Here is a 71,405-nt window from a genome sequence, read left to right on the forward strand (position 1 = left end):
GCACGCGCGTGTGTGCGTGCGTGCGTGCGTGCGTGCGTGCGTGTGTGTGTGTGTGTGTGTGTGTGTATGTACATGTGCATGTAATATATGTAAAATAATACAATTTCTATATGTTTAGATGTGGTTAATCTCCCAAAACTCCCTGTGTGACTATTGACAGTCCTCAGTTTCGGGTATTTTGTTATTGTGACAGAAAATGACTAATAGAAATACCAATGTTGGGCTGGAGGGATAGCTCAGCCGTTAAAGGCTAGGCTCACAACCAAAAATATAAGAAATACCAATGTTATTTCTAATGGAATTTTTACTGAAAGCAGTTTAGTTTTGGTTATTTTGTCCTTGGGATGTATTCTATTACATATGTTCAGTTAAATTACTCTGGGGGTGGGTTTCATGAGCCTTTGTGGTGTGTGTGCATATGTATGTGAGTGCCTGAGTGTGCATGGGTGCCCAAATGTGCGTGACGTGTGTGTGTGCACATGGGCACAATGCTAGTTATACAGATATCCCAGGCTAACTAGCCAGCTTGATGAGAGGACCCCCTTCCGGGTCCTGGGGTTGCAGATGGGCCACCACTCCCAGCTATAGTCATGTGGTTTCTGAAAACCCCAACTCTGTTCCTCATGTTACCCAGCAAGCCCTTTACCTGATGGGCCACCTCTCCAGCCCCTAAATTACTGTGTTTTACAAATCATTGGAAATAATCATTTTAGTGTCCTCAGCTTGACACAAAATGACATTTCCTTGTGTCACATTACTTTCCTGTTTCATGAATTATTCTCATTTTTTAGTGAATTGTGTTACAATCATTTAGACTACAGAAATGATTGAGATACAGAAATCAGATACAGAAATGTAGTCTAAATCACCTTCAGAGAAGTCCACGTCTGTCCCCGTCCCTTCTCCTGTTTCTACCCACCACCTACAGAGAATTCACATTTTAAAAGTTATTGGTACCATTACTTCATTTGTTAATGTAATCAATACAAATAAGCCCCTATTAAAAGACACATAATTTTAAATGTATTGCTAAGTTGCAAAAAGACATGCCCTTCTATACTGTAATCATGGAGGCTTCTAGGCAAACAGCACTGTTAGGCATCTCTTTTAAGAACTTCCCTTCAGAGTCCTTTACAAGAGATAGGTTTGACTCATTTAATGTACAAAGAAATAGGGAAAGTGGGGGACCCTTTCTCAAAGCACACAGCAAATCCGCTAGGGTTCCCACTGGCTCTGTGAGACCCTGTGATGGTCTGAACGTTAAACTCCCACAAAACCCTAGTCCCCAGTCAGCTTTGTTGTCAGGAGGTTGTGGAAACTTGAGGGAGTGGGCAGAGTTGAAGTACATGAACCACTGGGTGTGCTCTTGGGGGTTATAATCAGACTCCCTCCCTCCCTTCCTCTCTCCTCTCCTCCCGGCCACCATGAAGCAATCAGATTCCTCTGCCACGCCCTTTGCCATAGCATTCAGCATCTCCACAGGCCCAGAAAAACAGAGCTACATAAGCATGGTCTGAAACCAGAAGCCAAGACAATCTTTCTTTCTTTTGAGCTTCTTTTTCTCAGATACTTTATCACAGTGACGGAAGGCTAACACAGCCTCTACCCGGCCAGCTGAAGGCATAGGCCTGCGCTGCCCTGAGAACTCTGATTTCCCTGAGTCTGGAAGAAGGTTAGGTGGCAGAGTTATGAAGACGCATTCTGCTAAACTACAATCAAGTGTGGATGGAGTCAGGACCAGGCTGTGCACGGGAACAGAAGCATGAAGAGTGAATATGTGACAGAAAGCAGGACCAAACCAAATATGCGGGTCTTGCAAAGCTCCCAGGAGATTCTGGGTAGCAGCCCCAATGACTCAAACAACACAAACCAACAACATCCAATCTGGTTTCTTTATTTGAGACTCGTAAAGCAATTTGTTGTGGGAATAAATCTTTCCTCCAAGATACACAGCTACAAGAAACATGACCTTATTTTTCTTTAATACAACTTAATCTCTATTCTGATCCCTCACCATGCCAGAGAACAGATGATAAATCTTGACTAAAATGAGGAGAACCAAATTCCTCTTCCCTGCAACGTGTCTGTTTGATCCAAGGAGCATGCAAGGCTGTGAATGTAATCTGGTGCTTGTTGTCACCTCCTGGGTGACAACCATCACCCACCCTTCTCATTGCTACATCTCACAGAAGGCTGCTAAACACAGTTCTTCCTGACCACAGGTTGTTCAGGGTCAGTAGCTCTCCATCTGGCTCGGACACCAGATCCACAGCACTGACATCACTACGAAGCCCAGGATCACTGCGTCAATCTTCTGTGACTTTCATCCTCAGAGCTGAGGCGTTTGGCCACACCCACTACCTTGGCCATGCCCCTTTCCTTTTCTCAGATCTGGCCCAGGGAGCAGAACGTAAGGTCCTCTTTTCAGTGAATAGACAACTTCAATATACGTGTTGCTTCCTCCCCCAACAGCCTGAGGAAGCTTTATTTAGACTGGTCTGGAGTTATCTATTTTTAGTTATCTGATATTCACTCATCCTTTTATGGATGCTCCAAGTCCCTTTGGTTCACTAAGACCAAGGGGTTTTTGAGTGTGAGAGGTTGGAAGCATTACTCTTTTCCTGTGTTGTTACATCCCTTACCATGCTATATAATTCCAGGAAGCTATGTGCGTGTGACCTGGATGGACTTAGGCAGTGCCCAACCTGGACAGCTGTCTGTGTGCATATGGTCCTTTAGTAACAAAGCAAAACAACAACCAAAACTGCCCTGAATAGAACTCAAGAGGGTGAGCCTGGGTGGTTACTTGGGAATTTGTGAACGGATATCAAAAGCAAGAATGATTTCCCTCTTTCTGTTTTACCTTATGCTCTCTTCAATCTTATCACCTCGGCACATCAAAGAAAACCTCAGCCTGCCCCGTCTGAGCCTGAGTAACTTAGAATCTAAGAGGAGAAGCTGGAGACCTCTGATGTGACCAAGAAGAGCCTTAATCCCTTCCTAGGGCAGAGGGCACCGAGTGCTGGGGTGGGCTGGGGGAACCTGGGGCAAAGTTGGCACTCACTGCCAAGCTCCAGATACCTGCAGGATCAAAAAAGAGCCTCTTAAAATGCACCTGGCTTTGCCTGTCCTCAATCCCCCAACTCTAAAATGTATCGGTTGCCATGGCAGCCACTGTCCAATTGAAATTCTCATGCACAGAAATATTGCTTCCTCGGACACAAAGGCTGCTCTGTCCAGAAACCCTCCACAGGACCTGGCCTGAGAGATGGAGCTTAGATCCTGATTCCGAGGCAATGAACAGATGACCCACCCAGAGATGTCCCCACTGATGCCCCCAGTGCCTGATACATCACTGTTGATTCTCCTACTCGACAATATCAAACACTTTTTCTGTGTCAAGCAAGACACTAAGAGACACCAAGTCCCTGTGGCCACCAATGCATTTAGTCGGGGAAGCTGATTAGGAAACAGAATTAGAAAGCAACTTAATAAAAAGGGAGACAGCAGGCTTGTGAGGGCTGCAGAGGTACCAGACTGGGGAGGAGGAATCCAGATGTTTTTCAGGTGGGAGCTGAGCTGAAGCTTAGTGCGTCTCATGCAAAACTCATTCATTACAAAAAAATTTGACTTTTAAATTTTCTTTCAGGGGGGATGCTGCAAGGGTGAAGGGAAGAAATGGAGGGACTGGGAAAGGAGCAGAATTAGGGTGCGTGATGTGAAGTTCCCAAAGAATCAATAAAGAAATTATGCTAAAAAAGATAATGACTCAAGCAGAGAAGCAGCTTCTCTGTTCGCATGAGAAAATGCGGGCAAATGCTCCATGCCTGAAAATAACAGACACAAGAGCTACTCCCTAAAGGCAGGGAACGGGCAGAAGAGAGCGTCAGAAGTGTAGCTGGTCTGGAGCTTTTAAAAATCCTTCCAGGACCGCACGCATAGGTATGGGACAGCTGTCAACATACATCATTGGAGCTAAGCAAGTTCCCACGACCACAAATACGAAATATACGCAGAGGCAAAGGAAGTCGAGGAGGAGATCCCAAATGTGGCTAACAGCTACCTCAAGGGGTGAGATCGTGGGAAGCTTTTCTCTTTGTTTAATAGCACTTACTACAATGAATAGAAAGGACGCACATGTGTGTCTGTGCTTGTGTGTGGGTCACATGTGTGAGCACACAGACCTGGCCAGACGACCTTGAGGCTGTCACTTCACTGGGTGTGGGGGGCTTGGGTGCCTCTGTCCCTCAATAGGGGTAGAAAGGTGGATTTTGTTGTCAGCCCCATCAAAGTCAAATTCGGGTTGGAGACTATAGCAAGGCAGCTCCCTGGTCCATGCTTGGGAAATTCAAGGCCTGCTGGTGCCTCCCTCCCTTTCTGACATAGACTTCATGTGGAGAGCTGGGGGGATGGGACTCGCTGCCTAAGCAACACAGTGGCCAGGGTGCCAGAGCATCAGGGTAATTAGCACCACACTTGTCAAAGGGCCTGGTGCTATTTTTAAAATCTTTCCCACATGTCAGCTTAGGAGAGGATTCCAGAAGGGCCACCCAGTTACCTCGTGCTTCAGGAAGGCAACGGAACCACCCAGAACCTAGAGAAAGACACCCATTAATTTGCAACCTTTATTTCTGAAAATGGGGGGTGGGGATGAATCAACCAGAACATTTCCATCTGTACCCCTCTTGTGATGTGGATGTGAAACGTCTTCCAAAGGCTCACATGCTTGAACACTTGCTCACCCAACTGTACATGGCCTCAAGGTTGGGCCTAGAAGAATGAATTAGGCCCGTGGAGGTGTGCCTTGAGCTTTCTTAGCTCCACCCAGTTCCTGTCACTTCCTGTGACCAGCCTCCATGGAGCTGCCTCAGCTTCTGGCAGCTGTGCCCATCCTGGCCATGATGGATGGTCCCCACAAACAGCCCAAAATATACCCTCCCTCTCTGAAGTCACTGCCTGTCAGGTATGTGGTCACAGTGATAAGGAAAGTTAACTAATACAACAGCCCTTCTCTGACACCCGGAGCCACTGACTGGGCTTGGCTAAACCCCTGCTGCAGGGGACATTTCAGTTTGGTGACTCCAGAGCTAACCTGCTGGTCCTGCCACTCATGAGTGCTTAACCTTCCTATATCTCCATTCCCTCATGTATGAGCAGAGGGATGTATTAGAGCAGCAGGCTTTTACAGAAGGCTGTTGTCTTCAGCTAAAGGCCAGCAAACTGTGGCCCTCAGGCTAAATCTGGCCCTTGTCATGTTTTCATAAAGTTTTATTGAAAAAAACAGCTATGCACGCTCATTTACATCACAGCTCCAACTTCCTTTAAGCTACAGTGGCAGAACTGAGTCACTGTGATGGAGACCACAAAGTGGCCCATCAAGTCTGGAATGTTTATTATTACCTGGCCCTTCGAAGAAAGCCTAATTAATCCATCTTAGGCTAAATTCCTCCAGAAGCAGAACCTGAGATGATGATTTGGTGCAAGTGACTTATCGAGGAAATGCTACTGAGAGAAACCAGTGAGGGAGAGGGGGAAGGAAACAGAAAAAGAAAGCAGACAAAGTAAGGTCATAGTTTCATGCTCTTAAAGTCCCCAGTCCAATCCCAAGAGCACCACCAGGTCTCTGCCAGGCGAAGACACTTAGGCAGTCTGGGAGGAAGGTAACAGTGCATGTTAGAAGATCAAAGCCCACAAAGCTGGGCCATCTCAGGGCCTGGAGGGACCTGGGCAGAACTCAGACGGGGTTTGCCCTGGGTGTTTGTACTTGTTCCCTTTAATGAAGCTTGTCAGGCAGGAGTCAGGGTGCCAAGCACTTCAGGCTATTACAGTGTATGTTCCTTGTCACCCTCCTGGAAGCGGGAAGTAGGTGATGTTCACTTTGTATCTGAGAAGTAAATGAGATCATGCTGGCCAGGTGCTGGATACCAACCTCACAGAAGGTTCTGAGAAGACGTTGCTGGGGATGCCTGTGAACAGGAGACCTTGTAGAGAACAGACCAATTTTCCTCAGGGGTCTCTGCAGTTGGGTTGGCATTATACAAAGCCCACCATAGTTTTGGTTGGAATACCACTTGGGGAACAAAGACCAGATGTGAGCATCTGTCCAGCCAACTGGAGTCTGAAATGCTGAGCGGTGTTACAGGGGCTGAGCTGGACCTCTTCTCCATCTAAGACTGACCCTCAAGTCCAGACTTGGGAGAAAACAATGACAGGCTGAGACCGCTGGGCAAAGTCAAACAGCTAGTACCTGGTACATCTGAGACCTGCAGAGCAAGGCAAAGCCATTAGAAGCATAAAGCCAACTGCCAGCAGGCCTCGAGGCCAAAGACAAAGGGTAGGTTGACTTCCTGGGTACTACCTCTATGGAGGACACCCAGTGGTACCTCATTGCTGTGATTGACTCTCCGTCTGTCCAGCACTATCTGGTTTATCCAGGAAGCCTGATGATGCAAGGGGTCTTGAGTTTATTTCAACCTGCTCTTGGTGGCTGGGTCCCCAAAGAATCTATTTATTATTTTCTTTTGGTCCTGAGCCCAGAAGCATCTAGCTTTTATCCTTTAAGACTACAAGCCCCACCCCCAAACACACAGCACAGTTCCTCAGGCTCTGCCACTCAAAGCTGCATTCCCTTAGTCCAACCTCCTGGGAGAAGGAGGGTGCAATACATTAAGTCACCAACACCTTTGTGTGAATTTTCTAATCAGATTCTTCCCTCTGCATCAGCCAGGTGTTAAGAAAGTCCCAAGCACTGAGATGGGAGGTTACTGAAAAGAGATGGGAATGGGGGTGGGGGGGAGCACAGAGCAGAAGCCATTCCTGGTCAGTCCGATGCTCAGGAGAACATCTGGAAAGGGCCAGAGGCCCTTGGAAAGCTCTTTTACAACCAGCCACTCTCCAGGTGTAGAGAAAACAGTGGCTTCTCCTGTGGTGCTCTTTGTCCACTGTCCCTGGGGATCTGCTTTCAAGTGCGGAGGCGGGGATGACAGGGTAACAAATGTGCTGGTGTGCAGGGAAGCCACGCCCCCGGCCGGCAGCAGGCTGCTGCAGGACACTGGCCTCAGGGTTCACACCAGGCCATTGAAAAGCAAGCCCAGGTGGGTTCTGCCTATCTTCCCCTCCCTAGCCCATACCTGGCACATGATGCCCCGTGGGGTCCATCTGCCCTGCTTCTGAGGTCCCTCTCCGTGATCATCAGGGTATTATCATTATCATCCAACTTAGACATAGTACCCCGTTAATAAACTGAGCAGCACTCACGTCTTACCAGGGACTTAGTCTCCACCAGCCACTATGTATGCTTGCCATAGCCACTCTTCGCCAAGCAAGCCAGACTCCATGGCAAAGCCTAATGTTCATTAATTACAGAGCTGTTATCCAACTCAGACTTAGGGATGAGAGAGCAGGGAGTGGAAAAGTTGGTGACATTCAAAGCCACAGGGCAGGACACGCAGGTCTGCCTGGCTCTGAAGCTGGTTTCTCTGCTGCCTTCCACAACAGTCTGCCTCTCCCTGTCTCAAAATCACCCTGCAAGGTCAGAGAAGGACCCCAGTTTTTCCAGTGGGGTGATGATAAAGGAGTAGAGCTCTGATAGTGAGGGTCTTGGTCCACGTAAGCACGGCTGAGAAATGGTGGTGGCGCGCTTTGCTGGTGCACCACTCACAAGCAACGAGCTGGAGCCACCCTGCCTGCCGGGAAAACATGCATGATTCTGACTGCTTCGGAAACCATTGTCCTCGCTTGGAGGCCTGGGCTCTGATGCATGGTGAGAGATGGATTCACTCTGAAGGAATGTCTTCGCGGCCTCTAAAAGTCCAAGACAGGATCTTGCATGCCAGAAGGAAGGCTCCCAGGGACAGCTGTAAGGAGGGAGAAGACTGTGGACAGAGGAAGAAACCAAGAACAAGTCTGGTCTCTTCCTGATCCCAACGGGGACTCTGCCTCATGAGGCGAGGGGCGAGCCCTTAACCTCTCATATCTGTCAATCATTTGCTATGGGCTTTCCTGCATGGGAGGTGGGAAGGGCATTTTGGGCTAAGTGACAATTCCCTAGAGAATAGTACAGCTGCAAGCTTCAGCACCCAACATGCACAGCAGCTGGACCTGGGCAGGATGCCATAGGCATCTATCTGCTGGGAGCAGGGGACTCAGGAGGCAGGGTCATCACCGACTGACTTCAACTGCTGCAAAAGTCCGTGCCCATTCCTTCTCTCTTTCCCTTCTTCGGTGCAGATCTTGTAGCCCTGGGTCAGCTGGGCTCAAGTTTCTGGCTCTTGTATCTGGCCATCAGCAGTCACAGCCCGATCTAAAGGGCACAGGAAGCATCCAGTGTGAACTCTTCCAAGCTGGGGCCTGCTCACCCCCAACCCCTTCCGGCAGTCTGTCTGTGAGGGGATTCCCAGTGACGCACTCAGGAAGGCAGCACAGAGCAGCGGCCCCAAGCCAGCCCGGGGATCATGAATGAGGGCAGAGACACAGCCAGGCTGTTCCTCCTCACCAGCCGGAGCTGCGGCCCCCAGCCGGGCCAGCAGCTGCCCACCTGAGGCAGCCCAGGCAATGCCCAGCCCTCGATGGCCAAGAGCCGAGCTGGCCAGGTCCACACGGGAGGTCATTTCTATAGCTTCCAGAGCGGACCTGTCTCCACGTGCTCTAACCTCCTCATCCTCCATTCTTCTGGGCTACTTGATTTGTTCTACGATTATTCCCTAAGCACAGACGGGCCACAAACTGAGAGCTGGGGAAGGGTAAAGAGTAGCACGCACGCAAGGTCTTTTCCTCCGTTCCGGGTCAGGAGGACTAAGAGCAGGGCACAGCGTGCTCTTAACGTGTCTCCTGGGCAAGGAAACTGGATTCCTCTGTTTTTTCATAGGTCTGATTTTCCTCCAGGGTCGCCACCCTACAGGGGGACATAGTTTAAACCTGCCAGCTATGCTACTTGCCGACTCATCCACCTTAAGAAGAGCTTTTCTCCATTGGGGAGGTTAGATGTGGAATTGAAGGCCATGGTACCTTCAACTTTGGAGCAGTATCTGCTCTCCCTGTGGAGGGGAGGCCACTGGAGGGACCTCAAAGCAAAGAGCAACCCCAAAGTAAGAGGGTAGGCCCAGCACAGCCACGCCTCAAGGTTTTGGATTCCCAAACTTGCTTCTCCCACTCAGAACCCTCCTCCAAGCTCTGAACCTACCACATCCTCCTGCCCGGTCCACTCTTCCCATCAGACAGTATCTTCATCAAAAACCCATATGCCATTGTTGTGTTTGGGATTGATTAAACAACAGAAGTTTATTTCTCCACACTCTGGAGACTGGGAAATCTAAAATCAACGTGTCCGTGGATACGGTGTCTTCTGGGAACCTTCGTCCTGGTTTGCAGGTGACTCTTGTGTCCTCATGTGGCAGAGAAGAAAGAGAGCTCCTGTGTCCCCCACATTATCTTATGAGGACATTAATCCCCTTCATAGGGCTTCTAGCTTCCTGACCTCATCACCTCCCCAAATCCCAACCTCCAAACAGGAAGCAGGAAGGGATGAAGTCCAACACAAGAGTTTTTAAAGGGCCATCAGTGTTTATTCCACAGCAGACTAATTCAGAGTGAGCTCAAACTCAACACATCCAATGTGGCTAGGGCTCTCCCTCTCGAACAGGGCCACCCAGTAGGCCTCTCCATCCCAGATGGCCACACTAGTGGGGGTGTTTCCCTCTTCTCCAGCCTCTGATGCCCAGTTCAGTGCTAGTTCCCATTTGCCACCCAAACAGATCCTGACTCCTTCGGCTCATAGCCATTAGCCCTTCCCAAGTCCAAGGCATAGCTGCTCCCCGAGACAACAGAGGGGGTCATCTATAGGTTCCACTTATGCCGCTATCTAGTCATCCCCTGGGAGTCAGAGGAGCCTTTACAAAGGTAACTCCCTTGTTACTTCTGACAGAGAACCCTTGGACAATTTCCAGTCCTCTAGGATCTGGTCCTACCTTTCTCTCTAGGATCACTGTCTCTATGGTTGCCACATACTCCATGACCCAACTGCAGTCTAGTCTCCCTGATTCACCTGCGTCTATTCCTGAGTGGGGCCTCTGTGCCCAGGTTCAAATCCCCAGAGTCCTCACACCTCCTTTCTAGTTAATTCACTCTCAGGGAAGCTCATAGGTTTGAGCTCAGGTCAAATCCCCTGCCACACAGCATTCGTTCAGTAGTCTGGTTTGATCAGCGTCTCCCCAGCTGGGCTCTTATCTGTTTATTCCTTGAGATAGCACTGCACTTGTAGCCTGTGCTGTCCTCAAACTCATAATTCTCCTGCCTCAGCCTCCCAGGTTGTGGGATTACAGTCAAGCTCCCATAGGACTTTAACTTCCTGAAGGGAATAACAATCTCTGTTTTATTAACCTAAATTAAACTCTGAAGGTCTAGTACATTGCCTGGCACAATGTAGATGGCAACTAAATACTTTTTGTATTGCCTGAATGAATAAAATCTTAAATGAGCTATTGGAATAAGTGAAATGTAGCCCTTATCTTTTAGTGACTCGTTCTAATATCCCTGTTGCATCCTGGGGAATTCTGGAAGTGGGACACTAACCCTCTAGGGACACTTTTTTCCATCCTGGGTATACAGGTCCAAAATCCCAGCCACCAGGAAGTTCCATTCTGGCAGGAAGTGGAACAAATTTGTTTGCAAATCAAGCCAGGGGCTCCTGGCCAGGTCCCTGGGCAGAGCCAAGCCAGCCTCACGCTAGTCCACAGATTCAGGTTCTCTCACTATTGTGTTTCCTTTTGTCTTGGCCTGGGCGTTGCCTTCATCTGCCCCTCTGCCCCTCTTCACTCTCTCCTGGTCTGGAGGGAAGTTCTCAGCTTCAGCCCAAGGCAGACAGACAGGCTCTCCAGACTGACAAGGTGAGTCAGTGGGCCTAGGGTCCAGCAGTTCTGAGAGCCTGCCCAGAAGAAAGAACAAGGGGTTGTCTCTGCTCTGTGCTGGTCACTGCAGAAAACAGTCCTTCCATGTGGTTTCTCCTAGTGTTTCCTGGATAAAAGGAGGCTTGGAGAGATTACTGATGATCAAGATTATTTAGGAGATTGTCAGCTGACTATGACCTACAAACCAAATATAGACCACTACATGGTGGGGTGAATGTTTTATTAATACAGATCTGTGTTCTTTTGTTTACTCATTTGCCTATGGCTATTTTTGTGCTACAGTGATAGAATCCTTATAATTCAAAAAGCCAGATAAATACATATATGTGTATACATTTATGTATGTGTATATAATCTAACCCTTTACATTTTTTTTTATGATTTGTGTGTACGTCTGTGTGTCTGTGTGTGGCTATGTGCACACGAGTGCAGTGCCTGCTGAGGCCACAAGAGGGCATTGTTTCTCCTGTAGATGACATTACAGGAAATGTGAACTGCCCAACATGGGTCTTGGGAACTGAATTCAGGTCCTCTGCTAGAGCAGTAAGCATGCCTAACCATCGAGTCATCTCTCCCTTGATCAAGGAATCCTTGCCCAGTTCACCATAGACCACATCCACTGGCTGCATGAAGGGCAGGAACCCATTTAACCTCTGACCCAGTCTCTGCAAGAGCAACAAGTGCTCTTAACTGCTGAGCCATCTCCCCCATCCTTAAAAAAAACAAGCTTTTTATACTTGGCCTTAATGCATCAGAGTAGTTTGACCTACGTTTAGAGCGAGCGTGTTCCACTGCCTGTTAAGCTGTTTGGCGTGGGAATGGTTCCCATAAAAATGTCAGCTCAACCAATCCGACTCATCCCTGAGGAATTTGGACTAAGGAAACCAAGAGTCCCCATCTTCTGGGGAAATGGATTCTATGGGTTTTGAGGTTGGTGACTGTTTATGAGAACAGGCGCTCCTCATTAGAGGGAAAAGTAGAGTCAGACGAGGACCTGTGATGTGTGACCCTGCCAGGGGCTCCAAGAGAAAGAAGAGAGAGGCTTTGGTTCCTAAACGTCCCCCAGTTCCAGCTCCCTGAAGACAGATGTTCTCTTCCTAGATCACCTGGGCCTTTTGGGGTTGTGTTAAAAAAGAAAAGGGAGAAAGAAAGCTGCCGTGAGAGGACTTCATTGCTAGGTATATATTGACTCACGTAACTAAAAGGTCGTAATGTACTTCGGGCTCAGCTTCATCCAGCAGCTCGAATGATGTTGCCTGTGACCCTGTGTTTTTTGGTGCCTCAATCCTGTCTTATGTAAGGATGGCTTGATCCCCAGTCTCTACTTTTTGTCCTCATCTATGGCCACTCTAGAGTCTTCAAGGTGGCTGCAGCAGTTCCAGACCTCACAACTTCATGACGACCTGCACTCTGGGAGGCAGTCCGGGCAGCTCTTCCCATTTTGGGATTGACACCTTGCCCGTGATCTCCAAAGCAGTGACTTGGACTGGTGGAGATAAATGTGCTGTTGAGATAAAGCTCCCCATTGCTTGCTTCAGTTTTCCCACTCTCAATAACATCTGCTTTTATGATCCAGGTCCTGCGATGTTCGTCCCACACGTTACCGCCCCTAAAACTCATAAAGCCTTCCAAGGCACTTACCAGGGCAATCTCCATTTTATTAACAAGGAAATCAGAGCTCAGAGAGCATGGCCACCTTACCCGGGGTCACACAGCTAGCATCTGACAGTGCCACCGGTATCCAGGAGTCAAAAATGGCCTGTGAAATTCAGGACCCTGAGCGCCTGACCCCTGTGTGCCTGCCTTTTACAGCAGAGGCCACCTCATAGTCACCGACCCCACCCTATTGCTGCTCTTCCGCTACTTGTCACTGTCCTCTGACCAAGGTCCCTTGCACACGGGGAGATGTTTTTTGCCCAAAGATCCCAAGCTTTAGACTGAGTTACTCAAAAGTCCTGTTCCCACCTCTGGGTTTCTCTGGACTCTATTCTCATCTCCACCTCGAGCTGTTTCCATGGAAACTGCTGGGCGCCTGTATCCCTTTCATCCTTCTTTCTGGGAAGCAAGGCCAGCTCTCTGGCACCCTGGTAGCCAGGCCTGACCATTATAAAGACCAAAGAGGCAGTATCTGAGAGAAGTATTTGCAGGGAGAGGGCGGAACCAGGACACGCTCCTGAGTTTTCTTTGAAGTGCTCCAGAATAACACCAGGTACTCTGAGGAGCTCCACCAATTACTGCGGCCCACTACGGGTTGCAAGGTGTTTGCCATCCCATCTCTGGCATCTCACAGCCACATTCTTCATTTCCTGGGGACCTGGGACAGAGGGCTCATGGGGGAAAATCTGCTTACCATGCCCTTGTGTCAGTGACAGCCCTCAGAGGGGACAGTCAGTGGGATATGTCAGGAGGGATGCAGAAAGCAAGGCCTGATCTGTCCCTTTTGGAGAAGAAAGGACCCAGTCACTGGAGGACTGGTGGACATGGGGAGACACTGTACATGGCACTGGTGGCCTGGGTCTACAAAGTACTTTCTAGATAAATCCTGGGAACATGGCATTTGATATACAAGGACCCTGGTACCCGAATGAGCCAAAGTGACCTCAATACCCGACCCTGCTAGGCCCTGCTTAAGTGTGGTTCCCTCTGAGCCTTGGTTTCCTTCTCTTGAAGATGGATCCAAATCTTTTTTTTGTTTTTTTGTTTTTTTTTGTTTTTTGGTTTTTCGAGACAGGGTTTCTCTGTGTAGCTTTGCGCCTTTCCTGGGACTCACTTGGTAGCCCAGGCTGGCCTCGAACTCACAGAGATCCGCCTGGCTCTGCCTCCTTAATAGGAGATCTGAGAGAGCAGCTGTGCAAGCCAACAGAGTATGATACATTACAACCACCGGTGAAGGCATATACAGACACCAACATCCACCACTGTCACCACTGCCACCGCCGCCGCCGCCGCCGCCACCGCCATCTTTATCATCATAGCTGTTATACAACTCAAACAGAAGTCCTGGAGGAACAGGATCTCAGACACTGGAAAATACTTAGGTGTTTCAGCAGGAAAAGCACTGTTTCTGTCGTTGGCTCTCCTTTGCTTTGACCTTGCTTCACCTTCTGATGCTGGGCAAGGCCGTGTAGGCTGCCCCCGGGCCTCCACGCAGCACCAAGTCTGAAAACAGCACACCGTGTCTTCACATGGGCCCCAGACTCCCAAAGTCTGCTCACTTCAATCTGTCTGGGACCACCAGCCTCACAGTGCCCCTTCCCACAGCAGCCCCAGGATCTGGAGAGGTTTGTCAGAAAAGAAAGCATACATGGGCACCCCTTTCAAGTTAGTGGCCTCAGGTGGAGAGAGAGGGCATTCTGGACATGCCAAGCAGGCAGGAGGAGTCTGGCTCCTGGGTTGCCAGGTGTGGGCTAGGGCTAGTCTTTCAGAATATGAAGAAAAGTTCCTCTTAGACCATGTGGTTATCAGTATCCACTTTTCCATTTATCCCCAACCACACACAGGATTCTTGGTGGCAAACCCTTGAGTACATCATTTGTGGTCCTTACCTTGACGTTGTGAGAAGAGCCAGGCACTGCCTTGGGTGTTTACAGAGCCAGCAAACAGCTTCTGCCTGCAGACTGGAGCTGGGAGGGACCAGGAGGGAACTCAGAGAAAGGGACTCCGGTGCCAGAGCCAGGAAGACAGAGCCTAGCGCCTGGGGTGCACCGGAGTCAAAGGCTGCTCTTCTGGAAGCAGCATCTGCCTCATCTGCCCCTGGACCTCACTTTGGCATTCACCCTCCCAGGAGCCAGTAGCAACTTCACTGGGGGATGCAGGAAGTTAAGCCTTTGATCTGGAATGTTCTCCAAAGGCCTTTGTGTTATGGGCCTGGCTTCCAGTTCAGCCGTGTTCAGAGGTGGGATTTGAGGAAGGGGAAGTGAATGGGTGGGAGAGCTCTGACGTCATTGATGGGTTACTCCATTGATGGTTTAATAATTGATTACTGGGAGGTGGTAGAAACTGTAGGTAGGCGGGACTATTTCAGAGGCAGCAAGTCACCAGGGTGTCAGTGGGAGGACAAGACAAGCTGTGTCTTGTCCCAGCTGGGCTTCCCTTCTTTCATCTCTCCCCCCCTTTCTCTCTCCCAGTCTCACTTCCTAGCCAGGCTCCCACGACGACATACTGTCTCACCACCACCCATGAGCAATGAACCAAAACGCCCACAGACTAAAACCTCCGAAACCACGAGTCTAAACAAATCTTTTCTCCTCTAACTTGACTTTCTCGGGTGTTTGGTCACAGTGACAGGAAGCTGGCCAATATCCTGATCAAGAAGTCCTTGCCCAGCCCACCAGAGATCACAAGCACTGGCTGCATGCACAAAGGACTTGTTTAACCCTCAGAACAATTCTAAGATACCCACGCTCCCATTTTACAGACTAGAAAAGCTGAGACACAAAGAGGCTGTGTAATCCAAACAAGGTTGCAGAGGGTTTGTTGGTTTTTTGGTTTGTTTTATTTGATTACTTGTCTGTTGTTTTAGGGAGCGGACTTGAGGAGCTTGATTCTAGAGCAACTGTTCTTTAGAAATGAGTCTTCTTTCCTTTTCATAGGCAAAGACTCAGGCAAAGGGCCTCAAGCTTGGTCATTTCTGAGCCCTGGCATCTCAAGGCTAGGTTTTTCTGCCTCTTCTTCCCTAGTCGGTTCCCGTAAATAACCTCAAATACATCGGGCCTGGGCAACACATGGGCTCTATGTTGCCCTTTGAGGTCAGCTGAGGGCTGCCCCACCTGGCCCCAGGAGTCAGCCTGTTCCCCTCTGCCCCGCCCCCAGCTTCTCCTCTCCTCTAGCGACCTGCTTTTGATTCTCACCTCCTTCTCTTTTGCTCTCCCTTCGAAGGCAGCTCAGCTAACACTCATTAGCACATGTTAATGAGCACCGATTCATGTCTCTGTCCTTCTTTTTAGGGGCGGGTGCTGCTGTCACTCAAGGGTAAGACGTCCATGAGGCTAGCACACACTACAGGGCCAAGACCTTCCGGACACGGGAGGCTGACTCCGACCGGAGGTGTGCTTGCTGTCGGGGGTGGGGGTGGGGGAGAGCGTTTTTGTCCAAGAGAAGCTCAAAGCATCCCTGGGTCAGAGTTTACTGTTCTCTACCTGCTGCCGTAGACGATCCCCACTACCATGACCCTCGGTGGGTGTGGTTCACATCTGGAACTGTAGGTTCCAGTCTGCCACTCCCTGGGCAAAGGTCTGAAAGTCCCGAGAGCAAGCCCAGTCTGTGGCAGATACAGGAGGGGAAAAGGGAGGTACCCCACAGGGGAGTATCTCCTCCAATCCCATCTGAATCCTCCCAGCACTTTGCAGATCCCAGCTGCTCAACTACAGTACAAACCTTGAAAACTCTTTCCTGCAATTCTGCACACACACACACACATACCTTGAGGGAGTAAGAGGGCGTGACAAGAGTTCTGGGTTCAAACCTTAGCTTTGCTACTTTAGTAATATTACTGCTGCGGCTAGTAACAGGATGTCCTCAAGATGGACAGAGAGAAAGGAAGGCAGGAGCAGCCTCTCCCATTTCCACTGAGAAGCCTGTGGTGTTCCCGACAGGCACCCAGAAATCTCGTTGAAGACTCTCTCCGGGGTCCCCAGGAACCCTAGCACAGGAGCCCCAGCCTCCGCCCGTGCAGCGCCGCGCCCTGCGCGATTCCCTGAGTGTGCGCGCCCCCTGCCGGCGGCCAGATGCGGTGCAGCTCCGGGCCGCCTTATAAAGGCAGCGTGGCGCGCAGCCCCAGAGCGAGAACCAGAGCCTAGCTGCACCGGGCGACAACGCTGAGCAGCTTAAGATCTCCAGGAGCGGCTCGCCATGGCTGGCCCGCAGCAGCAGCCCCCTTACCTGCACCTGGCCGAGCTGACAGCATCCCAGTTCCTGGAAATCTGGAAGCACTTTGATGCAGACGGTCAGTAAATCTCCCAACTTCTGGGTCCGTTGACCCCCCAGGGACCTGAGGTTGGCAAAGGGGTCAGGGGCATTGCTTAATGTGGGCAGGTATGCTTTGCCCCCCAAGGGGTTTGTTCTGGCGGCAGAGCCTGCTGGGGTCTTGAGTTTGGGAAACGCCCGGCTGCCCTGGCGACAACTGTCAGTAAGTTTTCCCAATGCTGGGTGCCCAGGGCCCACGTTCTGAGCAAGTCGGAGCTTTCCCCGAGAGGAGGCCTGGGGGGGGGGGGGGGGAAGGCTCCCCATGATTCCCCTGCCTCCTTCCCCATCTTTCCTTTCAAGCTATCTCTCTGCCTCCAGCCCTGTAGCCACAGGTCTCCAAAACCCACTTATTTCTCCCCTCTTGATCCTTACCCCTCATCGTCAGTACGGACGATGGGGAAAGCTGGGCATCCTGAAGGGAAACTCAGGAGCCTCCTCTGAAGCGGGGGGGGGGGGGGGGGGGGGGGCTGGTTGGCCAAGAGCAGGAGTAGAGAATGGATTTGGGGCTCTTAACAACCCCGGGATGTCTTTACCCATTTTCCAACCCCAACAGTATGTGGGTTTCCCAACTATAGAGCAGTGGGTGTGGTAGGGAGACTCCTGGTGCTAGCCCCCAGCCTGCTGCCTGGTGGTAGAGACTCAGGTACCTGGAGTGACTGTCTGTGGATGGGGGTGATTATCTTAAACACCCCAGGGACCAACACTTTGCTCTACGTGGTCTTCACAAGACCAACCCAAAAATTGAGGTCCCGGGTGAATGGCTTTGGAGGTGGCTCCCACACCTGAGATTCCAAGTGTATACGAAGAGCGCACACACCACCACCCCAGGCCCTCATCTCTCCCCTGCCCTCACTCCCAGTTTCTGATATTACTGGAGACTTTTCTATCACTCAAAAAAAAAAAAAAAGAGGAAAAAAGCCATTTCAATTTACCCTCCCATGCCCTGGTTGAGGTGGGCACCCAGAACACACTAACACCTCAGACCTGTTGGCAGGGTGGTAGCTAGGGATGTTTATCCTGAGACAGAGAGAGACAGGGTGGGAAACAGTCTTATCAGGTGGCAACTCCAACTCCCTGAATTCTCTCCCTCCTCCCTGAATCCCCTGGGCAGGGTATGAAGGTGGGTGCACAGAGATCCTCTGCTCCCAGTGCTGTGGCAAAGAAAGGGTTAATGTCTGAGGCTGCCAAGAGGTGAGGTATCCTCTCCCTGGAGGCAAGTGAGAAAGCTGGTGGTGCTGAGGACTAGGCATCTGTATTCCTGGGGTAAGACAGTCATGGGCCTGAGAATTACTGAAGGTGGTGGCTCAGTTGTTCAATCTGAAAAATGGGGCCAAGGAGGGAGGGGCTGCCTTTCACTTCCCTGCTCCTGCCGCCCAGGATGGAAAGGGCTCCAGGAGCCTTGCAGCCTGTCGGCACTGCGTTGCATGGGACATGCTTTGGCCAGTGCATCTGCACCAGAGACTTGCATGAGTCAAGGAAAGTTACCAAGCTGTCAAGGTTATGCCACTGGCCGGGAGCTAGATGAGTCAGCTATAAACAGCCGACTCCAAGTCCACCTTTCCCTGGGGACAACCAGTAGCCCTCTCAATCATCGTGAAAACCTTATATTAAGATCTGTTCTGAGACACTGCACTCTTTTTTAAACAGTTGAGCCCTTTGGAGCCCCACTCTGAGATGCTTCTGGGCAGGGTCCCCTCGTGTAGATGACGTGAGACTATCTTGGTGACGCTGCCTTCACCTGGGGCTCATGTCCCCATCCAAGGGGCCTCCTCCTGGGCTAGGAAGAGGGGATTTTTCTACAGTGTAGTACTATCCCACAAGAGATCCTCAGCCCAGCTTTGGAGGTAGTGGGCAATTCTTTTTATCGCAGAAAGGGACCCTTGGACGCATCCACACACCTCAAGAAAGTCCCAAGTGGGACCAGAAATGAAAGCATTGTGACTCACAAAGTGCGTATGTGGACAAGCTGGAATTCCACTGAGGAATCTAGAAGTAAGTTTGGGGCTGCCTTTTTTTGTACCTTTGCGGTTGACCCTCTCCTTGGCCTCTTGAACACCCCAAGGCTGCAGGTGAGCCCAACACCTCATCACCTGGGCTGCTCTGGCCCTGATTGAGCCTTTCTCTCCCTTACCTGCCCTGCCTTCTGTTTGCAACTTAAGGATCCATTGCACGAGGTTTGCTACTCAGTACCTTAAAGACCCCTGGGAGACTCTCCACAGCTCACAGGGTCCCTGGAGTGAGCTCACGGGAGCCCAGTTAATGACAGGCACCAGGGAGAGGAGCCACCTCCCTACCATCCCAGACTCTTGTAAACAAGGAGGCTTTAGAAAAGACCTTGACCCAGCGAGAGCAGGGCTAGAGGAGGGGACTGGGAGTGGGGGACCCTTACTCAGCCCCTCTCAAGTGAGAAAGAAGAGGCACTACCTAGTTCCTTCATCCAAAAAAAAAAAAAGTGTTTTCAAAGAGGTTGCTAGCGGTGGGGAGGGAAGAGCAAGCATTTGGGGAGTGGAGAGCTGGACAGGAAGGGGCCAGAGATTTCTTCCAGTCACCTCTACAACCCCACCCCTCCCTCATTGGCCACCAAGGGAACCACCGGTCTCCTAATGCAGTATCAGGCATCAGTGAGGTGGCAGCCAAGCTACCTCATGCCTCTGCAGGCTCTGGGGCTTCTCTACATGTCACCTCCACACTCCGAGAGACACAGTGTCTGAACTCTCCACTCTGATGCTTCCTGGCCAACTTTGTCAGCAATTCTTTGACTCTATAAGATCCAAGTGACCGTGAGGCCTGGAAGCACAGGCCTATACCCAGCTGCTCAGGATGAAGACTGCAGATTCAAAGACTGCCTGGGTTATAGGATGAGTTTCAGGCCAGCCTGGGCAACTTGGTGAGACTCTGTCTCAAAATAAAAAGTAAAAAGAGATGGGGATGAGGTTCAGAGGTGTACTGTTTATCTAGCATGCACCAGGCTCTAGGTTCAATCAACAGTAAGTCAGTAAGAAAGGGGAGAGAGGAGGAGGGGAGGGGAGGGGAGGGGAGGGAGGGAGGGAGGGAGGGAGGGAGGGAGAGAGAGAGAGAGAGAGAGAGAGAGAGAGAGAGAGAGAGAGAGAGAGAGAGAGAGAGAACCAGGTGGTTGAGGGATGGATGCCCAAGCCAGAGTGTACATACCCTCTCTGTGTAGTTCTGACAGACACTACCAGGCTCCTAGACCACTGATAACCTGTGTGGAGCCAGGCTGTGGCTCAGGAGAGAAAGAGAGGGGCTCTTGCCAACCTTCTAGAGGCAATCAGAATGCAGAGGAGAAAGGAGTACTCTCCCAGGAGCAAGCCAACATCCGTGGACCAAGAGAGGCACCACTTGGTTCAAGCCTCTATCCTATATAATATATAGGATATATATTATGTCCTACATATAATATAGGATCTATGTAACCTAAATATATAGTATATGGGTAGAAAGGTATACAAACAAGAGAACCTATTAAAGGAGTTATTCGAAACTAACACACACACCCCCCACCGTGGATTATATTCAGCTCCACTGTCCAATAGTACACAGCCATCCAAGTGAGAGTCTGTGCAAACAGGGAAAAGCACCCCCAAAGGTGCTGCTTTAGGACTATAGTAAAACACAAAGATAAGCTGATTTTACTGTGTAAGAAGGAAATAATCTTACGAACATTTTCTATCCCTGAAGAATGTACACCTAGCTACAGATACGGAGACCTATTTAGGGTTTCCTGGGCTTTGTCCACTCTCAAATAACCTTGGTGAGCTAGCTTCACAAAGCCTTTCCCAAGGACTGAGTCTTGTTCCTTGTGTGTGTGGGACTCAGCAGTCCCCTACACTGAGGACTTTGAAAGTTTACAATGAAAAGGACCGTGCAGTGCTGAGGAGGGCTCTGCCGGGCTCTTCTTTCCCTCCTAAACCCAGTGGTTCTAACAGAAGAGTCCTGCAAACCCGCACACCAACGAGGAGCCAGAACCAAGTGCCTCGGCAGACCCTCCCAGAGCCCCCCACACTGCCGGCTCGTTTCTAGTGGAGGGAAGGGTGGGGGACTCGAGCGTGTCCTGCCAGAGACTGGAGAGGCCTGAGAAACAGCATGGGCAAAGAGAGAAGCTGAGGGTATAGGATTCCATCCCAGCAACACACACACACACACACACACACACACACACACACACACACACACACTGACAACGCTAGGGATGTTAAACGGGAAGGCTTGTGAAAACAAGGTAAGAGATGCACAGTAGACGTGAAGTATTGACATGCTGACTACTACGTCTACGATTCAACAGAACTGCTGTTCATAAGCTCATCATAGACCCCTGGAAACCACAGGGGGAGGGGCTGTGGAGATGACTTCATGATAAAGTGCTGGCTTTGCAAGCTGGAAGACCTGAGTTTGATCCTCAGAAACCACATTAAAAAAAAAAATCAGAATGGTGGTACACACGCGTAACCACAAGGTGGTGATAGAAAGATGGGACCCTGGAGCTCCCCGACCAGCTTCAGGTCAGCAAGAGACCCTATCTAAAATAAAAACCACAAAACAAAACAAACAACAACAACAACAAAAATATGGGTGAACCTGAGGAATGATACCCGAGGTTGACCTCTGGCCTCAGCAACACACACACGTTGGGTCTCAGTTCATCACAGTCAGTGGGATCGAGATCTGGGGACCAAGGCATTGTATGTTTGAGGATGGCTTTTTTCTACTGTAGTGAAGCCCTGTAGACATTTTGGCAGCGATATATCAGCATTAAAGGCTTGTTGGGAAAGCCTCTTGCCTCGGTTGGGGCAGCTCCTATGGACTGCCTGGTCCCCTAGTCCCTTTCACCATCACCCTAATTGTTTCCCTACGGTTCCTTTGGTGTGGAGCGTACACAGTTTATCAGCTCTGAGCCACATATCCTCTGGGTAGCCATCACCTTGCCTCCTGGACTGGGATTGCACCAGGCAGGAGTAGGGAAGCTGGGTCTGTGAAGAGCTGGGGCTCCCCGGAGAGGCAGCTAAGGAGCACGGTGATGTGTTTGCACTGACAAGATACTTCAGCTGGCCTTGCCCAGGCAGCCACCAACCCAGGGGCTCTGTGTCCCTCCCTTGTTTCATCTTGCTTATTCCCACTCCAGGCGTAGGTACTTTTACTAGCTAAGGCCCTTGGGGAGGTTGCTGGGGCTCAGGAGACCCCTCAGGGAAATCTTCCTCAATTCCCACAGAACCAGAATTAATAGAGCGGGCGCTAGACTCTTCAAGAACAGCACCTCTGCAGCACTTGGCCGGCTGGCATCCCTCCTAGCGGATTGCATCAGATGCCCTCCTGTGCCCAGCCAGCCCCATCTGGAGCCCCAGGCTCTGGCTTTCTCCCCTCCCCTCTGGCTCTGGGCAGTCTTACCTCTTGCTCAATCTGCGCCTTCCTTCTGGCCTCCGCATGTCCTGGGACTCAGCCCAGCGTCAGGCTGCCAGCTGTCCACAGGTTCAGGGGACCCATCCTCGCTCCTGAGTCCCGTTCCAAAGTAGCCCAGGCCAAGAGCAGATTAAAATGGGAGTATCCACACATTCTTCCAGGAGCTGCAGATCTGGGGCATCCCCTCCCCCAGAAGCCACTAGGAGAGGTGTGGGGAGTATATGCATATGTGTGATGGATAGAGAAATCCAGGCAGGTACAGCTAAGGACAGACCTTATCCCTGGGATGAGCAAAAGGAAACTGTAACCTCTGTTAGCCACGGGATGGGAACCCCCAACAGTAAGTCCTCTTTTCCAAGGTGGGATTAATCACACCTGCCGGTTTGCGTGCAGCAGCCTAGGCCAGCAAGGCAGCAAGTGGAAGGCCTTTGGAAATGGCCAGGGCCTGCCATGCAACCTAACCAGCAAGCCTCCTGGGCACACTTAACTGCATGAAATCAGAGAACACCTGAGGCATGGGTAAACAGATCCAGGGGCACCACACCCAGCGAGAGACTCAGAAAGTTGAGGGAAGGGCCTATGATTCTGCCCCTTTTGGGGGTGGGGCTTAGGAATTAAACCTAATATCTCACATATGCTTTGTAAGCACTCTACCACTGAGCTGGATGCTGCTCGGATTCTGCATTTCTAACCAGCTCCTGGGTTACCGCCAGTCCACATACCACGCAGGAACAGACAGCTCTTCCGTGGTACTCTGAACGTACTCAACTTTTCACTTTAACAAGATCCCCAGGTAACGGCTATCCACCGCCGTGTCTGAGGTGTGCTGCCAGCCTTGGGAGCTTGGAAGACACCCGCACCCCATCAATTAAATCAGAAAACCTGGTGCAGAGCAAGGCGATGGCGTTGTTGTCAAAGCTTCCCAAGCTTCCGGTTGAGAATCAGTACTCTAAAGAGAGCGGGAGTTGTCAGGAACCCTTAGGGCTGAAGAGGTGAAGAGATGAAAAATGATGCCTTCCATTTATAGGAGATGTTCCATCCACCAGAATGTTTCCAAAGCATTACCTTGTATGGCTCTTGTGATGCATCTATAGAGTAGAAAGGGTTTGAGCAGTTTCGCCCAGCCGTGAGAGAAACTGAGGTACAGAGGAATTGACTTGTTCTAGAGCAAGGGGCATCCGTGAAAGCAGTGGCACAGTTCCTCCTCCTTGGGTACCTTTTGCCTGCTCACCTCAGAAAGTCTGTACATCCAAACCTCAGGGAGGAACAAGTAAACCTTTCTGGGGTACAACATCCTTCAGTCAAGAATTTCCAATCCTCTGTGGTCAGATTAATGATAATGAAATGTGGTCTGTCCTTAGCTTTGGGGTACACAGTGGTGAAATATGGAAGCAGAAGTAGGCTCAGGAAGGATGCAAGGTCCCCAGCTCCCTCTCAGCCCCCCCTCCCTTGTGTTCATGGTTGGAAGGAAGTTACTAATGATGGTTACTATGGTAACCACATCTGTATCAATGCCCATCCACATGAGATTTGCTTACCCCCCCCCAACCCCCAACTGTAACAAGGTCACAGAAAAAGCAAGCCTCTCGCCCAGGGTTTAAAACTTCCTAGAAGGATGTTTTTTTACAACTGCTCTTGAACCCCAGCCTTCCATGAAAAGGCCTGCTAAATGATGGGTGGGCGTGGCCTTAGAGAGAAGGTCTGTTCTCCCAGTGGCAGAAACCCTTCTTCTGGATCCCACCTGTGTGCCCACTCCCCACTTCCCACTCTCTACTTTCAGTGGCTTGTCTAGCTTTTTCAAGGCTGGTCACACCCCTGTGGACCATTCTGTGCTTTGTGGAAACAGGCTCAAGTCTGCAGCTTGGAGCTGTTGCTCAATTTGAAACATAAAGACTCATTGCATGGAGCTAAATTTTCTCCTTTCGTTCAGGCACACGGGGAGATTCTTAGCATGCCCCAGCAGGTGTGTGGGAACTCCCTTGCTGCTCTCTGGATCCAGGGAGGGGACTTCTTTGCACAAAGCCACCACCATCTCTGCTCCTGGCCCCCTCTCCCTGCCCCTGAGTTTACTCTTCCTTCCCTCTTCCTCTTCTGATTGCCTGGGACTACTCAGAGAGTTCTTTCTTGTCCATCCTAACCCCAAGGTCCCTGGAAAAATCACCTCTATTCCATGACATCATCAATTAGTAGTCCAAAACCAAAGTGTTCCTAACATGGAGCGGAGGCAAGAACCACAGTGGTGGTGATGACTGACACATTTTGTTTCCTTTTGCCGTTCTTGGTTGTTTTTTCCAAGATAGGGTCTCACTACATAGATTCAACTAGCCAGTAACTCACTATGTAGCTCAGGCTTATATTGGCAAAGTTAGTGGCCCTTCTCATCAAGGGCCCATCTCCTGATCCTCCTGCCTCAGCCTCCTGAGTGCTGCTGGGGGGCCAGCACCATACCTGCAGCGCTGGCGCTGTGGAGGTGTGTGTGGGTCAGCACTGAAAGTTCATTGTTCTTTGGGTGCATCTGTCCAGCAGTCACAGGAAGGGGCACTGTCATTGCTTATTATTATTTATTGTATCATTATTCTCATATTATAGCTGAAGAAACTGAGGTCCGGAGAGGTGATGCTTAGGAGGAGAAACAGGTATTGATTCCTAGCAGAGAAGGGCCAGCCCCCTCTGCATCAGGTAGAGGGCCTGGAGAAGTGGCAGAACATCACAGGCTGTGTGAAGCAGGGTCCAGATCAGGGCTTTTGGTAAGGGATGCCACGCAGAGCTGAGTGAAGGCTCTTTTGCCTCGTGTGGCTGCCTCTTATTCCAGTTCCCATCAGCCACCTTCTAATACTCCCAGGAAACACACACTCACCCACGTACCTGACCTGGGCTCCTGGCCCCAGCCCCTGTGTCCTCTACAACATGAACCTCAATTCGTGCTCACAGTACTAGCTCTAAGGCCCCCCATTCCACCCACCCTGACCTTGGGCTTCTGGAAGCTGCCGATGGTCTCAGAGCTGAGCTCAGCTTCCCACCACATTGCCTAACTCTGAAAAGCCTCCTAAGAGAAGAGCACAGAGACTAAGGCTTTGTGCTCTTAGTCAAGGGGAAGCTGCACCTGAGCAGTGGGATAACTGTCAGGTCACAGCAGGAAAAAAAGTCACTAGGCGCCAACTCAGTAGATAGTCGCCAACACCTCTGCTTCTGTGTCCAGAAAGCTCCAGTTCACCCCACCTCACCCCAGCTGGCCAACAAGCCCCACCCTCTTGTGAATTTCCGACTCTCCCCAAGAACTTTGTAGAACATCCTAGAAGAAAAGACAACTGCCTCATCCCAGAGGAACCCAGTAATCACCTTTCTTTGCAGACAAACATAAATGCATAATTCATCTCATGCAATTCTCTCTGCACGATATTTATTGAAGCATTTTCTCCAGGAAGCATGGCCTCTAAGGTTATTTATTTGGGAATTAAGACCTCAGAGGCACTAGGAAGAGAGGCAAGAATGATCCCCCCACCCCATGCTACCCAGAGAGGCCAAGGCAAATGCTTCTATGTTGTTCTTTTGTTAAGTCTGCAACTCCATATGCCCTTGAAGAAAGTGACGACCTTCTTAACGATCCAAGTTGGACTCCTCTATGGGGACCTTGAGCTCCTGCTGTCGATCAGATTTGGAACTTGATTTTAGTGGTTGACTAACATTGCCATACAGGGAAATCACCTGGGAGCCTTAAAAAAGAAGTCACAATCTTAGTTCACACCCCAAGTGTACCAAAGCATCTAATGGTGAGAGCCAGACATCCTTATTTTTTAAATGATCCTCAAGAGATTCCAATATGCAGTAAATTCTGGAACCATTGCCTTAGCCCTGTCTGAGTTCCCTTCTATAAGTTCTAGCATGGACCAGTGACCTTGGCCGTAGACTCAGCATTAGTGTCTGGGTCATTCAGGCTCCAGCTATAAGAACCTATATGACCTCTCACTACTCATGTGATCTTCAGAGAAGTCAGGCTTTGACATTCAGAGATGGTTCTGATCATTGCACTTTTCCGTGGGTCCTTTCACATCTTGTACACAGATGCTGATAACTGGGCTCCCACAATACCGATATTTTTGACGCCCTCCTAGTAGACTGTGTGGTTTGCATACAGAACTCCCACTTAGCAGCTGGGGAGATGGCTGCAGAAGCAGAGGACCAGAGTTGGATCCCCAGCATTCACAGCAAAGCCATATGTGATTGTACTTCTCTGTAACTCTAGAGCTTGGAGGGAGAGACCGGCAGATCTCTAAACTCACTGGCCAGCTGATCTAGCCAAAACAATCAGATCCACACTCAGCGAGAGTCCTTGCCTCAAAAACTAAGGTGGAACATGATAGAGGAAGACACACAACATTGACCTTTTGTCTTCATGTGTGCACACATGGGTGCACACAACCCACACACACTTTTATAAGTACATGCTCTCTCTCTCTCTCTCTCTCTCTCTCTCTCTCTCTCTCTCTCTCTCTCTCTCTCTCCAAAAATCTCATGCAAGTTACATGTCTATAATCTTACCACATGGAAGGCAGAAGCAATAGAGGCTGGGTTGCACGGTGAGACATTGTCTCAAACAACAACAAGCAGGACTATTTAGTTATAATAAGCCAGTCTGCAGAGAAAATGGGTTAAATCATTTTCTTCCATGATTCCCTTCTGTTTCTCAGGATGGTCATAGCAAAGTACCACAGATTGGGCAACCTAATACAACAGAAATGAAAGCCTTTCTAGTCCTCGAGGCTAGAAATTTGAAATCAAGGTGTGTGTGTGTGTGTGTGTGTGTGTGTGTGTGTGTGTGTGACACGTGCACGTGTGTGTGCATGTGTGCTTGGGGGGAGAGAATCTGCTGCATGCCTCAGCTTCTAGAGGCTGCAGCAAACCTACACTAGTCTTTAGCTTGGAAATACGTTACTCTGATCTCTACCTCTGTCTTCCCTGTGCCTTGACACCTGTCATAACAAATGACATCTATGAAGATCTTCCTTCCAAATAAGACCACACTCTAAGGTTCCAGGTGGATGCTGGAAGAATGCTCTCCAACTCTATACCTTCTCAACCGCAGAAACCCAACTTCTTCCCCCGCCCCGGGCCTGCCCCCTGCTGACAAGCCTGGTACAAACCACACTTCTTGGGGGACCTTCTGCACTCAGTGCTTGCTCACGAACAGCAGCCCTCTCGGCCAGCTGACCAGATGTGCACTCTTCCAGTGTTCTGCGGCTACTGGCTGAGTATTCCAAGGACACTCGTTATTCATCTTGCACATATACCTGCAAGCACCCTGAGGATAAGGACCTGTACTTAACACTACTGGCCAAGATACCTGTTTGCAGACTAGCAGGGCAAAGTTTTCCACAGAGTTCGTGTCTTCCTCCTTCCCCTGGTCTTACTATTCAGCTCTAAGGTTAATTCTTTTTTGTTCGTTTTCATCTGTCTTTACAGGAAATGGGTACATTGAAGGTAAAGAGCTAGAGAACTTCTTCCGCGAGCTGGAGAAGGCAAGGGAAGGCTCTGGCATGGTAAGTGTGCACCCCACTCCCATTTGAGGGTTTTTCTGTCATCTTCACCTATCTAGGCTCGAGACTGGTCTGTCTTGTGATGCCTCCAGTCAGCAGACCTGGGGTCTCTCTGGTCTTGACATTTAAGATCCCCCTCATTTGTAAAGATACAAAGAAAAGCTAGGTTTCACCCTAAGAGCACCTCATCTCAATCTCCTTGGGTGTCATAGAGAGATAACCATCATGAAAGCCAAGAGTTGATGAATCCCCCAAACTACACAGGTATGTGTTTATGTGTGCATGTATAATCTTTTCCTGGGGATGAAGTCCAGAGTCTTGAGGGTTTATAATTCAAGATGAGGTTCTCAGAAGACCTCAGATGCCTGCAATCTAAATAAAAATGTCTCAGCCCCCACACTGTTGACATTGAGGCTGGACAATTTTTGTTGGAAGGGATGTCTTTACATTGTATTGTGTTTGGCCAAACCCTTACATCCACCCATGAGATAGCCAAGTCATGGCAATAAACATGTCCTAAGTTGGAGGTGATGGTGAACACCTTTAATCCCAGCACTTGGGAGGCAGAGGCAGATGGATCTTTGAATCTGAGGCCAGCATAGTCTACATTGTGAGTTCCAGGTCAGCCGGGGCTACATAGGGTGGCCCTGTCTTAAAAAAAGATGTCCTAGACATTATCAGATGTCCCCTGGTGGAGAATGGGGAGCAGAATCCAGTATTCTAGACCAACAAAGGCTAGCTCCTTTGTAAAGACTTAGGGGAAAGCTGAGGGCTTCTCAGAAGCCTCTCCTGAGCCCTGACCATACTGTCTGCCGTTGGTATGGAGGAGTCATGAACTCTGAACTGTACACAGTGACTCCAGATCATGTCCCAGTCCCTATGATAGGAATGTTATTTCTTCCAATACCAACCTGGCCATGCTGAGTTTGCTAAAACCTCCTGGGAGAGCCATGTGAAATATCAAAACGCTAAAGTGACTAGAACTGGTTTGTTGTGCCTGTGTCTAGTCTGGAGTATATAGAGCCCACTCCCTCCTGTGCACCCCCCCCCGGCTCCTTTGAGGGTCTCTCTCTTGTCTCTTGCTTCCTGCCCACTGTCTCATTCACTACTTACTAGTAAATCGGGGATCTCTTAAGAGAAATTTGCTGCGTATGAGCTCCAGGTTCCATGCACAGCAAAGCATCCCAGCAAGAAACATGTCAAAGCCACAGGCTTATGAGAGCTGGAGGTGATTCATGGATGTGTTTGTCAACAGTTCTTTCATCATCCCTCATTAGTGGGATGATGTGAACATGGGTTACAGGAATCACAACTTCAAAACCGACCCTGAGATCAAGGACTATGCAGAAGAATGTATTTAATGGAGAGTTTCAAATCTAATGATCCTTTTCTTAGTCATTCTCTTCTTCAGCTGGCATGAGGGTGGCTGACGAGTATGTCCATAGCAATCCTAACTGCCATCATCTAGGACTGGTAGGAAACACTTGAACTTTGGGAGCTGGAGCTAGGCTTGAAATTTCTAGCTATATTTACCTGGGTGATCTTGAGGAAAGTCATTGCATCTTGGATTCCATTTACATATGAGGATGCAGGGACGACTCACCCACTGAAGACCGTGATAAACCTCTAATACGTTGCCTGCATTTATGCTAAGTACTTGGCATCAAACCTTACATATTTGTAAATATAAATGAATACTGACTGACAAATATTAGTAAATGGAGATCAGGTTCCAAAGGCCAAAGGTGATACAGAAGGAATCCAGAAAAGCTCTCAGAATTTGTAGAATTTCTCTTGGGCCCGTTCCAAGAAGCACGAAACCCCAGTGGAAATCCCCAGGTAACTGAAGTAGAAGATCAGCTGTGCAAGGGGTGGGGGCTTGCAACACCGACTGAAGGTAAGAAAGAGCTCCTTGGTGCAGGTGATAGCTCAGCTACACCCCAGACCAGGGAAAGGTTCCAACTGTCAGGAGACCACTGTGTTTAAGCTGAGGGGTGATGGGCTAAAGGGACTCTTAATAAGTAATCTATTTTTCTGTACTTAGAATAGTTGAGTGGAGGATTTAAATTTTCCCTCAGCTGCGTGATGTCCTCACATTCCTTCTGGCACGCAATCAGATAGGAACACTGCAGAATTGCGAGCATGTCTTTGAAGGAGAAAATGAGTGGTTCATTTTGTGTTGGTGGAGGGGTTCGAACCTATTGTGGAATGATGGTTCGAATTGGGTTACGCTAAAAGCTGTAACTCACATCTGAGTGGTGGGAATAAGTCCAGACCCCTCATGGAGCTGTGGGTTGACCCATCTCAAAGGTCAAAGGGTGCATCTAATCACGTGGTACAGAACATGCCCATGTGTCCTGTCTCCCTTGATAATCATGTGACTGAGCTCTAAGGCAGAGACTGACCCTCTGAGCTCTAGCACCTCCAGTTCCTGAGCCATGTGTCCAGGACATGAACTGACCCCCAGTCCTGCTTCCTGGACAGCCTCACCTCTACATAACCTGGCAGCAAGATCAGCCTCCTTTCTCTGTCCACAGATGTCAAAGAGTGACAACTTTGGGGAGAAGATGAAGGAGTTCATGCAGAAGTATGACAAGAACTCAGATGGGAAAATTGAGATGGCAGAGGTGAGAGCCGTGGAGCGGGCTGAGGGCCGTCATCCCTGTGCCTACCCCACGCTCGGGCGCAGCCTGAAACAGCCCCTCCTGAGCAGCTAAGACAACCGAACAGACCACGTGGTGCTTTCTCTGTGTGTCACTCAAGGAAAGAGGAGCAACAGGCGTTGCAAATGTGTGATAAACCAAGCTTAAGACAGTGGAAAGACTGGTTAGCAGGAGTATGCATGTCCCACCTAAAGGCACCCCAAAATCAAACTTAACATGTATTTTATGTGGATCATTTACACGTATAACATACATTCCACATAATTTCTACATGCTTACATATACACACATGCACACACATACATACTCATACTTACACATAAATATGTATGTCTACTCTGATCGTTGGTTTGTGACCCATGGTCAAGGTCAGTATGTTGGTGGTAAGCATGAATTAGAGCCTAGCTCTTCCAGGATATATTGGTTCAAATGCTGCCATAGACCAGGTGCTCTAGAAGCAAAGCCTAAGACAGAGATACCTTGACTGTATTCTCTGTATGCTGCAGAGAATAGGAAGGAAGAGAGGATGATTGCCAAGATCAGAGAGAGAGTTAAGCTGGGAGGCCACCTCTGCCTTGGCCTGTCTCAGATAGAACTCATTTGTGCCATAGATTGTATTTCACGTGGAGGCCCATGTCAGTAAGTCACTGGATACAGGCTGCTCCCTCCAAGGACTGAGGGAACCATAGACCTTCCCTGGCAGGGCAGCTCTGGTTTAGCTGAGGGCAGTTCGCCCACGGGGGAAGTTGTGTCCTGCAGGCGGTCGCCCTTCAGGCTACTGAGGATTGACACCGTAACCTAATTTAAGAGGCTGGGCATGATACACAGGTCCATGTTGTAAATCTTGGGGTCAGAAGACATTTTCGAGAATGCTACTAAATGAATAAGGCCACAGTCAGGGTTGGCTCTGGTTCTGCCTCTCTTGGTTCTTCTCTCAGCTCTGTCCCCTGCTCCAAAAAGCCATTGTCTCCCCCAATCTTGGAGCCAGATGGCTGCAGACATTCCAGAAATCACATCCAGATACAACCACATCTGTTTGTGGAGAATATCCCACTTAAAAGTGCAAGGAAACCTTTCCCACAATCCACAGCAGCCCTCCTCTCACTTTTCATTGGCTAGACCGAGTCACATGCCTATTCCAAAGCCAATCACTAGTGAGGGGAGTGGGATTCTCTCAGGTAGGGGAGTTAAATCAGTTTGCCTTAGCCCAGGGATGCTGGGAGAGAAGCAAGGGGGGTGGGGTGGTGGAGAGCAGTTAGGTGGGCTGCCAGCTGTGTTGGATGCAAGGTGGGTATTTGCAAATAAAAACAAAGAATGAAATTGTTAAAGTATTAATTTGCAGTCAATAACACAGCATACGTTTGGGATGTTACCTTCTTCCAGTGTGTAGACTTTGGACCATGCCATTACCATCACAATCAAGGTAGCTGTAAAGGCTTCCCTCCCTTTCCTGAAGTAAGGCCCGTCATCCCAGGCATCCACCCATCTACCTGAATCAGTCTGCACCTTTGAAAAGGTTTTAAACACTTGGGGAGGATCATCCTCTGAGTGTTCCTTTTAGTCTGGGTGGCCACATTTTAAAGGAGGGCTCTTGCTGTCTGTCAAGCTGCCCCTCACCGTAAAGACTGGGGTAACCCAGGATGTCTTCTTAGAACCTTCTATCCCTTACAAGGGCTGCCAGCCCCCTGTTCTCAAGGAAGGAAATGAAATAGAGCGCAATGTGATTTCCATACCGCCTGTCGGCTGGCCATTTTCCAGCCTTCCCATGGGAAAGCCTGCTCTGTTCCCTGAGGCCCCCTCTCATCCTGATGTGGTTTTCTGTGTTTCCCAGCTGGCGCAGATCCTGCCGACTGAAGAGAATTTCCTTTTGTGCTTCAGGCAGCACGTGGGCTCCAGCGCTGAGTTTATGGAGGTGAGCTTTCTCTCTGCTCGCGGAGACCTACCTTCCTCTTGTATTCCTGCGCTAATACCCTCTGCGAGTCCCTGGGAGATTCTAAATCTCGCAGGGCTCTACTACTTGAGGTGTGGTCCCTGTACTGTCAGTGGCAGCAGTGTCGCCTGGGTCCTCGGAGACTCTCTGCCACACTGAAGCAGGACTCATGCCTCCATAAGATCCCCAGGTTGGAAAGATCCAGTTCTTAGGCTGGAAAAGTCATTCTTTTTAGTGCGGTTTGCACAAACATCAGATACGGGTTTCATTTCATGGTGCGTTAAAGGATTTGCTCCAGTATTTCTGAGGTGGCAAGATTCTATAAACCAGTGGTCGAGGTTCTGAATTCTGTTCTTAGTTCTTTTGCCTGTGTTGAAGAAAAGTGGTACATCCTTAGCATGTGTCAGGGGGCGTTGTTTGCAAGGACCCATGTTTTTCTGTCTGTAGAAAATGGATATGGGGCTAAAGATGCAGCTCAGTGGTGGAGTGCTTACTTGCCCAGCATATGCAAAGCCCTGGGTTCCAAAAGGAGAAGCAGGAAGGGGGAGGAAGGATGGGGAGAGGGGAGGGAATAAAGAAAGGAGAAAAGGGAGGACTGTGTCTACCCTTTCCTTCCTTTATACAGATGTGGAGATTGGTCTCCATTCCATCTCTGGTCTGGGAGTGGGGATTCAGAAAGCTTTCAAGAGCCAGAGATGCTTAAAAAGAAAGTGTCCCCCTCCCGTGTATGTGTGTGTGTGTGTGTGTTTCTCTCCATGTGGTTGACATGATGCTATATTCTTGCATGCTTTTACCTTTCTAAACCCATGAATGTCTGCAGAAACAGTTCAGCCTCACTCTCACACACACCTCCTGGGATCCCACCCCCCCCCCCAGAACCAAGCCTTCCTGGGGTTAGCTAGTCTTTCCATTCTTAGCATCTGCAAACATGAAATGGTCCCTCAGAAGCCACGAAAGGCTTGTGTTCCCCCTATAGACTGCATCCTGCGCAGCACAACACTTAACATCTAATTTTAGGAACACCTCAGGACTTTTTTGAGATTCTACAGAGCCCAGGTCTCTTTAACTCCTTTCCACGAATGAGAATAAGGACACCTTAGTGGATAGACACACTGTTGGGAAGGGAAAGGAAGTTGAGAGCTTAGAGTCCAGAATTGGCATAGAGTTTTATATATTTATATATATATATATATATATATATATATAAAAGAAAGACCCTAATTCAGTGGTTCTCAACCTTCCTAATGCTGCCACCCTTTAATAAAGTTCCTCATGTTGTGGTGATCCCCCACCACACAATTATTTCATTGCTACTTCATAACTGTAGTTTTGCTACTGTTACGGATTGTAATGTAAGTATCTGATTTATGTAGGATATCTGACATGGGACCCCCCAAGGGGGTCGTGACCCACAGGTTGAGAACTGCAACCCTAAATTGTTCCTAAGTTCTAACACTCTTGTCAACATGAGATGCACCTATATAGAGGTGGTGTGTGCTGGAGGGAGAGTGTAAGGAAGAGATTTGACCTTTCTGTCCCTTCTCAGGAAACCCAGTGTGGCTGGTGTTTGAGTGTGGATTTGGAGCCAGGGATATGATGGTCAGAAAAGTCAAAGGAACAAAACTTGAAAGAAACCTAAAAAAATCCGAAACACAAAAATAAACCAAAGACTTAGGGGAACAGGGTTTCCTGGGACTCTTTGCCACAGACCCAGGCAGTACCCTCCCTGCCCTCTCTCCTCATCCCCTACCTGATGGTGTCAGAGCACTTGTATATGGGACCACGTGTTCTCAGGACACGGTAAGTTACCTGTTGCTATGTAACAAATTATCCCCTCGCTTCACATTTAACACCTAAAGCAACAAAGACTTGTTATCTATCAGTGTCTGTGTTGAGTCGGCGTCCCGGGTGGCTCTGATCTAAAATGTCTCGTGAACTCAGTCATGATGCCAGCTGGGCTGTAGAGCTGGAAGGCTTGACTGGAGCTGGAAGATAGCCCATCTCCATGGTGGCCAGACTCTTGTGTCACCCCGCTGACACTGTCTCTATGAAGGAGTTAAAGAATGCTGTTGCTGTGGTCAGCAAGCTGGGCCCTGGTTTTTACAGAGTTCTAATGCTTTGACCAAAGAAGAAACTCAGAGCAGAGTGGGGAGGGGGGCAGGCCTAGGTCACATGCTTGCTCTGAGGGTCAATAGTCCTTGAACCTTATGTATTGAGAGTGGAAGATACGTGATTTTCAGAGAGGGGGGAGGAGGCTATGAGAAAGGTAAAGGAGTGGCGTTTGGGGGTCTTGTCAAGTCTGCGTCATCGTTGAGCATGGCTACCGAATACATGATGGAGGGATGGAGGAGTGAGTAACAGTAACCAGGCCTGTTCCTGCTCCTTCCAGAGTTTTCCTCATACCCCTGCCTCATCCCTCACTCTTCATCAATAAAAGGAGACCTCAAACCCAAAGCAGACCTAAGATCCATCAGGCCCTGTTACATCCCCGATCAAAGCTGCCTGCTTAGCACTCAGAAAAAGTCAACCCTAGTTTACAGCATGTTCCAAAAGAGACCCAGAGGCCAGTGGAATGGCTCCATGGGTAAGGGTGATTGCTGCCAAGTCTGATGACCTGAGTTCAAACTCCAGAGCCCACATGTTGAAAGGAGAAGACAACTTCTACAAGTCGTCTCCTGGCCTCCATAGGCAGGCAGTGATGTGCACACCATACTTCTCCCAACACACAGAACAAACAGCAAATACAAAAGAGGATCTAAGCCTGTAGCAATAAAGTAAGAGATCTTGTCCAGGCAGTTTCCCCCCTTTTCTGTGTAACCTCGACTGACAGACTCTTCTTCATTTCCTTCTCTGTGGCCTTGAAGGGACTGACTAAGCTATCTCCATGTCCTGTGGTAGAGTGAGGACGCTAACATCTTAAAACACCACGACGCTACCTGTCCCCTGACAGAGAATGGGGGAAGGTGGCAGGGTTTGATATGGTGTTGTGATTGGGGTGACATTCCCATTGCAGGCTTGGCGGAAGTATGACACAGACAGAAGTGGTTACATCGAAGCCAATGAGCTCAAGGTATGATGGATGGGCCTGAGGGGTGTAGGGGCGGACATGGAGAATGAGAGTGAGGCCAGAGTCTTGGTGGATCTAAAGAACCAGGGAGGAAGGGGATGTTGGGTGAGGAACATGGGTCTGTGGTCTCCTTATGGTTACTTGATCCTGGCACAGATGTTGGCCTTCAGAAGTCCTGTGCCAGCAATGGGGAGCTGCAGGACCAGGCGTCCACCCGAACCCCACTCTGCTGCCTCCTAGGGTCCAAGAGTGTACCTTGAGGAAATTCCAGAAGATTGGCTATCCAACTTAAATGTTCACCCCAATTCCTCTGGGAAATCAGTGATCCTTGGGCACAGCTGGGCCCTGTGTAGTGGGTTCTGAGGGGGAAGTCAAAGCCAGTCTTTATTATCTATTCTATGGGCAAGGTTGTATGTACCCAGGAGCCACTCAGAGGCCTTTATATACCACATATAATAAGGGGTTAAGGAAGTAAGAGAAATGTAAGCTATGCATTGGTAGAGCTCAAAGATGAGCTCTGATTGTCTAAATGAATATATAAGTGAGCGGGTGAGGGGCTGAGTGAGCAAGTCAGGTTCTGAAGAGGCCTTTGGTGTTCCAGGGGTTCCTGTCCGACCTCCTGAAGAAGGCCAACCGGCCCTATGATGAGCCTAAGCTCCAGGAGTACACCCAAACCATAGTAAGTGTTACCATTGCCCCTTCTGGTGTGGGGCATGAGCCCCTAGCCCCGGGGGTTCTAGTGTGCAGGGTCCTTTCTCTGCTGATGTTTCAGGCCTATATGCAGTGACTCAGGATAGCAAGTGCAAGTTCATAGCTGTGTACATCCTTGGCGGTCCTCACTGAGTTGACTCCCGAACCACAGTGATATTGGGGTAGGGGGTTCTCTGTGTCTATGGGAACTGATCGAGCTCCAGGAGAAGATGAACCTCGAGAGGGTGGGCCTTCAGTGATGGCTGTGGTGTCTCCTCACCCCTGGAAGGGGATAGACAGCTGGTGCTGAATCCTCACTGTCTCCCCCCATGACTGACTTAGGCCTTGCTGATCCCTGGCTTCAAGTGACCCCGGTGGAAAAGATGGCGGGTGGAGGCCCTTATGTGAGAAGGTCAAACAGCTAACCCAGCCACCTCTTTCTGTTCCCAACAGCTACGGATGTTTGACTTGAACGGAGATGGCAAATTGGGCCTGTCAGAGATGTCCAGGTGAGGACCTTCTTCACCCCTGGTGTCACTTTGCAGGCTCCTGTGCTGCTGTCCCTATCTGAGCCCAAAACAAAACCAGCTAGAACCGGAAATGATGCCACACTTTGTCCATTTCTTTTATTTATTTATTTTTAACATCCCAACCAACTCCTGATTATAAAGTGCTCGGTGATTGTTTCCATGGCTACAGATGCTGCCTCTCTATCCTGCTCCCCATCTAAGTGGCTGCTGCCCATGGCATGTCCTCTAATCTCTGCTCTAATGTTGTCTTTCCAGACTCTTGCCTGTACAAGAAAACTTCCTGCTGAAATTTCAGGTATAAACGTCTCTTTGCTTTCTTTTGGCTCCCTCCCTTCCTCTCATCTCTCTGAACTTCAGCCTTCTGCCTTCCTTTGCTCCAACACACACACACACACACACACACACACACACACACACGCACACACACACATGCACGCACGCACGCACACGCACACACACACACTCACGTGTGCGTGCACACGCACACACAGTCATGCAGACTTACATGATTTCTTACACATTTTCCCTCACCCCCCCACACTTATATTTGGGGGCTTCGTTTCTTTCTCTAATTCTTTGGTCTTTCCAAAGGGTATGAAGCTGACCTCAGAAGAGTTCAATGCCATCTTCACATTTTATGACAAGGTAAGAGGGAACAGTATGGGGTGGAAAAGCAGAAGCCCTGTCATTGTGGTTGCAATGGCCAGAATTCCTTGGTCGGCAGGAAGAGACTTGCTTTCGAGAGGGGTCTCCTAGACATGTGGTTTCTTTCTTCTGTTACATGGGAAGACAAATGGCATTCTTTGATTCCTGACTTACAGGAGCCCACAGATTTGACTTCTTACAAATGTAATAGAAAACAGTTTTGGGGGGCTGTTTGTTTATCAGTTAAAGGAGGAAGGCTGTGCTCAGAGTAAGGGTGAGGTCATCTTATGGCAGTAGAGCTGGGGTTTGGTTGCTTTGGCTTTTCATTTTTTTAAAAATTGATTTGGTTTCCATTTTGACACAGGGTCTTGCTCTGTAGCCCAAGATGCCCTCAAATTCTTCATCCTCCTGTCTCAGCCTGTTGAGTGCTGAGATGACAGGCTTGGAGGTGTTTATGTCACCATACATAGCTCAGCCCATTGTTTTCTGGGACTTTGGGAGTGAGAATCATCTCCTAGCCCTGCCGCAATCTCAGCTGTCCCCCTGCCCTGGTGGCTCTGGTGGTCTCTTTTATAATTAGAGAGTTGGAGGTTGACTTAAGAGTTAATTCAGTTAACTTTAAGCTTCTGGAACCTCATTTATCTCACAATGCAAATAAGAAACACCACCAGAAAAGGAGATGAGGAGTTTTCGATTGACTGGTATTGACAGAAAGTGCGTTATTTTGTCCTTATGTGGTCTGAACATTTCTCTTTGCACAGAGAAATGGGAAGATTAGACACTCCCTCCAAACACGCACACACTCCTCTCTCTCTCTCTCTCTCTCTCTCTCACACACACACACACACACACACACACACACACTCACACCACAGCTTTTGAAATAAAGTGAGGGAAAGAGCTGTGGTCAGAGCGCTTGGGGGTTGGAGTCCAGAGCACCGTGCTGACAGCTCCCTGCTGCCGCCCTCAGGATGGAAGCGGCTACATTGATGAGAATGAGCTGGATGCCCTCCTGAAGGATCTGTATGAGAAGAACAAGAAGGTGAGGAACTGAGCCGGGGCGGGGGTATATGGGTCCCAGGGATGGGAGAGGTTGAGAATGAATTCTCTCATCTCTGACCTGCAGTGACAAGCCAGTGGCAATTTGTGGGCTGGGTTGTCTTTTTCAGGTTGATTGATTTAAAATACACATAGCAAAGTTCATCATTGTAACCATTTTAAAGAATATTGGCTGTATCTGACACATCCATCACACTATGTGAGCAGCATCATGCTGGTAACTCTCATCCTGTAAAGCTGAAACCCCACACCCATAGCAACCCAGCTCTCCCATCTCTTGTGCGGGGCTACAGTCTGCATCTGCAGATTTCACTGCTGTGGGTACCACAGAGAAGGGGAATTACATGATTACTCTGTGGTTCATTTCACTCGGCATGCTGAACTCAAGGCTCGCCCATGTTGGAGCACGTCAGAATTCTCCTCCTTTTAGAGCTGAGTGATAATGGCCTTCTGTGTGTAAACCATTTCGTCTACCCATTTGCCAACCATGCCCATGTGTGTTGCTTCTGTGTGTTGGCTGTTGTGGATGATGATTCTGTGAGGCGGTGGCAATGTTGATATAGCCCATCCTGTACAAGTACCAGCCAAAGGGCCATCATGAAAGACTTTTCAACACAAAGAGAGATTTTGGAGGGCAGAAGCCAGCAGGGGTAAGGACTGTCCCAAATTCATTAACTGCAGAACCTGGGGCTGGGGAAGAGGCTAGAAGGCAATCACTAAGGAGTTTCTCTCAAAGTAAAGGCCGAGAAAACCAGCAGTTTTGTGCCTGGTCCTGCCTTTTTGGAATCCTCCAGAACCCTCCCCTGGTCTCACCCCAAACCCTGGATGGGAGGGATCAGGGGGAAAGGCGACCAGAAGGCAGGAGTCTGCTGCTGCCTTCCTTCACCTGCCAGAAGATGGCTTTCACACAGAAAATGACTGCTGCTTTCTTTAATTAGATGACAAACGTTCTGTAACTTCCAGAGCTGTCCAACTGCCTTGGCTGCCAAATAAGAGCTAAATTTAATGCTCAATTCCAAGAAAAAATTCACTGCAGCCTCTGGGTCCATTTGTCTCTCTTTGCAAGTGTTTTTCTGGTCTTGTGGCTTCACCCTGAGTATCAGCCTTCGTGGAGTTCATCCTACATTTACATTTTAATGTAAGTGATAAGGATTCAGACAGTTCCTGGGAAGAAGAAAGCCTTTGCCAGAACCAGCATTAGAAGTCAGTAAACCTTTTTCCTGACACTGTATCCCAACAGAAAATCATTTATGTGGCCGTATGTGCTCCCGTGAATATTAGGAAGCTGAAAGAAAAACCATCTTTGACTTGAATGAAGCATAATTAGTCTTTATAAGGCCATGCCTAATACTTGAGGCTGGTAAATGCTGCACACATGCATTAAACCTCAGAGTGACCTGCAGTTCATGGTCCTCAACTCAATGGACTCTTTCTTAGTTAATATGAAGAACCAAGCATTGAGCTGTACAGGTTGGCCCCAGATGTGCAGACAAAAGCAGAGTCGGGTGCTAGGATTTGGAAGCAACTTTGAAGGTTGGAGAACAGGGTGATAATAATACTGTTGAGGTGGGAGCTTTCCACGTGTGCCAGGCCCCAGACTTGGTACCTGGGCCTTATGAGAATGAATCAGCAAAGGGAAAGAGCTGCATGACTAGATTTCAGCACCTGAGCTCGGAAGGAAAAAGGCCATTTTTGGTGAGCTCACATAACGGGTGCAGCCTCCTTTAATGGCGCCTGCATGGGCTGTGACAAGGTTTCTAAGCAGATTAGTGCTGGAGGCTTCTGAAGGGACAGGCTGAATGGACTGAACTTCAATAGTTCTCAGCATTCTAAGGCTGTGGTAGCACCCTAAGGCCTTTCCCAAGTTTTGAATAGAACCTTAAGACATAAAAATTAGGCTGTCTCTCCTGTCATACTTCCCCCTGAAATTTTTTTCAAGGTTGGGGTTGATATGACCCCCCAAAGGGGGTCCCTTCCTTGATTCCCAATTGAGGCACATATCCCTCCTCACTGTGTACATGACCTCTCCAGGAACTTCACAACTTGAGGGAAGATGTTCCCCAATCTAGAGATGCTTGCAAAATGCCTTTGGCTGGAGACAGTAGGCATAAAACTAGGACTCGCTGATTTGAGAGGTTGTCTCCGAACTATCTAAGAAAAACACTGACATTGAGCCCCATGAAAGAGGGACAGAACACAGGTAGACGAGGTAAGCAGGTAGAGTTGGAGGCTCCAGGGACTGAAGCTATTTTTGATGAGGTGATCCAACCTTTTAGTGAGTGGCTTAGCGTCTATCCTTCTGTTTTCTCATCAGCAGAATTGAGATAAGGAACCATCAACCCAAAGTGGGGAGTGTATTTTTAAGGTGTCTGCCAGCATTTACCACAAAAAAGAATGAGGAAGGGGCTCTGGGGATGTAGCTTGGGGGTACGGTGTTGGCCTAGCATTAGCAAAGTCCTGACCCTAACCCCAACAATGCAAAATAGTAATAATACTCAGGAGGAGGAGAGTGGAGGAAAGGGGGAGGGAGAGAAAGAGCAGGAGAGGAGAAGAAACAAGAAAGAGACGGCCATTTCCCATTGCTATGGTGACCCGCTGGCCATTTGTATCTTAGACAATTATTGTAAGATTCCTATTTAGTATAAGGACTATCAGGTGTTGGTCCTGTTTGGTTTTGGCCTCCAGTGTATATGGACCAGGGGCATATGTTTATGGATTCTCTACTTTAGTGGTCCCCAAGGACCACAGGAAGGCAGGGAACAAGAGAGCTGGTGAGCTTTGTTGCTAGAGGAGACAGAAGATAAACAAGCCCTCCTTGTTTAAAATGGAGGCAGCTTAGGGACATGTGATCCGGGGGGCTTTCCTGACCTCATCTCCATTTCCTGCAGAGACCTGTGTTTGCCCTGAGTAAACGGAGTTCTAGGGAGCTGGAGGGGTAGATCTGAGTCATACAGAGGCCATAACTGTCACCATGGTGGCCCCCCTTCCCTGAACCGCTCAGCACAAGTGCTAAGTGTATTTATTCCCCCACCTGGCCATCACCATGCCTCCTTGAGGCAAGGATTGTTGGCGGTCCCGTTTTACAACTAAGGCCGCTGAGCCCCGAAAGGTTGACTCCTCCAAACAGTGCAACCAGTAAGTGAAAGAGAGAGGGCCCTAACCCAGGTCCTGCAGAGTCCATGCTCTTTCATCCGTCTAGGCTGCTCCCCCTAGGGAGAGATGAAAGGAAGGTCCACGCAGTGTGTTTGTGAATGTATGTGCGGCAGTGGGAGGGGGGGGCAGGGACTCCTTTGGACGAGGCGGGCGCACACCAAGTCTGCTCTCACCTCTTTCTTCCTCCTAGGAGATGAACATTCAGCAGCTCACCACCTACAGGAAGAGTGTCATGTCCTTGGCTGAGGCAGGGAAGCTCTACAGAAAGGACCTGGAGATTGTGCTCTGCAGTGAGCCCCCCATGTAAAGGGGTGAAGGGACAGGGGCTGCTTCTGCACCTCCCCCCAACCCCGCCCCCACCATCCAGTCTCTCTGACACTCCTTCCCACACCTCCCTCCCCCCACCCCTGTAACCTGCACACACCAGCCTGTGGAGCAGGAAAGGAGAGCAAAATGGAGAGCTGGAGAGTGGGTGGCTGATAGCCTTGTTCCTTGGAGCTGCACCAGCCCAACCCTGGCCGGATGGACAGTTCTGCTTGCAGTGGGTCACCAGCCGCGTGGGGGGGGGGGGGGCACAGGTGGAGTTTCCCTAGTCTCTTCGCTGTGATGCATGAGCTCCTTCGCTGTATGATTTAGGCTTCTGAGTCCAACAGAGTGGACTCTTTCCTCTTGCTGCCCCTGCAGGCCCTTCGCCCTGGGCCACCACCAACCCCGAATATCCAGGTTCTGCCCACCAGCTTGCTAATGATGTAGCTGTCTCCTCAGAGTTCCTGTGGTCGAGGGCCACCGCCCTCTTGTGTTCTTGGCTCGTGTGTTCCTTTCATCCTTGGGTTTCCTGTCTTCTTGTTTACCAAAGAAGAGTTTACAGATATAATAAAGTGGAAATGTTCTGCCGTGGACACTCACCCACTTCCTGTCGTGGGCAGCATTTCTCTGTGACAAAGGGTGGGCCTGCCGTAGGGATGGGGAGGGCACGGAGGCTACCTGATTGGGGATTAAGACCCCCCCCCGAGACTCAGCTGGGTGTGTGGTGGCACATGCTAGGAGGATCGGGAGCTCAAAGGTACCCTTGGATACACGGCGAGTTTGAGGCTAACCTCACAAACCGAAGTGAGGCTGCGGCGGCGGCGGCGGCGGCGGCTCGGTGGGCAAAGCACTTGCCTTGAGAACACAAGGGCCTGCATCCCACGAGCCCATGTCAAACCGGCAGTGTTCGCAGCCCCAACGCGGGGGAGACAGAAACAGGAGGATCCCTGTGGGGTTCTGGCCCGCCATTCTAGACCAATCAGAGGCCCTGTCTCAAAGGAAGTGGTGGCATTTATGAGGATGACACCTGAGGTTGTCCTCCAGCTCCATGGACACATGTACACACACCTGCACATACACGAACACACACACACACACACACACACACACACACACACACATACACACACACACAGTAACATACTTTTGTAAAAGAAGACCTCAAAACACAATGGCTGTCATTTACTATCCTAGTTTGCCTTCCTATTGCTGTGGTAAACGCCATGACTAAAACCAACTCGCGGAGGAAAGGGTTTATTTGGATTACATGTTACAGTCAGTAATTGAGAGAAGTCAAGACTGGGACTCGAGGCAGGAACCTGGAGGCGGCAGGAACTGAAGTGGAGAGGTACTCGGCTCATTGGCTTGCTTTTACCTCGCTCAACTTGCTTTCTTATACAGCCCAGGACCACCTGCCCAGGGGTGACACCACCTGCGGTGGTCTGGGCCTTCCCACGTCAATCATTAGCCAAGGAAACGCTGCAGGATTGCCCATGGGCCAGTCTGATGGAGGCAGATCCTCAACTGAGAGTCTCCACAGGTGACTCTCGCTTGTGTCAAGCTGACAAGCACTAACTAGTGTGTTTGTCATTGGTTGCTGGTCCCTACACCATGCTGAGTCATCCTTTGTTCCATATTTGTTGTGTTTCTGCAGCTCAGATTATGTTGTGATAGCCGTTTCTAGTTCATTGAAGGCTTGCTTAACTCCAGACAATTATGCTGAATGGGTTGCTTAGATATCTCCCTTAATCCTTTAAGAGAGATGCTGTGATTCTAGTGTACAGTCAGGGCAACTGAGGATGAGGACTGAGAACTGAGCTTCACATCTCATGGCCAATAGGGAACAGAGCCAGAGTTTGACTCCAGTGACCTGGATCCACATTCTATACCACCTCCTCCCTTTGTAGTGGAGACACTCATGGTGTGTGGCAAAGCTTTTACTTTTCTCCTCAAAGTGAACATTGCCCAGCAATGCCTGATCAGAAGCACCCTGCTGTAAGGTCAACTTGTTCTTTGGGACCACAGAGCTGTCTGAGATCCTGGGATAGAGAGAGAACTCATTTTCTAAAGGCCATTATTGTCTAACAGATTCATTTTAATAGCACTGCTGTATTTAATCCCCAACAATTCTATGAGATAGATACTGTACAGATGAACAAATTAAGGCTCAAAGACACAGAGTAGCTTGTCCAGGCTGTTACAGCTCCTAAGTGGTAGTTAGAACCCACACTTGCCTGGCCACCTGTGGAAACGTCCTTCTGTTTAATATCTAGGAGCCCATCTGGAGCAATAGACAAAGATTCTAGCCACGTGAATCAGATGTAACACTCATTTCCTTTTCACCCATACCCAGCATTTCTGAGAGAACCCAACGCTGTCCACAGAGCAAATGGCCCAGCACAGGGAGCCACCTGACTTCCGTCCCCTCCCCTGTACCTGGCTGGGCATGTGTGGACATCTGACCCCTGCTGGGCCTGTAGGAGTCTGCTGGAATAGAGGTTGAGACTCGGTGCTGCCAGGCAGGAGGTGTCACCGAGAACTGGGTAGATGTATGACTTTGAGACTAGAGGGGGCGCTATGGTTGAGTTCGAATGCCGGGAAGAGTAGAAACTGGAACCTTGGAAGGAGGGGACAGTCAGCCAATAGTGAAGAAAATACACAGAGGGAAATAAAGGTGGGGAGGCCAAAGAAGGATGAAAGGGAAGAAAAAACTGGAGGACGAAAGGGGAATGAAGGTGGAAAGGAAAGCTGGAGGGAGGGAAGAAGAGCAGAGAGAGGAGGGAGGGAGGGGAGGAAGGAAAGTGAAAACGTGGCATGAGGCAAGCCACCTAACGGCATCTTGGAGCCTCTGGTCTTTGGCTACTGTCTCCATGGATGAGGAGCCATCATCCACACTCTGTGACCTTGAGCACTCATTGCGCTGAGCTTCAGACCAAAGTCCCCACCCTGGGAAAGATGAGTGGAGCAGATGCCATAGCGTGGGGTCTGTGGGGCATAGATCTGGGTCCTGTCTGCTCGGCTGCAGCTCTGCACCTTTGTCTGGGGCTTGCATTATCCCATCAGAGGGAAGAGTCATGCTCTCCTGACGATGTGGTCTTTCCAACACGAACTGTGTTGGTTGACCCAGAGCAGAAGTGTCTGTGTATCAGGACAAAAAATTGGGACGAGCAATCCCGCAGATGCCCAGGGCCACCTGAGGGGGCCTCAGTCTCCTCTGTGTTGAGGGGACCATGCCAAACGAACAGGGTCTGGGATAGCATTTGATTCATTTGGGCCTTTTCTCTCCTGCTGTGGCTGCCTGTCAAAGATGCTTTGGGAGTGGTTTGGGAGCAGGTTTACCCTCCTTTAAATGCCATAAGAACCCTGGGGAGGTGATCCTAGCTAAGACCCATGGCCTGGAAAGGCAAGACTGCCACACCTCTGTTCTAGAAGAGAAGCTTAAAACCCCATGTAGAAAATCAACAGTAAAGCAGCCACATTCACACTCAACCTTAAAGACATTATCTCTCAGCATGTTTCTCTTTTGAAAGCTTATCGAAAGACTGGTACTGATCCATATAACTCTATTGTAGAGGGGAGCCCTGGGAATAGGACTCACCCTGGGACTCTCCCAGCCACTAGGGCACTAAGATTCTCTGAAACTGAGGGCATAGCTCAGTAGTAGAACAGTTACCTAGCATGCTTAAGACTGCCCTAGATCAATCCCCCAGCAACACTGAGAGAGAGAGAGAGAGAGAGAGAGAGAGAGAGAGAGAGAGAGAGAGAGAGAGAGAGAACCTTTTCTGTTGTTTATGGTGTGTCCCCTGGGAGAGACAATGTATTCACATGTTAATGGTATTTTGAGGGAAGGCCTTCAGAGGTAATTAGAATCAGATAAAGCCATGAACAAGGAGCTCTGTGATCCAAGAAGAGGAGGAGAGGGGTTAGGGAGACGGGATGGCTCGGCTGGGGAAATGTGTGTCCATAAGCATGAGAGCCTAAGTTTGGATCTCCAGCACCCACATCAAAAGCCAAGCTCAAGTCTATAATTCCAGAGCAGGGGAGGTGGAGACAGGCAGCCCCTGGAAGCTTGCTGGCCAGCCAGTCTAACTGAATCAGCAAATGCCAGGTTCAGTGACAGACTTTGTCTCAAAATAAATAAGAATAACAATAATAATAGTGGTATTAATAACAATAATTATGTGGAGAGCAATCAAGAAAAATAATGTTAACATCTGGCCTCCATGTGCACATGTATAGACATGCATACATGGGCACACACATGAACACATACACCACATCCATTTAAAACAAAACAAAAAACAAGGGAGACCCAAGGGGCATACTTGGTGTGTCTTGGCATCTGGTGCCTTCCACCATGTTATATGGTGAGAAAGTCTTCACCAGATGCCTCCAGAACAATGAGTTAAATATATCTTTTCTCTTTACAAATCACCTAGTCTATGACACTGAGTTATGGCAACAGAAAATGGACTAAAACATTTTCTAACACTTAATTTCCTCCAGACAACTAACTCCCAACTTTCCCAGCTTCTAACACAGAAGTCAACAGCAACTGCCTCCCAGGGGACAGAAAAGGACGCAGAGGCTTCGGCTCTATTTAGGAAGGGAGGAGGAGAAGAGTGGTACTCAGAACATCCCACACTAAGCTGCAGTTAGTTGCATCCTATGGCACTCAAGGTCAAGGTGGGAATGTTTTTAGTGGAAGCCACATCACCGAGAAGAACTCTATAATGTGAAGACCCAATATGGTTCTTTGTCTGAAGAAAATGCTAACCATCTATTCTTCTGACAAGTGAGAGACTGTGAGAAGACAAAGACATGGGGGGACAGGTCTGGCAACTGGAAAAGCATGGCTCTGACCACTCAGATGATCCCACAGTGGGATTTCCTTTGGTGTGCTCTGGTGCCCTTGAACATGTGACCCATTGGCATTGGCACCACCACTTCCTCTGGGAACCACTGGCTGGCATCTCAGTGTCTGGGTTGGAACAGGCATCATGTGTTTGCTCCATTGTCTTCATTTAACACACATTTATCGAGTCTCTTCTTGATGTATATATTCAAAGATAGAATGAATGGGAATAATACAATAAAGAATGTATGGAAACCATAAGGGTGTTAAAGAAAAGGTAAACATGGGAAAGGAGGGGTGCTGTCTGAGATCCTCTGTAAGGGGGAATATTAAGGCAGACACCTAAACAACGTGAGAGTGAACTGCATGAAAGGAGAGAAGCTTCTTCCTGTGCTATGCCTAGGAAGCAGCAAGTGCAAAGGCACTGAGGTGGAGTTCTTTGACATGTGCAGAAAGGTTGCTAGGTTGGTGAGAGGAAAGAGAAGGCCTAGAGAAGAAGGAAAAAGGATGGATAGTAGACCACACTGTGGAAAACAGGTGAAGCCAAGTCATGGGATATCTTGGAAGCCATGACAAAAGGGTGCCAGTGGCCATGCCAGAGGAGCAGCAGGTGGTGATTGAGGTTCAGGGTGTCAGCCCACCAGGAGGAAACCCCCTGATGGATAAATCTCAGACAAGGCCCCCACCCCCCGTGAGACCCCAGACTCCAGAATGTATTTTGCTTCTGAGGTGCCTTTACATGTTTACTGTGGCTATCTTTCTCTGATATCTGATATGACTGAATTGGGTATGGGGAGATTCCCTGCTGCCTGTAATGTAGTGTGTTTATCTCATGGAAACATCCCATTCTACTGGGCATTTTTACCTGTGGATTACTATGAAGATGATTTCCCTTTAAACTGTACTGTCTAATTGATAATAACAATGTCAGCTTATACAGAGTTTTGATAAATAAAAGTAAATACGAGGAAATGTCATATGGCTAGAGCCTATCAGTTTCACTTAAGGAGATGCCTAGATTGTAGCTCAAGTTAATGATTAGAGAAACAGTTGAAACCCAGGAGCCAGGCTGGCTTGAATTCCTTTAATCTTAGTGCTGAAAGACACTAGTGCTGAAAGTCACGGTCACAGGTTCCAGTGTGCATCATTAGCTGAAACAAAGCGTTTTAACCGGTACCCTGTAGGAATTTAGCAGAATCGCTGTGTGGGGTAGATATTAGGGTGAACAGCTGTGTTTTAGAAGTACCTTGACCTTGAGGAATCCTTGTGGAAAACAGTGATTGTTTTGCTGAGGGGGCCTTGTGGCCATCCCATGACTTTGGTCACAAGACACCTCAGGCACACCTGGGGCTCTTTTATTACTATATATTGCACACAATGCATAATGAAAGACTAGAGTCATGGAGGCATGTGATGGTCTCCTTCAGTAAGACATGTAAATTAAGGTTAGGGACCTTGGTATGAGGAAATTCTTTATGTAACAATCTTTAAATACACTTTTGTATGGCTGTTTCTCCCCAAGCCCAGCCCAGTCCAATCAGTCCAGTCTAGTAACTCCATCAGAAGAGGCAGGACCCCGTTTGTGCCTCCAAATAAATTTTTCCCCTAACCCCCTCAGATAGAAAAGTCCAGTAGGTGCCTGGCTGGTCCCCCCAGGCAGCATTAAAAGAGGCTTTGAATTTCATTGGAAGTGTCAAGGGAACTGCAAATACTAACATCAGAGAGGTGGCCATTTATTTGAAGGATGCTCTGGTGTCAGTGTGGATGGTAGCAATAGGAGGCCAGAGAGAAAACAGAGAGACCAGGTAGAAAGATAAGGCTCTGGGACAGTTGGGAAAAGCTGGTGAGTTACAATATGACAGAAGACGTCATATTAAATATTAGCTTCCTGGGACCAGAAAGATGTCTCAGGGTTAAGAGTATGCACTGCTCTTGCTGGAGACCCAAGTTCAGTCTCAACGCTCACAACCACTTGTAAGCTCCAGGGGATCTGATCTGCCTTCTGGCCTCCGTCAGTATCGGGAACTATGGGGGTCCAACCCCTCGATAGTCCCCTCCCAGGGTGCGGGAAGAATCTACAACCAGCTGACAATCTTTGATGAAAAGAAATGAATCTATGTACACCAAACTCCTTAGTTCATACACTTTATTATTTTGTGATGGTTCTCTCTCTGCACAGTTTCTATTCTGCTCTCATGTCTAGCTCCTTTCTTGTCTGATTTCTCTCTATATTTATCTACTGTCCCCTCTAGGTTCTATCTTAATTCTTTCATCTAGTTCTGTCCCTTCTAGGTTCTCATCTATCTAGTTCTTTCCCCTATCAGCTCCTTTCCCATCTCCTTCTCTCTCATCTGGGTCTTCCTCATCTTGTTCTTCCCCATCTGGTTTTTCCTCATCTCCCATCTCATTCCCCAGTACTCTCTTTTAGCCCTTTAATCTAGTTCTTTCCCATCTCAGTTTGTTCCTCTCAAGTTCTTACCCATCTAGTTCTTCCATTCTCTTTTCTCCCCCTGTGCCCTGGAAGTCCCAGTATATAAAGGGAGTGTCCGAGCTAAATTGTGTAAAGCTATTACTTAACGTCCACCTCTCCTAGGCAGTGTCTCCTTGTGGAATTTACCGTAAGTCAGGAGACTTGCATGTAGGCTGTTATCATTGTTAGTCCTTGGAAGTTGGGCGCTCACCTGGGTGATGTTTCCTGTAGTCCTTGAAAGTGGCTAAGGGAGATAATCTGATTCCAGAGAAAGCCTTTCCTGAGGCTATTCTCCAAATACCTGGAATGTGTATGTCCAGAGAGTGATCAGTCTACACTGTTAGTCCTTCTTAGGGGGAAGTCAATTGGAAAAATATGAAGGCACACATGATTTTCATAACAGAATACAGCTGATATATAACAAGCCAAGTAACACCAAAAACTCCTTGGGATTTGGCTTCCTCTGGAAGAATTCCCTGATTCCTCCAGGCAGTGACTTTGCCATAACCAGCTGAGTTCTTATGATATATTCCTGCGGCCTGCAGCACGTCAGCACTTGCGTTCATGTGCACATACCCATACATAGACACATACAAGCACACATGATTCAAAATAAATCTTTAAGTATCAGCTACTGGCACTGTGTAAAGTAGAATCAAAAGTATTTGCTAGGTGGGGGTTAAAAGAAAGACAAATTTATACTGAATGTAGGGCTGTTGGCTTGAGGAACTGAGAGCCTATCACAGAGTTGAGTCTGGGAGGAGAGCGGGCTTGATGAGTCAAGGAGAGGAATTCAGACTCAGAAGGTGCTGCCCAGCCTCCTGTGACTCCATTAGGATGCCAAGAGAAGACCAGTGGCACAGTTACATCGTAGAGGAGGACCTTGGTTCACAGGGGGAACTACTCACCAAGTGTAGGTGGGGCATGGGGGAACCACAAGTGTGCTGGTGCTGAGACTGATTCTCAGACGTGGGATGGGAAACGGGGTGAGAAAAGGCTACCCATGGGAGTAAACAGGATGAGATCCAGAGAAATGGATTCAAATGTCTCTGCCTTCTCTGTGTTTGCTCACACATTTCTACCCCGGATGTCAGGGGGACTACTCTCTCCTCATGGTGTAGATCTGCCTCTGAAAACATGCATTTTTGGTCATTTCATTTGGGCTTTGAAGAAAAGGTAAATAAGGTGGGCAGTGATGGTGCACACCTTTAATCCCAGCACTCCAGAGGCAGAGGCAGGCAAATCTCTGAGTTCAGGGCCAGCCTGATCTACAGAGAGAGTTCCAGGACAGCCAAGGCTAAACAGAGAAACCCTGTCTGGAAAAAACAAAACAACAACAACAAAAAAAAAAACCCACTAAAATCTGAAAAAAGGGAGGGGGGCTAAGTAGGGAAATTTCACCCCAGCCACCTCTGCCTTTTGGCTGCTGGGAGATGAGATGGGAGGTAAGAGACACTCTGACACCATCCTCGATGACTTCTTATGCTTCCTGTGCTCTGAAATGTGTGTTTGTACTTTGAAAATTCTTTCTCCTCTGTGTGCTTTCTGAAGAATCCAGGTGACTCCAAAATCTTTAAGTCCCCTTTTGTTGCCATAGAAACCATGCACCACAACCACTTGAAACTGGTTTTATTTTCTACCTACCTATTATCATTGTCACTACTGCTGATAATTCTCTCAGGAATGGTGATTGTTTCTGCCTTCAGTGGAGAATCCATGTTCCATTTCCCTCTGCCCTTCTTGAATAATGGATCAACCCAATCCCAGAATATTCAGGTTGTTTCCCAGGGCCATCTCCAGTGACAATTACTAATTCAGCCCAGGTCCCAAGAGACAACAGATGGTGACTTCAAATTGCATCATGCAAGGGTGATTTGTTACAAAGGTCTTTTATAAACGTGGATGAAATACAAGGGACTCGTGAGTACTGTGAAGAACCAGGGGCCTTAACAATGGATTTGATTGCTAGAACTTCAGGCCACAAATAAGAATAAGAAGCAGCCAGGAACTGGAGGTAATATTTCTATAGAGCATGCCACATATTTGGTTCAAGTGCACAGCCAGTCCCAGGTTAAACTCTGTCTGGGGTGGAGGTCAGATCCAGGGTCTCGTCTATGCCAGCAAGCATTCTACCACTGCGCTACCCCCACCCCCAAGCTAACTCCGTGAGGGTAAGCACCACATTCCCAGTCTACTGCCTCCCTTCCGTCTCCTTTTGGGGTTCACATTGCCTGAAGCCAAGGGCCAGAAGCCTATTATGGAGTCCACACCCACCAGCCTCGAAGACAAAAAGCAAGGCTGAGAAGAGTGGAGACCAAAGAAAGATGTCACATTCAGACAAAGAGAAATATCCATGGTCACTCGACTGTATGAATTCAGAGTCCTACAAGGAGTTGAGATGGAGATAAAAAACCTGTAAAACATCTGTAGAAATATGAAGTCAGGGAGATAAGGCCATGTAGGAAGTTATAGAAGGGAAGTCTGACAGCATCACTTGGCCTCCTGTGGCCAGAGTGCTGGAAAAGAACAGGGTTGACTGGTGAGTGGAAAGAAACCAAGAAGGTGGATCCCTAAAAGACCAGTGAAGGAGTCCCCGGATGAAAGGTGTGATAGAAGGTCTCAAATATTGCCCAGATTCAAGGGCTGAGATTATAAAGCAGCTCTCATTTCCTTGTTCACAGTCTCCAAAAAGTAATGGGAGCTCCATGAGGTGGGGTTATATCCTTAGGGCAGTGAATGGTGGGGGCAAGAGTCAATGAGGGGAGCTAGAGAGATGGCTCAGAGGTGAAGAGCACTGGCTGCTCTTCCAGAGGTCCTGAGTTCAATTGTCAGCAACCACATGGTGGCTCACAACCATCTGTAATGAGATCTGGTGCCCTTTTCTGGCCTTCAGGCAGAACACTGTATACATAATAAATCTTAAAAAAAAAAAAAAGTCAATGAGTGAGTAAGTAAGGCCACCATCAAGGTTGAGAGGATGTGTGCTAGCCTGAGCTTAACTTGGAAGAGCTCATAGGAAATAACAAAACAGTAGCTCCAGGAACCCTGAAGCATTTGCCTCTCAGGATGTGTGTTATTTTTGTATAAAGCATGTCTTTGAGTAGAACATGGATGTTCACATCTCCAACAAACCCAGGTAAAAAAAGAATTGCTGGCTAGAAGCCAGGCTATCTCATCTATCTGGGAGCTCTCCCACGACAACCTGAACTGGCCACTGAAATGCTGCCAGCATTCTTCCCGTCCCTTGTTTCTGCTCTAATCTGATGGCTTGATTTTCTCAGACTAATGTCCTCCATACAGCAGGAAACATGTCCACTACTGGCTATATCCCCAGTGTCCAGACTATGCCAACACATAGCAGATATCCAGTAAACATTTGTTGAATGAGCCAATTGGCTCCAAGTGGAAAGAGGCACTACATTTACCTTAGTTCCAGCTCAAAATGTCAAAGGTTTGACCCTGCTTAGATGTAATCTCTGGCTAGTCAGCCATGGCCAGCAGCTGTTGTAATCCTCATTAAACCTGAATGGAAGGGATGAGAAAGGAAATTCCAAAGGAAGAATGGAAGATTCCATTGCCGGAGAAGGAAGGTACAGCAGTCACCCAACAAATCCTCATGTCGTAAAATGTATTTTATGATTGCATTGGTTTAAAAATACATTATTAATATACACTTGTAGGGTTTAGCTAAGAGGTTTTATTTGAGTTCAATATTCAGAGGCGGGCTTTGAGGAAGTGTTTGGTCCATGGGGGTGCTAACCTAATCAATAGATTAATCCACTAATACTCTTAGTTGGTCTATTGGAAGGTGGTGGAAACCGGGGAAGGTAGGGCCTGAGTGGAAGAAGCAGGTTTCTGGATATGTAATTTGTTCCTTCCACTCTCTGCTTCTTGGCCATCTGTGAGGTCATGTTGCTCAGCCACAAGACAAGCCCACAGGAGTGGGGCCAATGCCGGTGGACTAAACTCTCTGAAACCATGTCCCAAAGAAGCCTTTCCTCCTGTTTTTCCAGGCATCTGTCATGGCCATGGCACACTAACATGACTCAAAAGCGTTTTCTTTAGCCTTAAGGCCAGTTTTGTTCTTGAAATTAAAAAAAAAAAAAATCAGGCCTGTCCTAGTTTGCTGTCTGATGCTGTGATAAAACACTGACCAAAAGCAATTTGGGGAGCAAAGGATTTATTCCATCTTATAGTTCCAGTTCATCACTGAGGGAAGTCAGGGCAGGAACTGAAGCAGAGGCCGTGGAGGAACACTGCTTACTGGCTTGCTCCTCATGGCTTGCTCGGTCCTTTTTCTTATAGAACCCAGGACTAGAACCTGCCCAGGTGTGGCACCGCCCACAGTGGGCTGGACCCATCCACACGATTAATAAAATGCCTCACAGACAAGTCCATGGGCCACTGATAGAGGTGATTCCTCCATTGAGCACAGGTCTGTCTCCTTAGGTGATTCTAGCTTGTGACAAATGGACAAAACCTAGCCAGCGCATGGGCATTTGGGGGGCCTTAAAGTAGCCTGAGTCCTGAGCCCTGCGGTGACCAGGCTCCTCAGAGAAGGCAGCCTTGAGAGCAAGTGGCTACCACTGTTGTCATGGGATCTAACTCAGGGTCACGTGTGTAGGCAGGGCCTCTTGACACGTTGAGGGTATGTTGGCTAGAAATACTTCCTAATTGAACACAAGGAAGACTATGGGAAAGGGGTGTCCCAGTGGCAAATCAGGAAACTACACAGGGAACAGAACATGACAGCACATGGTACCATCAAGTCCTTCTAGAAGAAAGCTTTTAAAACACGTTCTGTTCAACCCCCTTTCATACTTAAAAACGTTTTAAAACCCTGAGCATACAAAATAAATACACAAATAAAACATTTACTAATAATGTAAGGTTTATTTTTAAACAGTTCTTTGGTATACACATAATTTTACCATTTATTAAAAGTGAAAGGAAATTTGCATACTAATGAGATGGATGTGCTGTCTAACATCATACAATCAAAGGCATACTAATTAGATACATGCTGAGAAATGACAATAGAAAAATATTAAAAAATCTTTTGTTTTCCATAACTAAACTGTTATGTTTCTATTATTTTGTTTATGCAATAAAAACAGTGCAATTCATGATGCTCAGTAATCTCAAATCTGAGCCGAGAGGTGGTTGGTTGGTGTCTCATGGCTTGACAGTATTCACAGTACAAAATAACACATGCTGTATTTATTTTTGTTTTGTTTTGATCTTTTGAGACAGGGTCTCACTGTGTAGCCCTGGCTGACCTCAAACTCAGAGAGATCCCCCTGCCTCTGCCTTCTGGGTACTTCCATGAAAGGTGTGCATCATCATGTCTAGCCCACACTATAGCTGATAACCCCAGCTGCAGTGAAGGAACACAATGCCACAGGTAAGTGCTGACAGAAACACGGGGGATTACATGTCTGGTTTGGAATTATGGCCCATTGAGTGTTCAGAAACATTTTATCATTGACACATGTTTTAACTCAGCCTTCCTCTCAAGTTCCGCCACCCCGTGTGTGGTCATGACCCACAGTTAAGAAACTTTGCTCTACAGGACTCACCTTCTGGTGATCAGTCTTTCGAACATTGATTCCATGCTCACTCAGTTTGGTTTCAGAGCTGAGGGCTACAAGCACCTAGTGGGAAGCCTCGTGGTTTACGGCCAGTGCAGATGAAATTTTAAGGGAACAATGCAAGGAGATGTTATCATAAAAGGATTTGGGTCCACACGCCAAGTTCTGGGGATGGCCCTGGCCAGGAATCTTGGAGAAGGTAGCCCTGAGAACATGTGGCTACTGCCTTTCTAGCCAGACCTGATTCAAAGCTGTGCAAGGGCTCAACCCGCTAGAAGCCCGTTGTAAAGACGCTGTGGCTCTCTTGTACACAGAGGGACTGACTACCTTAATTCTCCGTCGGCTCTGTTGGAGAGTCTAACTACCGCTGCACTTTTCTAGACATGGCAGCACAGAGCAAAGGAAGTCACCTAAAGAAGCAACGCGGTGGTAAGTCATGGTCCAAATGGGAGAGGCTTTACCTCACCACTCGTGCTCACAATGGTTAGACTCCTCAGTGCGGTGGTAGGGAGTCTCTGTTCCTTTTGTAGGTGTTCGGTGAACACCGTTGAAAGGGAAACCCTCTGAGAGATGCCGGGGACACGGAAGTAAAGGTGACCTCCCTGCCTGGCTGCTGGGGACATAGAAGACTGGAGTGAGGAAAGCGGCAACTTGGCATGATGATGTGATTGTGGTGGGCTCAAGAAAAGCACAGGGAGAGACCCCTGGCTGAGGGGGAGCAGCTGAGACTAGCAAAAAATGTAGGATTTAGCTGGAAGAGGGAGTAAGAGAATGGAGAACCACAAAAAAAACAAAACAAAACAAAACAAAACAAAACAAAAAAAACCCATTAATATCCACCACAGCCCCAGGTCAGTAGCCTGTCTCATGCCGGGAGCTTCAAGTCACTCAGTACAGATGGTCAGAACCGTAAGCAAGAGCCACAGCTCAAGGGATCGGGGGAACCATCTGGCCAAGGGCAGTGTGGGCCTGCTGACTGGGTGTGGACGTTACTTACCCACTTGCCCTCGATGGCAGCATGGCTCACTCCCCTCCTTTTGTTTCTAACGTTAACTTCGCAGTGGGGCCCACTCTGCTCAGACTGTCCCCGCATCTACGCTCCTCACTGCATAGCTGCTCCTGCCATCCTTTCCGCCTATGACACTTGGATGTACGCTGGGCGTGCTCTCCTAGCTAGGATCCAAGTGCTTTAGGGCTGCCCACTCACCTCACGTACTAGGGGCGCCTCTTCCTTCCAGGGCTCCGCCCTCACCTGTTGCCTTCTCTTCAATCAGCCAGGTCTCTAGGGCGAGGCAGGCTGTGTAAAGGTCAGGATGATGACATACTCAAATCCACCTATGTTCTAGTCACTGACTGTGATGAATTCACCATTCTTGTGGCCAGGGAGAATTGAGCTTGGGGAGGGGGAGCAGAGACAATGATCAGATTTCAGGGCCACTTGGATTCTTACAGAGCGCACAGGCATAGGAAAGGAGGGATCTACAACTGTGGTCTTGACATCGTGAAAAGTGAGGCTATGGGGGTTGGGACCAGAATGGTCTGGGGTGAAGAAGACTACCCTAGCCATCGCTGGCTTTGAAAATGGAAAGAACAGCGGCTGGAATCTGGAAGAGACAGGGAACGCCCCCCCCACACACACACCTAAAGCCTGAGGAGAAATGGATCCGCTGATGCCTTCCTCCCACCCAGCGAGACCCCTTTGCAGACGCCTGCCACCACAAACCCCCCTCGGTGTGCTCTCCAGCTGCCCCAGGACTCACACCCAGTTGGTTTCAAGTTCAGCAGTTGTACCTCTGCTGACCCTCAGACAAAGTTTCACACAAGATGTCTCCTCCCGTGGGTCCATTTTCTATTACTTAAACAAAATACACCAAGCCGAGTACATTCCAGAAAGTCTGGTGGCTGGAGGTGTCCAGAAAGCATGGAGCCAAGTGGTTAACAGCACTCACTGTTCTTAAAAGACCTGGGTCTGGTTCCCAGCACCCACACAGCAGCCTGCAACCACGTACAGCTCCAACCCCAGGGTATCTGAAGCCTTCTTCTGGCTTCTATGGTCATTAGGCAAAACACTCACACATAAAAATAAATTTTAAAAATTTTTATATTTTTTTAAAAAGCAGCATAGTACCAATGTCCTGGTGACAACTTCTTGGCTATGACTAAAAAGGGAAAACCAAATGGCAGCATACAGGAGCCAAGCACAGGGGTGGGCGAGTGGGTGGATATGCTCACTTTCTAATGACATAGTAACAGAAATGAACTTACTCAAAAAGACCAACTGTGAGCAGTGGACGACACCCTCCAGGACCTAATTACCTCATACAAGGCCATAGCTGCAGCACCACAAGAACACTGCCTGGGGAGCAACCTCCCTGGACATGAACCTTGGGGAAGCATGTGAAGACTCATCCAAACCATACCCCCCTCCTGCTTAGGGTATGTGGGTCCTCCGAACCTGGCACACCCCAAGGGCACACTTGTATCTTTCAGTGGAGTGGACCTGAACTGCACACACCCATCTTGTGTCAAGAACTGAATGCTGAAGAGATGTGGGGTCTAGGAGGTGCCCCAAGGCATGATTTAGTGTGCCAAATCCCCCTCATGCCCACTCTTTGTTTCCATTCTCCGGCTATCATCCTTGGGCCAGACTTCCTTTCCTGGACCTCAGGTTCCCATCCCCATCAACAGAACAGAGTTTGAAATGAATGATACACAGGGCCTTTCAAATGGTACACCTTGACACTTTACTGAAGAGTATGTGTGAGTGACTGGTAATGAAAAATGATTGACACCGTTAAGACATTGGGGAAGGGCAAAATTAAACCCAGAGTGAGACATACCCATGCACAGCCATGGAAAATGACGATCACTTTCAAATGTTTTATTTCAGTTTACAAAGGCAAAGTCTATTTAATTGTTGGGGTTTACAGAGGACTGAATGAGGGAGACTTCCCTGAAGTAGCCTAGGAATAAATAAAACATTAACGACAGTCAAATACATAAGAGATCACACCAGCATTCTCCTATTACTTCACACAGTCCTATACAATTACGTCTCATCCCACTGTATCATGGACCATGTCTGCTTATGGAAAGCAACCTGCTTCTGGATCAGGAAAGGTCATGGAATACCAACTCGATGTGGGAACTGCCTTATCGGTCTGAGGAACCTTGTGTAGTCATCCACCAGGAGGGTTTACATCTTTTTCTCATGAAAGACACAAGCTACAGACAGAGCCACCTGTAGGCAGAGACCTCACAGCTGTGGTGACTTTTTTTTTTTTTTAACCATAACTAACCACATCAGAAAAGGAGAGATGGACAAGAGAGGACCTTGACAGATCACCAGGGACTTCCCAGCAAAAATACAAGATCTAAACAGATTTCTTTAACATCATTTTGTCTGTACAAGTTGAATGCGAGGAATCCTGGGCATCTCTTTGGATCTGGCAACTCTCCTTGTACAGATCTTACAATAAAAGAACAATTTCTCTGCCTTTCCAAGCCCCACCCCTCTCCAGGAAATCTCCAAGGACACTGTAGGTTCAAAAGCTATCCCAAGAGCTAGCTTCTTCCATTCTCCCTCTCTAGTTTGGGAAGGAAGAGCTGAAACACTGTCACAGCAAAGTCAAGGATGAATACATGGTCACAGGTGCTGGGAAGCAAGCTGTGGTCACCCATTGAATTGATGACCATTCAAAAGTAAACAGACCCAATAGTGTTGAAGACAAACTTCCACACAAAAACTCACGCAACAAATGCACACAGCATCATCGGGCATGGTCCCAAAGTGAAAGCAATTTAAATTGCCACCTACTAGTGAACAGAGAGACAAAATACCACATATATCCCAAGAATGGGTGCAATTTAATCACAAATAGCACCAAATACTGCTGCCAGCAACGACTCGGGTGAACTACTGCGTCATGATGCAATGTGAAAGAAACCAATTGTCGGAGGCGGCACACACTGAATAAAATCACGTTTACATGAAATATCCAGAATAGGCAGTCCATACAGACAAAACATAGAGTAGGGATTTCCTTGGGTTGGAGATGTAGAAAGAATATGAAATCTCATTTTGGAAAAATGTTGTAGAGTTAAACTAAGAGATAAAGTAGCGGTAAGGTAGCACACACCTTGGTAATGTGCTAAAAACCATTGATCTGCACTCTTTATCAGGGCAAAGAATATCTCAAGATTTTTATAAAAAGCCTATATGTAGTACTAGTTGTAAAAGAAATAGTAAAATGAACATATATCATTTAAAATTGAGGGGTTTTATATGGGACACTACAAATCCCACATAAAACACCAGAAATTACTCTGATAAGGCAAGGAGCATCTGGTAACCAGAATGGCTTTTTAAACAGAAGCAATGCTATCACTTAGGAACTAGGGGCTCAAACCCACCAATCCCAAGCAGATTTTGCTAAAACTTGATACATTGCATAGCTTCTTTTCCAGCACCTGTATTATACAACCATGAGAACCAAACTGACTTTCTAAGTTTTCACTGTTCCTGGAGTCCTTTCATACTGCAGAACAAACTGTCATTTATCTAGACAAGGGAGTCTACAAGTGCAAAACTATTTTCCCAATAATGCTAAAATGTCATCTGCATTAACACGCAACGTGTTCATCATTGCTCTTTTCAAATGAGTCCACAAGTATTTTAAGTGCCTCTGTTTTAAGTTCCAGCGTGGTGAATATCAATAGTTTTAACCCACATAAACAAAAGCTCTTTGGGTCATTTCAGTAAGTTTTAAGTCCATGGAGGGGCAGTCACATCTTAAATCATGATGTTGAGTAAGAAGGGAGACACAGGAGACCACCTGTGTGTTGAAGGTGCCGAGACACAGGTGAGGCTTTGTTAGAGCATTAACAAAAGGCACTACTGATTAGCTGCATAGTGGACAGACAGCCTTTCGTGAGGGAGGAAGGCACAGCACTGAGAAACCCCATTAGAGAACAAAGCGAGAGAAAGGCCTCTGAGACCACTCTTAGACCACTGAGAATGGATGGCTATGAACTGCAGCACATGCTGAAATTCAGCCCTCTGCACTAGAGTTCCCATGCCCTTGCCCAAAGGAAAATACTATCAGTGACTGATGCTGCCGTAGCTGCAGGTGGCCATGACAACAGTGACGTCAGACTTCTTGCTCCTGGATCTCCAGCATCATCACTTCCTGAAGATGCCCCATCCTGAAGGCTTTTCTCCAACAAATGCACACGAAGTGAAAAGCCAAAAACAACTTTACTTGTTGACCAAGGACACAGAGAAAAATGAGACTTGGCAGAGACACAAAGAATCCAGAGGCAGGGGTCAACAGTTTACGGGGGGCTGCTCCTTGAAATGCACAACTAGACAGTGACCATGGCTCAGTGAAGAACATGCTTCTGTGGCAAGCATGAGGACCTGAATTTGATCCCTAGAACTCACATACAAGAGCCAAGCACACTCTTGAAATCCATCTCAGCACCGGGAAGGTAGGGGCGGGTGGGGCTCACTCACCAGCCAGCTTCACCTGAGGGAGGAGGTCTAGGCCGATGAGAAACCCTGTCTCAAAAACAACATCGACGACAAAAAAAAATGATGACAGTTCCTGAGGAATGACATCTGATATTAACCTCTGGCCTTGACTTGTATGTGCAGACAGCCTACTTTATAGAGACCATCGTGGCTCTATAATGCCACCTAATCATATGGTTTCTGCTTCCCCGGGATCACTGACTGAAAACCCACTGCTTGTCAAAGAAACATCACACCATCACTCAAAGTGAAGGTGGTCACTGTTTGGAGCATTGCTACAGGCCATGCCATCATATTCCACCAGGCGAAGGACTGAGGGACCCCGCTATGCAGAACTGCCTCACAGGTAGGCAGATCATCCTAATGGGATTTCTCTTTTCCTGAACTCCATACAAAAATTCCCAGGCTTTCCTCCTGCTCCTCCTGTTTAGAAAGCCTTTGCATCTCCCAGCCCTGCTCCTTCTCCTCCCCGGCCCTTAGGAACTTTCTATGGGCACACCTCCACTCTGACACCAGCACACTTCTTCTCTGGCATGGTCCTTCCTCGGAACCATGGGACTGATTTGTAGAGCCCAGGGCTAAAAGCAAACTACTTCAAAAATCATTAAGAACTTCAATGTGACAAGAACAGAGTGCTAAGCCAAAGCCAAGGCCACATGTGACCACACTGGCACACAGGCAGTCCCTTCAGGCCATTCCTCTTAAATACAGAGGGAGAAAGGAGCCCTCAACAAGCAGCCCAAGGCAGAGCAGGCCAGTAGTGCCTGTGCCAGCAACTTACCACGAGCAGGGCGCGTGCTGCCTCCGAGGTGGTTAGGGGAGCACGTGCTGCCTCCGAGGTGGTTAGGGGAAAACTCACAACCTCAGCATCTTTCTTGTGTAATTGCTACAAGTGGCCAGAGCACAAAGTGCCAACTGAAGTTGAAGGTTAAGGAACACAAAGATTTCCCAACATGCATTTTAAAAAACCCAGTCAGGTCTCAAAGAATCCTTCCTGAGTACAAAACCAGGCTGTAGATCATAAAGAGCCACTCGATCACCCTGTTCCCCGGGGTGGGTGGCTGCAGCTGTGGAGGACCCGGAGGCTTGGGAGCTCAAGACAGGCAACATGGGGGCACGGTGGGTGCCAGGAGGGACTTCCTAGTGTTAGAAAAGGCAAGAGGGGGTGAGGTGCTGGGGAATTTCTTTCCAGTGCGACTTCTCTCTCAGCCTCTGGTTTCATGAGCCACTGAAGTCCCGCTCCTCAGCTGATGGGAGGTTTCATTAAAGGCAGAAGGTGAAACCAGCTCCATTGGGAAGGAGCAGAAAAGCCACAGGCAGGGGAGGGAGGGAGGGAGGGGGAGGGAGGGAGGGGGAGGGAGGGAGGGAGGAAAGAAGGTAGGAAAGAAACCATCTAAAAGATTTAAAACCAAAAGTTCTGGAGCATTAAGCCCTCCCCCCAGGGTGTTCCTGAGCTAGGAGTTATACAAATGCCTCAACTTCCTGGTGCTGGTTACCTTACATTATATGGCTCCTGCCATCCCAGCCCCATGCAAAACACCCACTCTTAGCATCCACTGCTTCAAGAGTCAGAAAGCTGCTAAATTCCACGGCGACAACCCAGAAACTCAGACAAGCCGGAGCATGTTCCCCAAGACAAAAAAATATTGCTGGCCATTTCCAAAGGGGAAAAAAAAGAGGATGCCAAAATGACACCGGGAGATCGGCAAGGAAGGAGCCTGACCCAAGAAGGCTAGCACCAGCGAGTCACAGCTCTGCCACGCCAACAAAAATCAGAAAAAAAGAAAGCCGTCTGAAAAAAGAGGCTGGCTTCCGGTTTTGTTTTGAGTTGAGGGTTGGGGGTCACAGGAGGTGAGTCGCCTGGAAGAGCAAGACAAGAGGCCCCCCAAATTCTCTACACCTCTAGAAAACGAAGGCAAAGACATGCATAGCCCTCTCTGGAGACTGCTACAGCAAGGCCTGTTGGTGGACAGGTGGCCGATCAGGAAGGAGAAGGAGAAGAAGCTGCTTGAGGAGGTGAACACGAACCAATGCCAAATCAAAGACCTGGATAAAAACCTAATGACACAGGCTGCCCAGAAGCCTTCTTCCCAGCCCTGGAGGCTGAACGAGGGCTTCCTGTACAGAAAGGGCAATGTGCCAGCCTGAAGCACATTTTTCTATAAACACATGGAGGGACAGAGAGAGGGGGTGGAGAGAGAAGGGAGAGAGGGAGGGAAGAAGGCAGAGAGGAGGAGGAGAGAGAGAGAGAGAGAGAGAGAGAGAGAGAGAGAGAGAGAGAGCGCCTGCAGCCCCTACACTCTATACTCTCCTGTCAGCTCAGAGCAGCAGCAGTCAGCAGAGATGTCCTGAAGACAGCATCCCCACCACAGAGTTATCCTGACCTCCACAGCAGGGCAGCGCCTCACCACAAACAGCAACCAGGCAACCAGACATCCTGCGGGGCTTTCTCTTCTGGGAGGAGTCCCATCTCGATTGGAAGCCTCCAACACCACATCCTAAGGTCACCCACCGGAAGCCTCCAGCACAGCACACGGCCCCCACTGGGGCCAAGCCGCCCACCCCCAGCAAGTGCAGGAACCCACCTCTTCCGAAAAGTTACATGGCACAAGTAACTGGTGATTTCCGTGATAAGGATGCCCACCCCACCGTGGATGCAACACTCCAGCAGCAGAATTTCTTTTGTCTTTCTCAGCTCCATCCATTGTTCCCCTTAGATCTTCCTGAGAAAATATAACCTACGTTTCCCTAAACTAGATCTTCTGTCTGTCCAAAAAGGTGTATAAATGCCATAGTCTGAGGCTTGGGACCAAAAATAAAAATAAAAATAAAATAAAAAAACTCTTTGACCAGTCTAGAAACATCCTTCAAAAATCTGTTTCTTCGGAGCAACAATGAGTCAAGCTGCTTTGGCCCCCTCACCCCACACTGGGAATCTCAGCCCTGCTTGGGGGAACACTGTCTATACCTTGTTCCCATCAAATGCCTCTCCGGATCTTGGATCTGTGCTTGCCTGAAAGCCTTTCCTTATTCTGGAAAGTGCAAAAGAACCACTGCATAAACGTGTCCAAGAGGAGCACCCCATTCCTGAAATGACAGAAATGATACCCAAAACAGGGGTCAGCCTGACCCTGAGCTCCTTCGGGTCCTCAGCATCTGACCCTGACTCTTAGAGCCAGAATCCGGAGCACCAACGAGTGGGGCCAAGCCTCCAAAGGTCAACCATCAAAAGCATCAGAGGCCCTCATCACAGCCAACAGAGCGGGATGTGGGCCTCAGAGCTCTTAGAAAGACTTCCTAAATAACAGAGATTCCAGACGCCTCCACTATGACTCCCATCTAACCCGTCAAAGGAGCATACTATTTGTTCTGGTGCCTACTTGAGGGAGGAACCAGCTGCTCTCAGGTTTGTAGTCAAACAAAACAATATTCACTGTACGAGATGATCCAGTTGCTGCTCCCATATGACATTCGCTGTTTGACCATGACTCATATGTTACTCAAAAGAAAAGGACCCAAAACAGTTGTGTAGCACTTCATAGCCCTCCAAACCTTTAGGTTTGAATAACAGGACCTACATACAAGAACTGAGCAGCCCAGATCAGGACCCAGTCCTTTGTTCCAAGTGGGGCTGGGATTCGGAGAGTCTACAGCCCTTCAACTTTGAAAATACCCTTTCCCAGGACTGCATGGGCGCCTTCAGTCAGTGTACAGATGTAGTTTGGAATCAGCAAGATTAAGAAATCTCAACAAACAACAACGCAGCAGGCTATAACCAATTGCAGAGGTTCACCCCAGATAGAACATAGAAATGTGGTGATTCTCCACCAGGGCGACTCTCCTCCCTTCCCAGGGGACATTCAGCAAGGTCTAAAGATGGTTTCCATTGTTAAAACTGGGACAAGATGGATGGAAGGTAATACGCATCTAATGGGTGGAGGCTGGATACTGCCAATCATCCTACAATGCACAGGACAGCCTGCCTCCCCACCCCACCCCCACACACAAATGATTCAGTTCCAATGTCAACTGAAGCTAAGGAGGTCTGCCCTAAACACAGGCACTTGAACCCCACCTGAGACATCCAGCAGGAGCCAGGACCTCTCTGAACATCTCAGCTAAGTTGTAGACCCTGTTGCCAGGAGCAAACAGTGTAGACTCTAGAAATGCAGGCACAAGACACCAAGATCCCCAAGGATTTCTGGGAATGGGGCTCATCAGCCCCTCATGTCCCTTCATGAGTCCCTGTAATTACCAAATGATCAGCTATCAAGGTCAAGTACTCTTTTTTTTTTTTTTTTTCTGAGTAGTCCAACTTGGAAAGAACCTCCATAACTAAAAGAAACCTGGTTCAAATGAACCGCTCTTACTCATGACCTCATTTAAACCTCCCAGGTATCCAGTTGGGACCCTTATCATCACATGACAGAAAAGAGGACTAGGGTACAGAGATTTAGACAGTGCTTCCAAGATGGCATAGCTGGTAAGTTGTAAGGCCACAGAAATGTCTCCCCAGGAACGCCCAATTTGAAGCCCACTTGTGGACCCTGCAGCGGGAACCCAGGCACCCTGACTTCATCCAGCTCTCTATCTGGCTCACACAGATGAAGTGTGAATGCTGAGCCTAAAGAAGTCAATACAGGCACTCTTGTTCAGGTAGATGTGCAGGGATATGCCACGGCGGCTGCCACGGAGGTGGATTCCAGGCATTAATCTTTGCTGCTCACCAGAAACTCGTCACTGCCCTGATTTCCACAGGTGCAGATGTCCCCAGGTTCAGCTCTGGCCCATTCACTGCTCCCAATACGGTGTGCCTCTGGGACACTGTCAGCTCCTTCTCACCTCCACCCTCTCTCACCAGCAGACATGATCAACAGCATCGGTGGCTGATTCGGACCATCAGCAAACCAGCTCCAGGATTCGTCTACTATCCCTGACTTGCCTGTTCAGAGGTCACCAGGCCTCATTCTGTGCTCCCTCAAGGCCAAAAATCTGATATTATCTAGAAATAATGAAAGGAAAGGAGTCGTCAGTCCCAAGGTTTCCTCATTTTGCTTTAGCCAAGCTGCTGCTGGGGTCCGGTGGCCTCTCTCTGCTTTTATTTCATGGCAGGAGGCTCTATTCATAGACCAGGCAGGCTACAGATGATGCAGGAACAAACCTTATCACGTCAGGAATTGGGCCTGAGCTTGAGAGGGCCAACCCAAAGAGCTGTGTGCCTCGTCCTTACATCTTGATGGTCGTTCCTTCAGTCTCATCACTATTGAGACCCACCTGGCACGTCATCTTTTCATCCCCAGGAAGCCTGGGACAATCAAGAAACTGCACTTATCCAAACTGTGTTCAGAAGCACGTCTCTTTGATAGGTTGGTGATATATTCAAATCTAATGTTTGTTGGTTTCAGAAAATAACTGGGCTGGCGAGGTGATGAGGTGGGTCAAGGTGCCGGCTCCCAAGCCTGATGACATCGCTTCCGTTCTGGGATCCTATAGGGTAGATGAAGACAATCAACTCCTACAACTTGTCCTCTGGCCTCCACATGTACACCATGGCACAAGCATACCCTGTCCCCCCATGACACACATACACACACACACACACACACACACACACACACGATGCAATTTTTTTAAAAAAGAAAACAACATCCAACCAGATTCACCAGATGGGACATACTTGTCAGATCCACTTTTTCAAATCTGATTTAGGGGCAGGTAAGATGGCTCAACCAATAAAAAGACACTTGCTGCCAGCCCCGAGGACCTGATTTTAATCCCCAAGACCCACACTGTGGAAAGAAAGACTAACCCTTGATAGGTTGTGCTCTGACCACCACACCTGTCTTCACATGCATGTGCACGTGCCCACACCCATGTACACACAACCGACAATCAATCAGTTGGTAAGTGTACCTTTAAGAAAATGATATTTAGATTGATTTATTTTATATGTGTGTTAGGTGCACCTATGTCTGTCTATGCACTACATGTGTACAGTGCCCACAGAGGCCTGAAGAAGATGCCAAACACTCGAACTGGTGCTACAGATGCTTGTGAGCCACCATGTGCGTGCTAGGGATCCAACCTGGGTCCTCTGAAAGGCTGGTCAGTGCTCTTCAGCTGTGAGCTGTCTCTCCCACCTGCAGCCCCGTTTTTAAAATGAGTTCAATGTTGTGAAGCTAAGCTTCCTGCCTCTCGGGGCTTGTAGCACTTTGCCATCGCCAAGCCCTGTTCCTGTCTGATGTGCAGCCCTTCCCTTTCTCCAGGCATTTCCTACTGTTAGGGGACTGCCGCGTACCCAGAACCAACATAGCTCGCTGTCTGGTGCATTTTGATAGTTAACAGGCGCAGCACACCCTGTCCTTATCTGGGAAAGCAGCAATCTCTCCTGGACTGGCTGCTTCATCCCTGTTGCTGAGCAACAGGGGGCTTCTGGGAAGGGGCTGGGAAACGCCCACTTCAGGGCCTCCGTCTATATCGGGAGGAGGTTGTGTTCCCGTGATCTAATCCCTTAAGGGTGATGGAAGCTCCCAGCACAGTTGTCCAAGGCCCTTGCTAGTCTAAAGAGAAGCACCTCAGCTTAGGATGGTTTGGAGTCGGTCTGTACCTTACAGCAGACTGGAAAGAATGAGCCCTGCCGTGTGTCAGAGGGGAAGCAGACCAGGTGGTGAGTGTGTCAAGACCACATAGCCAGTTGGAGGGTGAGGCCACAACTAGACCTGTGTTCTTGACCCAGGCTCTTCTGTTTCTGCAGACCCCCCTCCTTCCATATCGCACAGACAGCAGGCTGTACAGAGAGATCCCACTGCGCTTTGACCCTGAGAGAGGCCGCCGTAGTGCTGCAGATAGGCCCAGAGAGCATGCTGTTCCCGGGACTAGCACTCCCTATCAAGAGGGAAAGGACTAGAAACCAGAGAAACTCTAGCTGATACCAGGGTGCTCTCTGCTGGCTAGCAACTGAACAAGTCACATCTTGGATACAAGGCATGTGAGACTTCTCAGAGAGCTGTAGGGTGGGTTCCAGGAGTGAGGCATCTGAGGGAGAGTGTCCTTCCATTATAGACCACCTCTTCTGAAGCCCTGGGAGCCCTGGTGGTGGACAAATCATGCCATAGTCCTCTGACCACATCCCTAAACATACGTGTATCATTGACGACTTTCTGTATGACAGCCACAAGGGATGGTACTATGGGGACAGGAATGACTGTATCTAAAAGCACTATTCGGCCCTCTGTAGAATCTGAGGCAGACAACCAAACCAAACCAACAACAGCAAACAAACAAACAACCAGCGATGGAATAGATTTGACAACACAGACCATCAGAGTATGCTGAGCTGGAACAGAAAAACAAGAAAGAGGGTCTGTTTGTGCCTGGGCCCCCAAGGGTCCCCAGCTTTGAAGAGAACAGAGAGGCAGATGAGAATGGACATGACCATGGCAGTGCATTTCGGGAGGAAGGAGCAGACTCAGCTCCCTTATGGGGCATTTTCTTTATTGATGATTGATACAGAAGGGTCCAGCCCACGGTGGGTGGGGCCATCCCTGGGCAGGTGGTCCTGGGTTGTATAAGAAAGCAGGCTGAGCACATCATAAGGATCAAGCCAGTAAGCCACACTCCTCCATGGCCTCTACTTCAGTTCCTACCTTGAGTTCCTTCTCTGACTTCCCTCAATGATGCATGGTAATTGGAATGTGTAAGCCAAATGAACCCTCTTCTTCCCCAAGCTCATGGTGTTCATCACAGCAACAGAAATCAAACTAAGAGACCTCCTAACTTACCTCTTCACCTCCAGAATTTTCCCATCTCTCCCTGCCACACCACATCTCTTTTTAGGCTAGGTCTGTGTCTTGCGGGATTTCTACAATGTCCCCCAGTACGTACACCTCAACACCACCAATGATTGGTTCCCTGACTCCCACATCATCTAGACAGGGGACCTTAACACGTGGATGGCATCCCTTTTGTATCTGCTGCAGGGGATTCTGCAAGGCCCAAACTACCCCTTAACTCTGATAAGGAAGCCATCCCGAGGAGACTGCAAAGGTGTGGAGGGGATGTGCCTGAAGATGGTTCAGGGGAAGTGGGGAGAAGAGATGTGAGCCCCACGGGCAATGGCATCAGCTGTGACTGTGTGGGGTGAGGAAGAGAAGTTAAGAGCAAATGTTTCCAACAGGAGGCTCTGGCAGGTGTGATCAGGGAGGTGGGGGGGATGGCTGGGGTGCTCTGACCCCAACCGTCAAGTGAGGTCAAGGTTGCGAACAGAATAGGGACATGATTTCTAAAGGGGGAAAGGCAAGAAAATGGCTCAGTGTGCTAAAGCCCTTGCCACCCAAGCTTGGTGACCCGAGTTCAACCCTGGAACCTTCGCGCGCGCACACACACACACACACACACACACACACACACACACACACAGTGTTTAAATCACTGAAGCATGAAAAGAAGGAAGTGAGTGGGGAAGCTCCCTGCCAGACCATTCTGAGTCTTCAGTAGGACAGAGAACCCAGAACTGAACCTCTGTAGCTCCAAGCCCAGATCACGGAAAACTGGTTAGAAGTGCAAGCTTTCAGGCTGGGGAGCTAGCTCAGTTGTGCAAGCATGAGAACCTGTGTGTGGATCCCCCAACACATACGCAAAAGTCATGGATGGTGGTGCAAGCCTGAAACCCTAGAACTGAAGAAGCCCAGTCGGTGAGCTTGAGATTCAGTGAGGGCAGCTGCCTCAGAAGCAAGGTGGAGAGTGATTGAGGAAGACACCTGACGTTGACCTCTGACCCACATACACACACAACTTGAACTCTCAAGACCCATCCAAAACCTGAGTTAAGAGTCCACATTTTAACAGATTCTCCAGGGGACTCCTGTGCCCATTAAAGTTTGAAGAACTTTTACCAAAAAGGCATTTGGGCGTCTGGCTGTGCGCTTTACTGACAGTTAACAGATGCAGACATCGAGGCAGAGTGAAAGGAAGGTATGAGCATGATACGAGCGCCCTGGCTTCCCATGCCCATGCTGACTGCTTTCCCTCCCTTAGAAGCCTCAGAGCTGAGACCAGGCACAGGATATCATGAAGTGGTGCCAAAAGCGCAATCGAATCTTGGAAATTCCCTGAGCCATTGTCCTATGCCCCTCAGGAAGCCCAAAGGCGGCTAAGTTACTCTCCTGGCCTGAAGAACTTGTGTAATCTTATATAACTCAGGCCAGACACATGTGGTTTCGCCTAAGTGTAGCCTCTCACCTGGACCCATGCTAGGAAAGCACCCTGACAGCTAGGGAAACAGAGAAAAGAGTCCACATGCTGTGGAACGTGGATGACTGCCCAGCAGGCTGGATTTGTGCAGCTGGGTTAGGTTTCAGTGGCCCGTGAAGGAGACCTAAAGAACAAGACGGGTGGGTGGTATTAAGTACTAAAGGCAGGAAAGGAGTCAGTGTGACCAACGTACCAAATTAAGAACCAGGCAGCAGTGAGAGCTGAAGTTTGGGATGGGATGGAGACTCAGAGCAGACACAGAGAGCCATTCACACCCTGAGCTTCTCAGAGGCCTTGGGGAGACCAAGAAAATGTTTAGTTTGGGGACATGGGGAGTCTGGGCCTTTGAACGGCCTTCTGGTGTTGGTTATGTTCTTGACTGGGTGCTGTGCGGTGGCAGGAGAGGACATAGGCACCCTCACCCTGGAAGCTCACAGAGGCTGCCACTCAGAGTCTGTTCATCTCAGTATCGCCAGCGTTGGCCTCTGAAAAGGGCCCTGCAAAGGACTACCTCAGAGGAAATCAGCCTTTTGGTCAAGGAACCCAAACCGCCTTCTCCGGACCACAAGTCTGTGAGATGGTAGAGTGGGGTGGTGACAAAACCCCCCCTCAGGCTATGGTAAGAACTGTCTGTGACCATGCATGCTACATACCTGGCATTCAGCAGATGCACAAAGCCACGATGACTCCTCTCTACTTGAACCCTTCCCTTCCCAGACAGGGCTTCAGTGACTTTGCGACATCGTGGTAGTCTCTGTGGCCCCTTGGGGTGCCCCTTCAGCTTCTTCTTGCCCCTTGTTAATGATAACATTGGTTGAGTGCCTTTTCTATATCACAGCCCCAGACACAGGAGCCCATATCACCTAGCAGCGAGGCTTTGATGTCAGTGTTTTCCCACTTCACAGGTAAGAAACACAAAGCTAATCCTTTAGGGTGCTAGGGAGGCAGAAGGGGGATCTGAAGTTCAATGTTATCATTGGCCACAGAGAGAGTTAGAGGCTAGCCAGGGCTGTATGAGACTCTGTCTCAAAAGAAAAAGGGAGGAAGGGAGGAAGAAAAGAAGAACAAAAATTAAAAAAAAAAAAAAAAAAAGGAAAAAGCTCACAGGCACAGAACTTGCACTTAAACACAAAGGTAAACCTGAACCCTATGCCAGCTTAAGCATGTCTCTTCTCCTACAGCCTCCAACACGAGACATCCCAGGACTCTGTTACCCTCAGGGTATCCTTTCTCCCTCTGTAACTCATCCTCAGATAGTGGTGGGGCAAATCTTAACTGGTTGAGTCTTCTTTGACCAGCAGGCCCACCTTTCCTAAGGTCAGTGGGCTATAACCACGTGCACGCCTATCTCCCCCTGAACCTCAAGCAGCCCCAACTTCCAGCCTCTAATTCTCCTGCACCCCAGACAGCTTTTCCTTAGCCCTCCATTGAGGCATTAAGTTCATGCCATCCAGAAGTTCAAGTGCATCGTGGCTGTGTTGCTCTAGTTCCTCAGAGCCTTAAGTGGCCTGCCCTAGATTGTGGTAGGACCCTGTGCAACCAGAATCTTCTCAGTGTCTCTTACCAAGTCTGGCAGATACAGGGCTTTTCTCTTTCCCAAACCAGCATCCTTGAGCAATGCCCCTATTCTGCTCATGACACCAGTGTCTATCCCTTAACCTGTCTCTCCAACTGTCTTCATATCAACTGTGACCCTCTCTGCTCATAGCCACCTTCTAACTGCCTCTTAGATTGTTCACTCTTGGAACATTCCAACAAACCAACTGCTCGTTCTGCCCTCCAGTAGCTCATGCCAGGTCCCTCTCTATTGGGACATGACCATTCTCTGTCCTTTACTGGAGTTATTT

General features: G+C 48.8%; 1 protein-coding gene and 1 long non-coding RNA gene across 2 annotated transcripts; one reads left to right on the plus strand and one right to left on the minus strand.

Annotated features, from left to right (window-relative positions):
* Positions 1-16,696: 16,696 nt before the first annotated feature.
* Calb2 (calbindin 2) lies at positions 16,697-42,439 on the plus strand. Its single transcript, XM_059262565.1, has 11 exons — positions 16,697-16,848; positions 27,741-27,817; positions 30,352-30,441; positions 32,309-32,389; positions 35,421-35,477; positions 36,076-36,153; positions 36,618-36,673; positions 36,950-36,989; positions 37,286-37,339; positions 38,310-38,381; positions 41,742-42,439. The coding sequence occupies exons 1-11, from the start codon at positions 16,755-16,757 to the stop codon at positions 41,856-41,858; spliced, it is 816 nt and encodes a 271-aa protein (XP_059118548.1). The 5' UTR covers positions 16,697-16,754; the 3' UTR covers positions 41,859-42,439.
* A 23,205-nt stretch (positions 42,440-65,644) lies between these two features.
* On the minus strand, positions 65,645-71,282 carry LOC131910675 (uncharacterized). Its single transcript, XR_009379197.1, has 3 exons — positions 71,123-71,282; positions 70,212-70,352; positions 65,645-65,793 (listed from the first exon to the last, which is right to left on the minus strand). It is a non-coding gene; the product is annotated as an uncharacterized LOC131910675 (long non-coding RNA).
* Positions 71,283-71,405: the final 123 nt, after the last annotated feature.

The sequence above is a fragment of the Peromyscus eremicus genome, chromosome 5 (genome assembly GCF_949786415.1).
Source record: "Peromyscus eremicus chromosome 5, PerEre_H2_v1, whole genome shotgun sequence".
In the NCBI taxonomy this organism is placed as follows: domain Eukaryota; kingdom Metazoa; phylum Chordata; class Mammalia; order Rodentia; family Cricetidae; genus Peromyscus; species Peromyscus eremicus.

Bases quoted from the DNA above. Each gene is read 5' to 3' on its own strand.
- Calb2 (XM_059262565.1), top strand. From the start codon at position 16,755: ATGGCTGGCCCGCAGCAGCAGCCCCCTTACCTGCACCTGGCCGAGCTG. The intron at 30,442-32,308 runs GTGAGAGCCGTG...TGTGTTTCCCAG, and splicing joins GGAAAATTGAGATGGCAGAG to CTGGCGCAGATCCTGCCGAC. The intron at 36,154-36,617 runs GTAAGTGTTACC...TGTTCCCAACAG, and splicing joins AGGAGTACACCCAAACCATA to CTACGGATGTTTGACTTGAA.